Source organism: Gopherus evgoodei, chromosome 20, assembly GCF_007399415.2.
Source record: "Gopherus evgoodei ecotype Sinaloan lineage chromosome 20, rGopEvg1_v1.p, whole genome shotgun sequence".
NCBI lineage: Eukaryota > Metazoa > Chordata > Testudines > Testudinidae > Gopherus > Gopherus evgoodei.
In genome coordinates, this window is record NC_044341.1 from 10,814,773 (window position 1) to 10,886,861 (window position 72,089).

The 72,089-nt window shown below is 47.1% G+C and overlaps 2 protein-coding genes across 2 annotated transcripts in view; both read right to left on the minus strand.

Moving 5' to 3' along the window:
• Positions 1–9,323: 9,323 nt before the first annotated feature.
• On the minus strand, positions 9,324–50,224 carry WASF2 (WASP family member 2). Its single transcript, XM_030538758.1, is given in 11 exon segments — positions 9,324–14,001; positions 14,560–15,021; positions 15,024–15,061; positions 17,521–17,676; positions 19,770–19,900; positions 21,503–21,620; positions 23,663–23,816; positions 24,350–24,484; positions 28,523–28,676; positions 49,490–49,536; positions 50,095–50,224. Coding segments are annotated over 9 exon segments (1,479 nt in total). The 5' UTR covers positions 28,653–28,676; positions 49,490–49,536; positions 50,095–50,224; the 3' UTR covers positions 9,324–13,846.
• An 8,302-nt stretch (positions 50,225–58,526) lies between these two features.
• Positions 58,527–72,089, minus strand: part of LOC115637780 (methyltransferase-like protein 24) — a 15,101-nt gene continuing 1,538 nt past the window's right edge. Inside the window, exons 2-5 of the mRNA XM_030539375.1 lie at positions 63,876–63,974; positions 62,986–63,128; positions 60,979–61,210; positions 58,527–59,927 (exon numbers count right to left, since the gene is read on the minus strand). Coding sequence (XP_030395235.1) covers positions 59,610–59,927; positions 60,979–61,210; positions 62,986–63,128; positions 63,876–63,974 — 792 coding nt within the window. The 3' untranslated portion in view covers positions 58,527–59,609. The remainder of the gene's footprint in view (positions 59,928–60,978; positions 61,211–62,985; positions 63,129–63,875; positions 63,975–72,089) is intronic.

Genomic DNA, 72,089 nt, shown 5'->3' on the forward strand with positions numbered 1-72,089 from the left:
TGTGAGTGCAGGTTCCAGAGAGAGTCAGAAGCATCCTATGCTGGAAGCCTGAGAACAGCAGATGCTAAGTCAATACAGAGTTGATGAAAGAGCCGGAGGGGCAGCCCTGAAGACCAAAGCCGCCTTAATAGCTAGAGGACAGGTATAGTGCACTTATTCCCCTTAGTAGGAAGGCCCAGTTTTGGGAATGAGAAGGTATTTATTCCCGGCCCAGGCAGAAACTAATCAGGAGGAATGCAGATCACATAACACCACATCTCTTCTGAATGGAATCAGAACTGCTGCATGGCATGTCATAGGCCCTTCACTGCTAACATCGGAGGGAGAGATTCTCTTTTACATTAAATATGTGGGAGGGGTGGCACTGTGGTGTTGACAGTTCACAGCATGGGGTCCTTTGTGGCTACGGCGTGCAGCACAGTGACTGGCGTCAAGTTCTTAGATGGCTACAAACGTCTTACAATACATTTAATAAAAACTAGCATGCAGCAATTTGGATTTTGATCCAGTTTGGGTTAAAGGATGAATCAGGATGGATTCAATAACACACAAACCTTGCAGGCTGTTCTCATGAGATTTCAGCCCTAAATGGCTTACGTCTCCATCCAAGTAGCTCTTCTTGTGACATTTCTGCCAACTTGGAATGACCTGGAACGGGGATCCATTTGTCCCCATGTGATTTTGGATCCAATGTGCAACCCAATCCATTGGGAGGAATTAGACTTGAAGATGTGGATCTGGAACCCACTCCTGAAATTCAAAGAGGTTCTGATCTAGGGTTCCAGGTTTGGCCCCTCCCAAATAAAAACCATTAGACTGATTAAGAAAAGATGCAACAGCAGGTCTCCCTAAATCCCTACTTTCCCCCTCAGTGTGGAAATGCTGGTCAGTTTCTCTTTGTTTGGATCAGTTTCACACTCCAGAGCTTCAGAAAAAGTTTCACTGAAATTTAAAGAAAAAATATCAGGGAATACATTTCCCCTGGGCACACACCATCCTGCCTTCAGCACCTCCTCCCCCTCCACAAAGAGGGCTGTGCCCTATCATGCCTGAATGCAAAGTGTTCTTGCAGAAACAGAATGTTATCAGCTGTATTACCGTCATGCCTGGAGGTCCCAAGCAAGATCTGGGCCTCATTGTGCTGGATGCTGCACAGACACATAGGGAGAGAGTCCTTTCTCTGAAGAGCTGACAACCTAAACAGACAGCCTAAACCGAAACAGACCTAAACAGACTGAGGGAGGGAGGGGAAACAGGGCCACAGATAGGGAAATGGACTTGCCCAAGGTCACGCAGCAGGGTCAGTGGCAGAGCCAGGAACAGAGCTTGGGTCTCCTGAGTTCCATGACCATGATAAGGTCAGAAGTGACCACTTAAGATCACCCAGCCTGACCAGCTGGGGCTACTAGTTCTCACGCATTCATTATCAGTTTGGTGTGTTGCTGCTTTCAGACATCCAGAAAAGGAAACTCATCCCAAACCCAATACACCCACATTTGTGAGTCTCAAACCAGAGCCATGTTTAGCTCCCGGTCCTTCTCTCCCCCCTCCCTCCCATTTTGTACCCAATTGTCCCAATTTTCCAGAAGGGCAGAGACAACCCCAAATTCCCATCAAGATCAAAGGAGACGGTCAGCCTCCCTAACTGTGTACATACCATCAGGTGCCCAACCACCGAGCCTATGACCTAACCCCTGGCAAAGACAGAATTGGTGCTTGAAGCTTGCTTAGCAATTCCACCTCTGATTGAGCACCCCAGGAATCCCTGTCCACTCTCCCTCACCTCCTGTCCGTGGATTTCCAATATGCTCCCAGGTTGATTCCCGTCTAATTTCCTGTTCCGTCAGTCCCACGGCAGGTGGCTGCTGCCTCACATCAGCGTTAATAGCTTTTCATCCTTAGAGAGCACGGTGAACTAAGTATACTCCAAACTTCCACTGGGGCTAGAATACAGGACAACAAATCACACGGCAAAACTCCCAAATACTTAGCCACCTATTTTGTTCCAGGAACACTAATTGTTGAAGCTGTTAAGAATGGCAGGTGTTCAGCACTTGTGAAAATCAGGCTAGAACAGGCAACACTTGGCCATCTTAATGTCTGGCAAAGTCCTACGGGCATTAATGGTGCTATAATAAATATCCGTGTCCTCCGTACCATTAGGTCACTAGTAAACTAGTCAGAAATGCCCCCCGGTCACCCTGGTTTTGCCCCCAACTGCTCCTGCTTAGAAGCTGAGAGACCTACAGGGTCAGATGATTCTTACCTGAAGCTGCATTCCTTTCCCTCCTAAACTGAAAATCGGGCCAAGCGCGGTGCAGGGAAGTAGCAGACGCCCAGACCCCACACGCAGCCTTGATGTTTGCTTTCACAGGACACAAAGCAGAAGGAATTCCACAGTAGTTCCAGGCACTGTTCCAGTCCATCGGCTCACAGAGAATGCAGTACAGGGCTGGATTAGACAAACACCTTCACGTCAGAGGCAAGCTTGTACCCTTTCAAGGAAAAGGGATCAGAATTTGTAGGTGAAAATAAAAATGCACTAAGTAAACAACATTGTGAGTGCAACTGTTTTGGGTTAAACCGCCAGTGTTGGAGCTTGTATGAATTCTAGACGCTGCTTAGGGAAAGCTCCCTTGAAAGGTCTCCATGGCGGATTGGACTGGTGGGCCAGACTGGCAGCACCCTGGGGTCGGCGAACAAGGAACGCAGCCATGAAGAAAGCGGATCCACAACTGCTGGTTTCATTGTGTGTATCCCCTAGTCATTTTGCTAAAACTTGGACACACATTTTACTACAGCTCCCTGACTGCTCTCCAATTGCTTGGGCAGGGCCCAGTGCACCCTTCCATAGGCTTGGAGTTCTGCCTGCCTGCCCCAATCAGTGCCAATACTCTAGACAGTCTTGAAGGCCTGGGTGGGGGGGATAAAGACAGCTTGTTTTCCATATTCTGTCCTTACATGAAGCAGGCAGAGGACAATACTCAGTCTCCGCCCAGGGCCATGGAAATGGTAAGTCCAATGTTGCACTCCCCACTGTTAGGGACAAGGTTCACAGCCAAACGTACCTCAGGCAAACAAGAGAGAATCGTCGCAGGCAGCAGAAAACACTGCAGAGTTCCTGGCTTTTGTATGAACAAAATAGCAGCTGCAGGGTTCTGAACTGGTTACCCAGGGGAGAGGCCACCTTGGCAAGGTTCACTCACTTTCCTCCGGAGCAGGATTATCTGCTCAGAGCAGGTGGGCTGAGCCCTTGTGAAAATTCAGGAACTGGCAGACCATGATCTTTCCTCTGCTTCTTTGTTAGCTGTAAATGGCTTTTTCCTTCACCAGCTTCCCGTGGGATGGAAGCAGAACTGGATCTAAAGCGAGGGAAACTTCCAAGATGGATTCCCAGTTCTCCCCTGACCCTAAGGGCTCTGCAAAAGCCATTCCTGAAGGGAATGGGAGGGAGGGAAGGGGCTATCCTGGTTCTTTTAGCAGCCAAGCCATTATCTTTGCTGCATCAGTGCAGTGTCTCTGCCCAACTTCATGTTTGCCCCCATCCCTGACTTCCTGAGTCCAATACCACACCTCGAATGGGTGGGTAACCCACCCTAATTTAGCTACAGCTAATCAGGAAAGATCTTGGAGTCATCACGGATAGTTCTCTGAAGATGTCCACAAGGTGTGCAGCGGCAGTCAAAAAAGCAAACAGGATGTTAGGAATCATTAAAAAAGGAATAGAGAATAAGATGGAGAATATCTTATTGCCCTTATATAAATCCATGGTACGCCCACATCTTGAATACTGTGTATAGATGTGGTCTCATCTAAAAAAAAATATACTGGCATTAGAAAAGGTTCAAAGAAAGGCAACTAAAACGATTAGGGGTTTGGAATGGGTCCCATATGAGGAGAGATTAAAGAGGCTAGGACTTTTCAGCTTGGAAAAGAGGAGACTAACGGGGGATATGATAGAGGTATATAAAATCATGTGTGATGTGGAGAAAGTGAGTAAGGAAAAGTTATTTACTTGTTCCCATAATATAAGAACTAGGGGCCACCAAATGAAATTAATGGGCAGCAGGTTTAAAACAAATAAAAGGAAGTTCTTCTTCACACAGTTAACCTGTGGAACTCCTTGCCTGAGGAGGCTAGGACTATAACAAGGTTTAAAAGAGAACTACATAGATTCATGGAGGTTAAGTCCATTAATGGTTATTAGCCAGGATGGGTAAGGAATGGTGTCCCTAGCCTCTGTTTCTCAGAGGGTGGAAATGGATGACAGGAGAGAGATCACTTGATCATTACCTGTTAGGTTCACTCCCTGGCATTGGTCACTGGCAGTAGACAGCATACTGGGCTGGATGGACCTTTGGTCTGATCCAGTATGGCCATTCTTATGTTCTTACGTTAGCTAACTCGGGTTAAAACAACAGTGAAGATACATCAACTCAGCTTTAACTTGGGTAAGCAGCTGGAATTCAACTCCCGATTTCCCTAGGGTATGTGCTGGAACTTGGGCTTTCGAGCCTAAGGGGTTGGCCTAGTTCCCACCCAAGGCAGAACGTTCACATTGCTAGTTTTGGCATGCTACCTTAAGCCCTGCTAATGCGAGATGTCTACCTAGGCTGGGAGACTTGCTCCCAGCTGCAATGTAGACACATCCCTATAGGCTTGAACTCAAATGGCTAACCAGAGATAATAACACCCCTTTCTCTGCAGTGTAGACACACCCAGAGGTACAGAGCTAGAATTTACTGCTCTCCACTCACTGTGTTTTTAGGGAGCGAACACCAGAGGCAGGGCTGCAGATTAAATCGTTTGAAAGTAACCATGGAGAAACGATGGCTGTTCTTTTCTCGGCAAGAGCCTTCCCCTAGCAACCCAATGACTAGCCTCACCATCTGCAGGAAAACGGGCAAAGGTTTTCCATGCTTCTGCTCCTTTATGGAGGAGGTTGTCAGCCACGCTTACACCTCTCCATCCTGTCTGCTGCAGATTCATTCATTGCTCCGAACCAGCCAGCAAAGCTGCTCCTGACATGAAACAGGCAAAGAGGAGCGCTCCAATATGGACCGTAAGGAAGTGAGTTTTGTGTCCACACATGCACACAAACCCTCCCCCCTTCTCTGCATTTAATTACCTCCACCCCAAGTGCCCTAAACTCTGGTGACGAGTGCCTGAATGCCAGGCATGCTGGCCACCCAAATCAATATACTTCTACCCACTCCTGGAGGGGCAGCTTTCGTGGCTGAGAGCAATGGGCATTCTCCATGTCCCTGTTCAATTCTTGGTTCTTCCACAGCTGCCGACAGCGCTACTCGTATGAGACATGAGCTCGCACACTACAAGCTCATATCACATAGGACACTTGAATGGCTCTCATTACTAGTCTGAGTGAGATCTGAATTAGCAACCTAGAGCTGAAAGACTAGGCATGGTCTGCGGTGTCCAGCTTCCTCAGAAGGCAGAGCTGGGTGTGCAGATGAGCAAAAGGCATCCCCCAGCTGCCAGCATATTACCGACACCTGAAGGGGATGGGGTCAGCAGGATGGTTTGAGTGACACTGCTGCAGGTTGTACGTGTTGTGAAGAAAGTCTTCCACATGAGAACAAAGCTTAAACTGACACAAAGCAAATTCGCACTCGTCATTAGGCGCTCTCAGCCAGAACCAGCAGCTCAGAAATGTGAAATACTTCTATTCATCTCAATGGGATGTTGACTCTCAAGCCTAATGATAGAGCTTTAAGCACACTGGATTGTCAAACATAGGTTACAATGATGCACTCCACCTGAACACTTACCACAATTGTGCCCACAAATCAGGTGACTGCATCCACACAGCTAGATAAACAAAGGGCAGACACAGTGGTGTGGTCCTTTAACAGAGATTGCCTTTTGGAGGGCGGGGGGGGGGTGATGCTGAATGAGATGCTAACTACAAATCTGGGGCCTGGTTTAAGAGGGGCAGAGAACCCACATCAGCACTGCTGAAAGAACAGCTCTCTAGTACCAACCGTGGGTCTTGTTCTACACTCCGGCTCAAATACCAACCTCCTGTCAGCTGCGGTGGGAGAGCTGCTGCCGTTATAGGATTGTGGGTTTGCTGAATTTGCATGGCCCTGGCCCACAGTCGGCAATTAAAAGTGTGACTTGGCCCTCTCCACAAAACAAGCTTGACAACTGCTGCCTTGAGCCCTCCCCATGCAGGAGCTGGCCTTTGTTAAAGCATCTGAGCCCTGCGCAGAGCTGCTGTGCTGCCAGACTGCAGAAGCGCTAGCTCCAAATACCTAATTCCTCAGGCACCCTGTAGTTATTTGTGCACTGCTGCGAGCAGATGGAAGAGTTACAGATAAAGCCATACACAGCTCAGGAGCTCATTTCTTTTCCCCACCCGCCTGCATAGGCAACAGCAAAAAGAAGCCAGCCATTGCTAAGGGCTGATCCCGCATTCCTGGCACACCCAGACCACAGGGAGAAGGAAATGGGTGCTTTGGACGGACTACGCATGCAGAAGATGATAATCCTCCCCTCCACTTCTCTCCTACTGCCCCTGGATGCTTAAATAATGAATCTGGCCTTGGAATGGGGGCGCCATTGGCAGCACTCTGCTCTGCCACACATTGGGAGAGCAGGCTGTTAACACTGATGGGAGCTGGCAGTGCCTGCTCTCGCCTTGGTCTCAGAGAGGGAATTAAGGGAAAGAACATGACGTCAGCTGTGGAGAGGACTGACCTCCCACTTGTCCAAGGCAGCCGGAAACAGCTTCCTGGTGCTGCTAACACCACCCTGAAGGAGAAAATTAAATGGGTCTTTGGAGACCAGGGCTCCTGTGAAGCAGCATCCCAGCCAGCTGCGCTTTAGCACTGAACTCCATGGAAAGAGAGACGTACACACATCAAATGCTTTGGACAAGGCCAGGGTTGCAAGGCACAGGCAGACCCAAGAGACCCTCACATCTGCCTCAGCGAGCAGTTCCTCCTCAGGAAGTCACTGCTAATGGAAAGGAGAACTTTGAAATGCAAAGCACCAGTACACAGTTAACCTTGTGGTTATGTCCTTTACTGCTTAGATACTGGTTGCAGGGAGGTTGAACTGAACCCGCAACATGGGGGGGCAACTGGTCAGAGATCATTTTGATTGCACTGGTTGGCAAAAATAAAAAAAATTGGTGGCAGTTTTCCTGGAAGGCAGGTGCACTTCCTTCCAATTTCAATCGCATCTGTGTAGCCTCTGCTGCAGCATTGCATGACGCAACCAGGACTAGCCCTAGACTGATGATCCAGCTGCCCAGAACTGCCCATTGAACACATGGCAAATCATGATGTCTCCTCCCACATACACAGGGTCTAATCCAGTTTGCAAGACTCCTATCCTTGCAGCCAGGCTATCCCAATTCAGTAATGACACAGCCTTCCAGGTAACATGTACAGCAACTACAAGGAGGGTAGATGATGGGATCCATAGGGAGGAGAATCTGGTATAAGGAGCTTTCCACTGACCAGGGTTGTACACATTTTTTGGAACTGATTGGGGAGACTGCTGCTATCAGTGAGTTTGCAGGTCAGCAGCCTTTAGAAAATGAAAAGCTAACTCGGAAGGGATTAGAAACTGCAAGAATATGAAATTTTTGCATGTCAGGCTCTCCTTGAGAACAGGAGCACCACATTAACTCTGGCCTTGACTGCTAATGACAAACCAGAGGCACATTGAGATTCCACTTCTAGTACAAGCTGGCATAGCTAAGATTGCACGTTTTATGTCCAGGATGGTCTTTTCCGATAGCCAGTGAACTTTTAAGGTGCCTAGCAGGCTTGGGATGTAGGGGCCAATCGTAAACAACCCTTCTTTCTTTCTCCCAACCCTTTGACTATCTCACAAGCAGCTCTGCAGTAGCTGTGCCGGAAGCTTATTCTGGAGCTGGCAGGAATAACCCACAAATTAGTCTAACAAGGGTTTGCAGCAGGGACTGTATCAGCCGCAAAGCGTGAAAAAGGCACTATGCTACAGCCTGTGTATGTGAACACAGAAGTCGATAGGAAATCTACATACTAGCAATTCAGGCCTGGAGTCTGTGGTAGAAGTGGGACAGTGTTTGAGACACAGGCTCTCTTTGCTCCCATGCAATCTGCAGTAAACATATTCATGCAATAGACTTACTCAGCAAGTCGTTTGCAAGACAGTCCATGAGGGAGCATCCCAAACGCAACGAGGCGAGGCTGCAAGTCCTCCATCCGTGCTAGCTGAGTTGTGCACCACAGAGTTTAAGTGGGCCTTTTCAGCAGCTTTTTTAAAAAAAGCAAACCCTGTGTAACCCAGCTCTTGCAAGAAATGCCACCGATTCCTGTATGTCTGTGCAGAGGTTTGCCTGACTCCTTGGATGCCATTTCCCTTCCTGACACTTAAGCAGCATGGCAAGCACTAGGTTGGCTGCAGAGATGGCACTTTTCCACCCCAGAGGTGGCTGCATTTCAGTGGAGGAAGAAGAGATTTCTGCACGTACAGTGTTTGCAAAGGGCTCTGGAATCCGTACACTCTTGTGATAGTAAACCCAGAGACAGGTTTAATGCTCTTATTGGCACAGCTCTCACAGTTGGCTCCAGACTCAGAGCTCCAGCACTGCTGGGCTCCTCAGGTTACAATCAGGACCGGCGCTAGGGGTTTGAGTGCCCTAGGCGGACCGCAATTTAGCCGCCCCGTGCGCTGGTCCCGCGGCTCCGGTGGAGTTGCCGCAGTGGTGCCTGCGGAGGGTCCAGTGCTCCGTGGCTCTGGTGGAGGTGCCACAGTCGTGCCTGCGGGAGGTCCACCGGAGCCGCGCAAGCAGCCGACCGTCTGCAGGCACGACTGTGGCAGCTCCACTGGAGCAGCCTGCCGCCCCCTCCGGCAAAACGGCGCCCACCATTTATTTTGGCGCCCTAGGCGATTGCCTAGGCTGCCTAAATGGTAGCACCAGCCCTGGTTACAATACAATGGCCTTAAAGGGACACATTGCAGGACACTTTGGCTATACAGGCGTGAGGCGTTAATGTGGCATCACCCATACTCTTGTTCTGATACTCCTGTTCCATTCCTGGGCTGGGGAACTTCTAGGTAAAGATAAACGAGTCACGGCAGCTGGGTATTGGTGGCAATTGTAGTCACAGTTTCGTTTTGCCAGTTTGTTGGTAACTCCCAAGTCCTCTCAAACAGTCACAATAAGAGCTTCTCAAAACCGGTCTCTCATGGGACCGCCATCCTCAAGGCCATAACGGAAGGCTCGGATCTTTACCCTCTATCACTCAGAGGCATCATTCCCAACCTGTTAGCCCCGGACTCCAAAGTGACATGAACACAGGTGTTGATTGGATAGAAAGGTTTTATCAAGATTTTTCTTAAAGTTTACATTTTTAAAAAAGATTTTTACATGTACATTACAAAAATTGCAAATAAGGATCTTCATCGGGGGGGGAGGGGAGGAGAAGAGACCAAGCAGACTATAAAAAAGCAGTATGAAAGCTTGGCTAAACAGCACCTGACAGAGGAAAATAGAAAATAGGTACTACTAGGAAAAACAGAGAAGGCCAGATTCTGGATTCAGATACATAGGTGTAAAGGCAGAACTACTCCACTGAAGCCAGCGGTGTTACTCCTGATTTACACTGGGATAACCAACCAGAATCTGGCTGCCAATGTTCACTTGTGGGGTAAAACAAGTTGTTAACCTCGATGCCAAAGACGTACAGTGTTTTGCTGGTGAGACTTTAACAGGGTTTCGTTTTTGATACTTCTCTGCGTTCCTTTGGTCTGAAAGGGAGTAACCCCCACTGCTCACAACCCAGAGAATCCTTTCCCACACTCCTTTTCCTTTCACACCATAAGACTCATTTGGCTCCTTATAAGACATGGTGCATCTCTTCCCCACCAACACAACCTTTGCACAGGGTAGATTCTCAGGTTACAAATGGAATAATTACTCTTATAAATATATTTATATCATATAGGAAATAAGGCACTTCAGAAGCATTATGGCTTTTCTAGTTCTACATCATTTTAGACAGGAAAAAAATTGGTTAGTTTCTAAAATGAATCAAAAGGAATAACGTTAATACAGTAATAAAATCTGATCCACATCCCACTTCAAGGCTTTGTAAAGGAACAAGACAGACACAGAAAACTTGACCCAGGGCAGCTATGACATGGGCTTGACCCATCCAGGACAGGCACTTTTAAAGCAGGCATATTTAAGAAGTCCATGAACTGCAATTCTCTCTCTCACGAAGTTATGCTTCACACACAGTTCCTTGGCCATTTGGGACTTCCTAGAGCCTCTTCCCTGGATCTGGTCTGCTGCACTGTGACTGATAAGGAGAGGAGAACCGATGAAGGTCACTGACTGCAGATGAGCCCCCAGGCTGAGCCCTGGAAACCTAGTAAGCATACCCCACGTGCAAGTGTGTGTGTGTGTGGGGGAAATACTGAGAGAAGCAGCCAGGCACTACGGCTGAGGAGACAGAGAGAGAGAGAATACTTAAGCAGGATCAGAAAGGAAAGACACCCCGACCTGTCCAAACATGCTCTGTGAAGTGACAGCGCGAGTAAGCAGATCCAATGGCAAATGACTCCCAATAGAAGCACTGGCTAGATGGCTGCACTGGATTTGCATAACCCGTAACCTGGGTTAGACTGGACAGAAAAACAAAGGCGTGCCTGAACACCTATTTTTTAAAAAAAAAAGCAGCCTCTTATTCTCATCCCCAGATTTGTTAAACACTGGCAGCTCCCTCCACTGTGCTGTTTGGAATGCACTTATGGTCGTACTAAATAAGCTACGAACACGTTAAACCAACAAAGTGGCCAGGAGGCTGTTCAGCCAAGCATGTGCCCCTTGCATGAATGAGTTGCAGCCCCACAGTTAGAGCCATTTGGGTACAACCATCTTGCAGAGAGGTTGTTCTTGGCACCTATTTTCTTCCCCTCCCGCTATTTCCCCCAGGGTGAGGACCGATGTTTTAGATCCACTCCTAAGGACCCCAATGACTTTAAAAGCAGAATTGTTTTTAAATTAGACTTGAATAAAGAAATTTTTTTTCCTTCTATTGATGGGATGGCTGATCAGCATAAGTGGGCACTGCTTTTTTATGGCCACTCAGTACAAAGGGACAGGCTTTATTGCATAGACTTTAAGAAAACTGGGCAGAGCCACGAGACTGGTCACAGAATCATCTGGCACCAACCCTATTTCTCCACAATCCAACTGGTGGCTTGCGCACAGATGGATTATCCATTTAAGGTCACAAGGGATACCGCACCTTTCAAAGCTTTGAATGAAAGGAGTACTAGCTTTCTCTTCATGAAATGGAGCCAGGTGGAGCCAAAGTAATTTAAAAAGAAGCCAAGTTTGGCATTTTTGTGTTCCTAATTTTCAGTGCCCTGGAGTACATTATGGCTTATGGTCGCTGGAGGATTGGAACTAATATTGCTCACATGTTCTTGTCCCATCAGAAAGCAGTGTCAGTTTCACTGCCTATGAGCTTGTCTTCACTACGGGGGTAATCAATCTAAGTTACGCTACTCCAGCTATGTGAATAATGAAGCTTAGGTCGACATAGTTTAGGTCAACTTACCCTGGTGTCTTCACTGTGCTGCAGCAACAGGAGACACTCTCCGGTCGACTTCCCTTCCTCTTCTCGGAGACCTGGAGTACCAGGGTCAACTGGAGAATGCTCTGCCGTCAATTCAGCATCTTTATGGTCTTCACTAGACCCGCTAAATCCACCCCTGCTGCAGCATCAATCTCCACATAATGAAGACCAGCCCTATGCCCTCTTAGGAGTCCGCCTTACCCACTTGGCTTGCTGCCAAATATAGCAGTGCAGAGGTTTAATAAATTAACTTCACTGGTGCTTTACAGTCAGACTGGAACATGACAACACCAGCACCCAAAAACATGGCCCTCTGGCCTCTAGAGAAACCTAAGATCTAGGCCACTTCATTAAGTCTCTTTCAAACGTTAGAAAAGGGGAAAGTATTCAAGAGAATAGCAAGAATCCAGAAAAGTGAGAATTTAAACACTAAAAAAAACAAACCCAAGAGGTTTTTTTTTCCCCCTGGCAATATGGCCACCTCTGGCTGTATCTGGTGTCCCATGTATTGGTGACATCTTTGTTTAGATATACAAAAGCAGTAATAAGGCAAGTCATAGAAGGAAGGGAAGGAGAGGCACATGTTGGCAAAACACTTTAGAAAAGTAAAGGCAGAGCTGCATTGTCTCTCCCCCCTAGTTGGATCCATGAATCACATGGGCTGTGATCTCTGTGAAAAACTTAGGATGTCACACTGACTGAGACCTGGAAAGTCAAGCCCAGATAAGATACTAAACAAGCACCTGCTACACAGAGGTCTGTGTTATCTATCCGGTTGGAGGTGCTTGCACTCAACTTAACAAGGTAATAAAAACAACAAAACCTAAATTAGCTAATCTAAAATCCCCATTTCCACCCCTACCTGTAATGCACCTCCTGGGAGCAGATCAGGTTTTTGTAAATTTAGTCTGGTAAAGGAGATACTACAACCTTTTCTGAGAATTAACTACTGGACTATGGATGTGAAGTAGTGGAAAACCGCTAATATGGGCTAGATGTAATGCTACCGATGGCTGACTCGGTTCACAGAGAGACCCTGCAACATGTAACCCTCTCCCCCCAGGATAGGAGACAGCAGCATAGGCTAAATACTGGCATTTTCTGCTGCTCAATTCCCTGCATAAAGTGCACCATCAACCTCAATGAAAAGCACCTGAATTCAAACTGACCAAAGTGCTGCCCTGAATAGGCCAAATGAGACACTGATGCTTCACCTCCTTGCCCTGGCCGGTAAGTTAACTGTAGACACACTGAACAAATGGGCCTATTTGGTGCTCAGAGCTTGCCTCTTCCCACTCAATACCGCTGGTTACATCTTCTGCTCTAGACACATTGCTGAGCTCACCAGGTAACAGATGAAAACCTTCCCAGGACAGCAGAACCTAGCAAGCCCCAGCTGTCACTGCTTAGTTCCCTCAGCACACCAGTAGCGGCAGGTAAACTTCCTGACTTGGTAATGCCCCTGCACCCCCCGGAGTGGGCAGCCAGCCAGGTTAGCGTTTTGCTAAGGTGGTGTCTCTTAGTTCAGCCTCCTTCAGCAGTGGTGGAGGCACAAACCAGGCTATTGGAGGGGATAGAGGCAGCTTTTAAAGAAAAATTAACCCCCAGGTTTTCATGTAGTGCACCCTGCAGCCCCACAGCTTGAGAGAGCTTTTTAGGTAGGTTAGTTTTGAAATGCTGGAAAAGTGATGCTTCCATCACCCAAAAAATGGATTGTTGCAAGGGTTATTTAATAATGAGATGTAGCCTAGAAGAGACATTTTAAGCCCATTTTCTAGCACTACTCCCAATATTAACTGGAGAGTTATGTCCACTATATCCTATATGCTGCTGCTGCAGTGAGAAAACCGGTTGAAAATGTCCTTCTGAAGAGCCCTATGGCTGCAATAGGGTCACCGATTTTTAACTTAAAAAAAAAAACCCATCCCAAAGGATCTTTAACTGTGCCTTGTTCTGTGGCATTGCAAATCTGGTGGTTTAAGTTTCCTTTAATGAGCAAGCACCACTCCCCCTCCTGCTGGAAAACAACATTGCAACCCACAGCATCTTGCAGGAGACCTTTTGGAAAGGTGAGTGCAAGTCTTGCCAAAGCCAATGGTGATATGCTGAAACCCCTTGGTACATCTTCGGTTACTGGAGGAGACAGGAAAAGCTAAAAGGCTTTGGCAACCTAGGAAGTATTTGGCTCTTTAAGAAAGGGGTCAGGCTAGTGAGGAGGAGCCTGGGGAGCAGGACCACGGTTAATCAGACCAGTCGTCGCCAAACTCCGAAGAATCATCCTCAGAGTCGCTGTATTCCACAGCGATGCGGCGAGAAAGGATCGTTGCCACGTCATTGCCCCCAACGTCCCGCTTCTCCTGTTCCCGCTGTTCCTCCACCTTGCGGAGCTGGAAACCTGGCAATGGGAAGAAGGCAGAGAGGTGGTCACTCAACCGCTGGAGATTTCACAGGGTCTACAGAGAACTGTTGCTCCAATGCTGTGCTCTGAATAGCCCTGGGCAGGCCCTGATCAATGCCTGGATTGCGCTGGGGCAGCCTGGCACAACGACTGCACAGAAGGGGGCACACAAGTCAAACCACTGACCCAGCCTGGATAGGTTTGGAGCAAGGGCGACTGGAGGAAGCCAGAGGAGCTGGCTTCCCACACTCCACCCAAGCGCTACGTGTTGCTGCTCTAAAGGCAGTTTGACTGCAGCTTGGGAGCTCCATTGATACTCGTGGGGCAACCTGCAAAGGTTGAAAACTAGAGGGCACCCTCATCGGGGAGAAGCGGGGTGCTGAAATTCTCTTTGGGTTAGATCATCCACAGTAGGTGTGGTCACAAGCAGCAAGCCAGCAGCAGTGCTGCCCATGAGATGGATCCCAGGCTCCCGCGCCCTAGAACCTCCCTCAGAAGAGACAATAGCTAGGTTTATGGGAAAGAGGATACATAAAAATCCCAGCCAGGGCTTACCTTGACGGATAGCTGACAGCAAGTCACTTCTGGCATCAGTAACAGGAGGCAAGGAAGATTTTGGCTTGGAGGCCAAGGAGTCTGGAGGCAGAAGTGGAGCTGGTGCACCATCCATGCCACTGGAAGGCACAGGTGGGGGACCAGGAGGAGGAGGAGGGGGAGGAGCACCATCTACTGGCTGAAGTGATGGTGGTGGGGGCACAGTGAAGTATTCTGCACCTGGAGGTGATGGAGGAGGAGGGGCAGAAAACTCAGGGTAAGGAGGGAAGGAGGAAGGAGATGGTGGCAATGGCATCCCTGAATTTGGAAATCCTACAGGAGGAGGTGGCGGGGGAATTCCTGATATTGGTGGTGGGGGGGGAGGAGCAGGAGGCGGAGCAAAGCCTGGCCTGGCACTGGATGGGGATCCAACCGGAGGAGCTGGTGGAGGATGGCTTGGACTGACCAGGCTGGATCTTTTTGTCCTCCAGAACCAGAACCTCTTTGGTTGTCTACTGGGTAGCTGTTGCAGGAGAAAAGAGTAATATTGGGGGGTGGGGGTAGAGAGAGAAAGAATACCATTAGCTTTGAGTCAGATTAGAGAGGATTTTGTCCAGCTATCCCTTCCAACTCTCAGTTTTTACTGAAGTTCTCTAGGGTCCTAGTGCTGACTATCCTGCTGCATTACTCTTGGCTAGGAGAACAGAACAACTGACAGCTGACACTGCAGCTGAGAGAAATGCTATCAGACGTCCCATCAGCCAGCACAGTAACAGTACATTGTACGAGCCAAACACCAAATCTCTCTCTGCCAGAGGCCAGACTGCCCTCTCAGCTCAGAACCTTCTAGAGCAACACCAGTCATTCTGTATCCATTCAGCTGCTAAGCAGGGATGCCTATCGAGCTAACCTTTAGTTCTTGTTTTCTGTGCTATGCAAGTTCATATGCTATTAACATATATCGGTATAGACCCATTCACTGGTTCTTTACTGGAGCACTGGTGATGATTTGTCACCTCTTGTCTAAGGAAAAAAGGTAATGGGATCCAATATATACTGAAGGGAAATATGGATTCATGAATGATTGAATAAACTTTCCATTCGCAGGAAACACTAGTGCCCAGAAAGTGTTGTGTTACTAGCTTACATATTGGTAAAAAGAAGCTTACACTGAATGGTAGCAAACAGAATGCTTTCACCTCAAAACCTAGCAGATGTAACATGCACCCTAAGGTGTCCATCTGATACATCCTGGAGACTTTGGTCATTTTATAATGAAGGGCTGATTTACCTCCACCCTTTTTCTCAAATAAGAGATTCAGGGGGCAGCCATGCCTTTAAGTAACTGCATAAACCAGGACAAGTTTTATCTGAAGCACTCATCTCCACTGTCACCTAGAGAGCTGCTGCAGGATGGAGTGCCCGTCTCAGGCTGACAGATTGTATTGGAAACTCAAACTCACAAGCTATGTTGCCTTTTGATACGTTTCAGTCAAGCTAGTAGTATGGCATTTGTCAGTCACCTATTCCCTCTATATATTTACTTTTGCCGCACTTTTCTGGTTCCTACTATTTAAAAGATACTCTAGTTTAGACCTCTGTAACTTTAGCCAGTATCAGGCCATTCTGGAATTGGTGTGTAATGGACTTGATCCTGCAGAACATTGATGTCTCTGGGATATGAGGATGCTCAGACCTTATAGGAGACGCTAGGACCCCAAGAACTTGAACTCTGAGGTCTCAGAGCACCTACACCTTGCACTTGCAAAGATCAGAGGGGAAAGTGGTGATAGCGTTAAGAACCCAGTAACAGGGACTGTTTCTGTGCAGAGTGCTGTTGGGGATGCAGGACCAAATGCTCTCAAGCATTTGTATTTGAAGAGGGAGACAGATCTACTGGGCATCCAAAACTGGGCCAAGATTATCTAATGGAACCCTGATAATACAAGAATGGGTGCTTCAGCATAGTAAGTGTACATATAGAGAATTCACAGAGTAAGAAAAGTGGAATAATGTTCTCCTGTTATACAGGGTTATGGGAAGTTTCGGGCTTTAACTTAATTTTAAGAGAGCTGGACAAATTTAAGAGCGTTATTGTATGATGGGGTTGCTTGTGATAGTAGGGGGCAGGGTTTAACAGCCCTGGAGCTCGCTTCCAGTTTATGTCTTAGTTCCTAAAAGCTCATGGTTCAGGGTTCAGCCAGTCACCTGCAGTGTTCAGGAAGGGATTCCCCTCCCCTTCCAAAACATGTTCTGGGGTGTTTTTTAATGTCCTTCCTCTGAAGCATCAGGTACGGCCATGGCTAGAGATGAGATGTTGGACAGGAAAGGCCAGGGTTCTGAGGTGGCAGCGAGCATTCTCGCTCTAAGGTACTTGGCCGGCTGGTTCATACTGACATGCTCAGGGTCTAACTGATCACCATATGTGGGACTGGGAAGGAATTTTCCCTCAGGTCAGATTGGCAGTGACCTTGGGGGGGGGGGGGGGCGCGTGGCGTTGCCTTCCTCTGCAGCAACCCTCACACACACACTACCAGGATCATTTGGTATATCTCACTTAATCAATTCCTTGCTGTTGTGGGGTGGGGGTCCTTGGGCACTGGTGCATCTTGGTGCTTCCTATTCTCTGCCTGTGGTGTGTAAGAATGTAGTCTCCTGTGGGCCGTAATACTTGGATTTAGTTTTGGTTATTGGGTTGTGTGTGTGGGTGCTGGAGGCCTGCGTTGTACACAAGGTAAGACTAGATGATCTGGTGGTCCCTTCCAGCCTTAAACTCTATACCGATGGGTGGTCTCTCACTATGACTACGTTAACGGAATCTAAACATTAAGGAGGGGTCACAAGCTTTGTACACTTTACTGACAGACAGGTTCACTCGGTCTCAATACAGTACTTATGTTAGTGGTTTCACTAGACCAGCTAACTCCACCACTTTGCACCACCTACTATTTCTCTGTGGCCGAACGGTTCCCCGAGGATTACCTAAAATCCAAGGGTGGTGGAGGCAGGCTGTCCTCTGGGTAGGATGGAGATGGTGGTGAGATAGAATCCGACTGCGGTGGTGGTGGATAGTAGTTCATTTCCATGCTCTCGTCTGAGCCAATGCTGCCATTCTGATACACCACATTAGAGGGATAGCTAAAATTAAAGACAATGGAACAGTGATACCCAATTTCCTCCTCACCTCCAAAAAGAGCACTTCCAGAATGGAGCGTCAGGGAAACAAAAACAGGAATACAGCCATGCAGGCTGCTCTATCACAAATAGCCTAGTTATTAGAATCATGCTGAAATGCCTCACTCCACAATTCAGACTGTAAGCTCTTCAAGCAGTAATGTCTCCTATTCTGTTAAAAGCCCAGCATAATGGACTCCAGTCACAACTTGCGCCTCTATACGCTAGAGTAATACCATCATTAATTAAAAGGCCACCATGTGGCTCCAAATCATGATTTGTACATAAAACTGTTCCTGATCTACGTTTCTTGAAGCATTGTAGATTACTAGGAAATTGTTTAGATTTTTAGACATTAAAATTCACTTTCACTCATCTATGGCTGTTTATTCTCTGTCTGGACAATGGAAGTTGACTAGTTATTCTCACTTTGGTTTATTGTTAGTATCTAGACAAGTTTATTTTCAGGTTTTTACACATCAACACAGTAATTCAGTGCGTGGGTTGCCAACACTGCAAGAGAATATTTGTGTTTTTTAAAACAAACAAATATTTCTGTTAGTTTTAGGGTTGGTAAAAGCTTGCTCTTAAAGCTGGATTATGGGCAAAAACAGACTGTCAGGTCTCATTTACATTGCATCTCTCCATGGCAGCATAAAAGTCCTAATGTAACCATATGCTCATTAGGGCAAAGGCTATCACCTCCTGCATGTCTGGAAAGCACCTAGGCATGTCGTGGATGCAGTCATAAGCAAAGTTCAAAGTCTCCAAAGCTGAAACATGCAGTGTTTTGTTTCGGCCATCCCCAAGTTTGACAGTAGACTAAGATCACCCAAAGCAGTGAAACAAAAACAAACACTGTTCAAGCCTCATATCAGAATCTACAGCGAAGTAAAATTCACATGAGAATTTGTGGTGGAAATAGTGAAAGCAAGGAAAAGCTGCTGTCCTGCAGTCAGATTCCTCCTGCCTGGTCTCAAGTCAACTGACTTGGCTATTAAAAGAAAAGCAGGTTTTATTTTTAAATATAAAATGTGTGATTAAAAAATAAAGATTTTCTTAAGTGAAAAGAGCCACAAATGGCAAGAAAAGAGCATACTGGGAAGTGCACTTGGGCATTCAGTTCGCTTCCTGCCAGACTGGTGTCAAAGATACATTAAATCCTGAATAGGAGGCACTGAAGAGAGACCTGTAGCTGAAAAAAACTTTGATAGGAGGAGAAAAATCCTAAATTTGAAACATGAAGCATGGCATTATGAAAAAGCAGTAAAAGAAATGGTCACCACCACCAAAGTTAAGAGAGCCCTTTCTTTGTGTGAAAAGAAATAGACACAAAGCAGCATTGGGAACATCTGCCTGCCCTACTCACCAGCTTTTCTCACCACGAGAGGCTACTATATTAATTCAGCCCATAACTACAAGGAGACAAAGGCTATTAAAATTATGTTACTAACACCTTGAGTACTGCTGTGAGAACTTGGGAGAGAAGGGTCAGCATCACCTTACCTGCTGATTTCTCGTGGTGGGAAACACTCCTCTCTGCAGATAGCAGCCAACCCTCCCTGAACCCCAGGAAGGCCTGGTGCCTACAAAGCATTCTCAGAAGAGCTTCTGTGGGTTTGGAAGCACGCCACGGAGTCTGCCCTCCTTCCATACCATATCCCAATGCTCAAATGCCCTGCTTCTGGCCCTTGCAAATACTGTTCTGAGCCAGACAAACTGGTGACCCAGCTGTAAAGGAATGAGTGATGATGGGGTAAAGGGACTAAGTCCATGACATTTCTGCATCTGTGGGATAGGGGAGCCAAAAGCAGAAGTAGATTTGCTTCTGAGACCACTTGCGCCACCTTTTTTAAACTCTTTAGATTCTTGATTTATTTTGCAAGTTTTAAACCAACAGACAGATTTACTTTAGAGAATCTGATTAGTGGTGATTTCGATCCACACTGCACAGCAGATGTGGAGAAACTGCAAAGCAGGGTGAATTGCATTACCACCAACAATGCCAGACTGCTTCCCCTTCATGGAGAGCTGAATAAATAGCCAGATTCACTTACCCAGCAGGTCCTTGTCTGTCTTTTGACTCAACAAACTCCTGTCCCATTTTCAATTTCTCCCACTCCTCTTTCCGGGTTTTGATTTTCCGTGGATTCACATTCCCTCGGTTGGGATTATCTTTCTTCTCTTTCTAGAGAAGAAAAAGGAAGAAAAGACCCATTAGAACTTCAAACTTGTTTGGAATTAGTCTGTCCTTATTTCAGCTCACTGGGAGGGGAGGAGTAGAGATAGGGCCAACTAACATTTAAAGAGATTAAAAAAATCTTGGGATTCTTTGAGACTGCAGTAGAGTGAATTTAGTAGCGGTGGAAGGATCCAGATTTATCTATATGAGCAGTTAATGTGTGGCAAGATGGGGCATTAGTCTATCTTGAACTATCCAGCTGGGCACTATACATCCATGTGAACAATTAGTGCACAGCAGGTTCGTGTGAGGTAGATTTACAGCCCATCTTGCTGCGCACAAACTATTCATCTAGACAAGCCCTCAGACTGAGATAGTAACGGCCTCTCTCTACAGAACAACTACTGCACAGGTATGAACTCCCGCCCCCCGCGCTCCAACCAGTGTGCCTCAACAATGACCAGGAAAGATCTTTTCTGGAGTGGAAGGCCAGATCAGTTTCCCAAGCCTAGGGCTTACCTAAAAGGCACATTACCGTGCACCAAGCCAAGGCGTGCATCTATAGTGCACTAGCTTGCCACATAGCAATGCCCCATGTGGAAACTGCTACAATGCAATGAAAGTCCTGGAGTGCCACAATATCAACATGGGACATTACTGCACAGCAAAAGTCACACCCTGGCTTGCTGCACAGCGTCGACAAGCCTCTATTGCGTCTTTGGTCTTTGTGTTGAGGCTTCCAAAAGGAAGCCATTTAATAGCAACTGGTAAGTAGGGTTTTTGTTAGGCAGAAACCTGGCCACAACGAACTGGGCTAAAACCAACCCCATTCCAAGGATTCCAATAGGCCAAAACTCTCTTATACTCTGACTGGAAGGTCATGTTCTACTTCGAGATTTGATGTTACAATCACTTAAAATGTAAGTCAGATTTCCCCAAAACTAAACCTTGCAGGTATAGTAAATGAATCCTTTTATAATGCAATTTGCCTTGTAATTCACTAATGTTAAAAGGACACCCAAGTGCAGCAATTGGGCCAGTGTAGTGGTGGGGTTTTTTTGTTTTTGTAGTTTTACACAGCTTAAACACTTCCATACATTAAAGAGTAACTGGATTTTTAAACTTCATCCCTTGTTTCCTTCAAAGGGACTGGTGATGATATTCCGGTTACATCAAAGCGTACCAAAGGTGCTTTAATACTGAGCAGAGATGCCTGCAAGATACTGCAAGAGTACTAAAGAGGGTCTAAGGTTGCCCTTGACACCCAAAACACAACACTTACTGTGCTAATGCATCGAACGCTAGGAAACAGATGGTACAAAACTACAAAATGAACTAGTGTCACCATTCAAACTGTGTGAAATTCAGAAGAATAGATTTTTAAAATCTCTGTTTTAATAAGCAAGGATAATGGTAACAGGCAACAAGGATTCTTCTTTAAAAGTATAATTTTAAACTGGACCATATCCCCTCTAAAGAACCCAAGTGAAAGCGACAACTTGGATTTTGAAGATAAACTGTCTCCTATGAGTCTCTGGCTTTTCCTTATACCTTGTCTTATCTACTATTTCTTTGCTAGCATGTAGCAGCGATGCCCCATTCCCTCACCCTGTGCTTCCGCTTTTCTTTCATGATATCCTTGGTGTCCTGGAGCATTTTCTCTTTCCAAAGGTCAAAGAAGTATGAAGGGTCTGTGTAGAATTTGAGTGCCTCTTTGCCATCATCCCTGGAATAGAAACACACACAAGGAGCCAGTCAGTTGCTTGTCTGATGCCCAAAGGTTTCAGATACCCACCAGGTATCAATATCCATCGATCTGAAATAAGAGGCCAAACATTTTGTACTCTTTCTCCATCCTCTTCCAACAGAGGCCGCTCTACCCTTGAGGAGCCACCCACTCCACCTGTTCATTCAAAACCACCACCACACCTCACCTAATTTGAAGTCACCACCGCTTCTCAGCCATGGCTGCATAGTTAAAGTGCTTGATTACAATTCTGAAGGTTGCGGGTTTGTGTCTCACTTGATCTCACACTCAAAGGCCACCTCCAGTTCACCCAGCTACAAAATGGGTACCTGATGCATTGGGTTAGGGCAGTCAGATGTGATGCTGGCCACATCACTCCCTTGGGTACCACTGGCTATGACACTGATGTGCTCTAACTGCATCAGTTCGGATGCAGTTGATGACCCATGGCTCCGGGGAACTCTGACCACTCCTCCTGCAAGGCCTTGCATCACGATTCTCCTCTGGTTTGCTGATCTATAGTTTTGATTTCTGTATCTTAAGTATGGTGCAAGAACTCCACTGAGCAGCCACTCTAACAATTATAGAGGCAGCAGCAGATGTCTGTCCTCGCACTCCCTTCTCAAACACACCCTCTCTCTCTTTCCACACATGCCCCTTCCCATCCTTCCTCTCCCCATCTGTCTTTTCCAGATAGCCTGTTCCACAGTAACGTCAATGGATACAGGCTTGAGTGCACACACCTCCAAATGCTGAGCAGAGTTCTTTTCAGTGATAATCCCCATCCTGCCCACCCCCAGCCACCAGATCGGGCTCCTGCTACTTCCTCCAAGACATATTACACAATTATGTACTGGGGATTTTCGGCAAGTTCCTTCCCTTCCCACCCAACTGTCTTTTCAGAAAAATATTCTCCACTTCAGGAACCCCAAGTCAGAGCAGCAGCAGCATCCTTGAAACTCAGGAGTGTGCATTCACACGCACACCCTCCTACTTTGCAGTACAGCTGCATCTCACAGAAGACAGCTGCCTCCAGCTATCTGTAATTACTTTTCACCTGTTCAAAAGACATTTACGGATGTGGGCTAAAAAATATTCATACTCCGACCCCCTGCTCTACAACTATTGACAGCAGTGACACTCAGAGTTGAGTGGTTCAGGAGCTACCCAAAAGAGCCAGTTGTGTGAATTAATAGTTTCATTTACTATAGTGCTACATATTCATATTTAAACAGTATGATGAGAAAATAGTTAGTTGTTTTTATATATAGTATTCTCACAGCAAAATGACTGACCAAGTATTATAATTTTATCAACTACAGTTGGTTAACAACACAGTAAAAGCCTCCTGATTGGTTAATAATTAAATCTCACAGTGTTTCAATATCATGTGCTGGAAAAAGCTGTAGGAAAGAAATTGAAGAGCCAACTGTGGCTCCCGAGCCTCAGTCCGAATATCACTGATCTACAGGATGACATAACACGGCTACACCATTAAGGAGAAGGGCTTTATGCTGGTTAAACAGCCAGGGTCTAAGCTGAGTTAGTCACCTGACACCAGGAATAGATCAGATAATGCTCAAAATCAAAAGGAGTCTGCTGCACCAGTTTGGGTCAATGCAAATGTAAGTCCTGCAGTTTCCAAGAAGGCTCTTGGCAAGTGGCCATGAGATCACACAGAAAAGCATGAGAAAATACATCATATACAAAACACCTAGCAATGTTATGCAGTGCCATTCAAGACTTGTCTCCCTAAGGCACCATCACAAAAGCAACAACATAACTGTAATTTTTCAGCTACCTTCATTTGTGCAACCCCAGAAGCAAATCTACAAATAATCCAGCTAAAGAACAGAGAATGCCCGAGGGACTAATTAGGTTACTCCGTTCTCCTTAGGGACTAGTGCTTCTTGATTAAGTGGTTTGTGACCCCGGCCATTGGGTGAGGACCTCTCAGTTAACTGTGGAGGAGACGTTCCGAACAAGGAAAAAAGGGAGTTAAAGAGATGCTGCAGCATTACCTGTAAGGGGAGAGAATGTTGAGAGGTGGTGGAGTATTGCAGATGCCGTATGTTTCAAGGACAGGCACCGGGAGAGAGTCTCTGTCAAAGAGCTTCTGGTCCTGAGTGGTGGAGCTTTTGAAGGCCTTCCTTGTATTAATGCCTTGCAGGGACACTAAGAAGGAGGGAAGCAATGGAAAGAGAAAGTGAAGGACAGTTGACCCAGGTGACTGAGACACAAGGCCAATTAGCCACATTTGATTTCAGTTACAGTTCTAAATACGCACAGCACTTTCTATGGTTGGGTTCTTTTCCCCCCACAATGCTCTTGAGAAGAGTAAAGAAACTCCAACCCTGTCTACACTGAGATCTGAAACTGTTTCAATATGGCTCTCAAGAAAAGTGTTAAGGTGGTTTCAATTTCAGTGTAACACAGTGTGAAAATCATGCTGCCAATCTATTTACTGAATAGCCAACCACTGGACACGGAGACTTGCTAGTGACCAACTCCAGCAGAAACAGACTTGTTTGGAACCACTCCACGTCACTAGCAAAGTGTTTTTCAAGGCAGTAGGGGAAAGAGTCCCTGTTAGTGGAAGGGGAAACACATGAGTCTCCAGTGCACACAGCTTCAAACTCATTTCAAGGCCATGAGCTCTGCGCTCTTTAGCATGCTCGGTCTGCAAGTGCTGTGCTCCACTCCATTACCTTCTTCCTCTTTGGGATCCAGCTGAGTGACCTTGACTTGCAAGCGGTCGACCCTCTCGACTAGAGAGCTCACCCGAAAGGCAAAGGTGTTGGCCTGAGTAAACAGCTCTCCAAAAATGTCCTCTGCAAATTTACCTGGAATATTCAAGGGGATGTATTACTCTGAGTTGTATTATACTTTCCCCATCCAGCCCTTAATACTTGAGTTCTCCAGATCTTCCCACCGCCCCCTCGCTGTTTCTTTAACATTAGCATCAGCAAGCTATTTACTAGCCTTTACAAAAGCGAGATTTGTTATTTTCAAGTTTGGCAGTATTGATACCACCCAAGATATTAACACAGAGGGTGAGTTGATGCACCACTCCAGCTAAATGACACTCTTCTAAGGGATCTTTAAACAACAGTGAAACAGAATTGAAGCATACTTCTTAGCCTTGAATAAGTAATGAACACGGGTCAACACAGCCAAGTTGACAGCATGCGGTATTAGTCTATGTCTGATTGGGCTGCAGTCCTTTAGGGTTACATGATGTTCTGTTATTAACAGCCAAACATAACTAGATTCTATAGCTTGTTATGCACCTCAAAAGGCTCCCCAATTATAAATCACTGCCTTTGCAGTAAGGCCTCCCCTCAAGGGTAACTGGCAACTATTTTAGAGTTCATTGTATTCTAGAACTATATGGTATATTCCCAGTCTGGACCCTAAAGCCATAACCACATTCATAGACAAGGGTATGACTCATGAGTTCCTTCAGATAGGGCAGCACCTGAAAGAATGATTCTTTCAAGATTATCTAGATCAAAAATATAAATAAATAGCGATTGCTACTTTCACTGGAGTTTCTTAAATGTGACGATCCCTCTGAAAAACCTCAGACTGCTCGGTGAACAACCAGGACAAATGATGTTACTATTAATTCTTTGCACTGTGGTAGTACGATGAGCCTCCACTCATGGATCATTGTGCCAGGCATTGTAAAAACAAAACAATTGTCCTGCCCCAAAGAACTTGCAATCTAAGTGGATTCAGACAAGTGGGGAGCGCAAGGAAACAATGAGACAATATTGGCCATAGGAGGCAGCAGTCTCACCATACCAGTCGCCTAACTATTCCTCCCCCAGAACGTGCCCTTACCCTGTGTCTTGTGCAGAATCCTGCCTGTCTAAACATTTATGGCCAAGACTGTCAAAAACAGAAACCTGAAGTTAAGCTCCTAATAAGTGGCCTGATTTTCAAGAGCACCAAGTAGCCAATAGCTCCCCTTGAAGTCAGTGGGGGCTATCAAGTACTGGGCATTTTTTGAAAAATCCTAGTCAGTCAGTCAGGAGCCTAAATAAAGATGTAACTTTAGAGTCCTTTATTTGAAAATCTTGGCTTTTAGCACAAGTCATATGGGTAAAATGGAAATTGCATTTCCAACAGCTGACTCCAGAAGGAAAGAGGGGAAAAAAACATCTAAGTTAGGCTATCATTCAAGGGCAGCTGTCTCCATGACATCTACGAACATGAGGAAAGACTCTGCACTTTGAAGCAATACCAAGCTCAAGCCCTTATCCCTGCAGTCATTTTATACCAGGGTGCTAACTCTCTGTGTCTGAGTCCTACAACCTAGCCCCACAGCTATGTTTTCTATGCAGGTTGTGCACAGTGTGATTCTCCTCCCATCTGCCTCCCTTGGTATATGGGGTTTTAATACAGGGACACTACCTTTGCCCTGCTGACACGTCTTGTCAGCTTCCCTGTGTTAACTCATAAGAAGATATTCATTCCCTCAGACACAGGAGTCAGACAGATCTTATTGTAACCAGCTTTCACGAAGCATCCTCTCTGTTCTACCTCCCCATAAGAGCAACTCACACATTTTACAAAGGATGCCACAATGAAAGGAGGGAGAAGGTTCAGTTATAATGTAAATTGACAGACATTACAGCAATAAACTCATACAACAACGTTATGTGTTTCCATTTTAACGGGATCTGGAACCCATTTCCGCATTTCACAAGGAAAAGACTATAGATGTTGGAAAAAACTGAACAGTTGTTGAGCAGTACACTTTAAGTATACAAACACAGTTATGTGCACTGGTCTGTGTGTTTGGGTGTACATTTATTCCTCTAATTGCATAACTGTGTTAACACATGGTTACTGTATAGGATCCAGCATATGCTTTTGTATTTCACGCACATTTTTGGATGAGGGCAGAGATTAGTTTTCAGGGATTTAGCTGCTTGATTGATTTTACTTCAAGAGCAAAAATTACAATCAAAATTATCTTTATCATGCACTGGCAGGAAGACAGTCTGAATGACTTAATAGGTCTTTCCCATTTCTAGCTTCTCTGATTCCACAGAATTAACAGAAATGCACAGACTGCCTCTCCAAAGTGCTACCGGCTGTCATAGTAACAAAGGGCAAACTCACTGGAATATGAATGCTGCACAAGTTTTATGTTTGTGTCTTTGTAAAGAGGTTGTGGTATATCAGGCATGGCTGATTATACAGGTCTGCTGTCACTTACTGAACTCTCTTCGGATTACTACAGTATTCAGCACATGAAGAAAACGCATTATTCCAATTTTCAAAATAACGTACAGAAAACTAGGAGAGGAGTTTGGTCATTTAATTTGGATCTCAACATTCTGCAGTAATTAGCCCAAAGACCATAGCACTTACAATTTTGTCTTCAACTCTGGGGATGCAAACAGGAGAAGATGCTCAATTTTATTTCCCTCCCTCCCCATTACCCTCAAATGCACAGTGATGCGCATGAGTGTCAATACGAACAATCTGTCTCACATGAGCTTCCCCAACAGCACTCCTGCTTGTATCTGTGATTGGTCCTCCTCACATCCCAGAGCGAGGCTCCCTTGGTACCCTCCTGATAAAGGAACCAGGCTGGGATTTGGCTTCCAGCACTTCACTCTCTGTTCTGAGGGATAAGCAGAGGTGCTTTGAATATAGTGAAATGCACAAAGAAGGTCTAAGCCTGAGGGATATCGCTGGTGCTCAGTCACACTAACCCACAGCATGCCTTTTGGATCTGGATCAGCTTACTTGCTGTATTCGGGATTTAAAGAGCTTTGCCGTCCTCATTTCATGCACACAGGAGGGATTTTAAGAGAACCCTTATGCTATGTGACCATCTCAGTAATCACATCTAACTCTGGAACAGAGAGGGGCAATTGACAATGGATGGGTAGACTGGTCTTATCCATTACTGCACATTGATATTTTTAGCAAGGCTTGTTGGTATCAGATGAGAACCTGGAGGCAGCACAGGGGTGTTAGTGACAGCAATGTGCTTTCACTACTGGAGAAACAGGAAAAATTGTGCTTGGAATCCTCTCACCCATGTTCACACTGCACAAGAGAAAGAGTCTATCTTGGGAGGGAAACAGAGATACATTGTTTAATTTCACTCTAGGACCTATAAGTATGAATCCATTTATCAAAGCATTTGCAGGTCTCATTTCAAGGCCAATGAGCAAAATGGGGTTAATCTGAATCCAGAACATTTTAATGGAGAAAAAAGGGCAATTCTTACCATTTATTCTTGTTACAAAGCTTGGGCCCATGTTTTCACTTTGCTTCTCATAACGCTGTCTACCAACTCACTGGAGAGCCGAACCACCAGTGGTAACCATTTGTGCTAATATACCAGCATGCAGCCTGCAAACTCCAATATCTCAGAGGCAATTTTAGCCTGAATTGGGGACTTTCAGGCTTGCAATGCAATAAATGTAGCAGGGGCAAACAGGCCAGAATCTGTGTGCGCATTCTGATTACCTTTCCTTAAAAATTATCAATTGTAGATTTAAACACAGTTGAGCTACAATTAATAGTGCATGCAATTACAGGTGCTCTCTCTGACAAGGTACTGGCCAATCTGAAAGCCTCTCATTTTACAGCCCTGAATTATGCTGCATCCTTCCATCTACAATTTTGCTGCAGCTCTTCCATTCCCTACCTCTCCAATTTTCTTTTTGTTGAGGAGGTGGTGAGAGGAGGAGGACAGGAAATGAGCATTAGAGATTTCTTTGGGAAAATATTTTAGCATTATCCCGAGAAGGCAGATGGGGGAGAAATAGGAGTACAAGAACAGAAAGGGAGCTAAATAAAGAGCACTAACGACTCCTGAGGGCAGCATGCAGGCTCACAGTGGTACTCACTCAGGCTGCCCAGCTGTCGAATGACATTTGCCAGGGTGATGTTGGTCATGCATTCCAGCTCACTTCTAACGCTAGGCAACGTCTGACGGCACAGGTGCCTTGGCTCAATGTTCCTCGTTACTAATGGCATGGTGGACCCGCTTCAGGCAGTGTTCTGAAAGATGAAAAACAACCCAAAAAAGAAACAGGAAAGGATTACTCACCCTCAAATTCCAGGCACATCAGAGCCATGATGGTCATTTTCCTGCTCTGAAACAGCTTTATGTATAAGGCATCTTTTTCCCTCTGCACCCTTATAAAACTGGTTCTTTGAAAATAAAGATCCTACTGTTCTACAGCTTGCAGTGGAGAAGACAACCTGTTGGCTCAGGTGTACAGGGAACAAAGGAAAACTACCCATCTTAGCTGAGCAAGGGACTGTTTACATTACTGTTGTTCCTGCACCACCCTTCCCACTAATGCATCTGCACTGAACAGTCTCATTCCTTCACCAAATATTGCAGAACATCTAACGACAGCTATTGTGAACCTTTCCAAAGGAACATTTTAACATGTCCATTTTCTAACCAAGAATGTTAACAGAAATTAGCACGTCTGTTATGTCAGATACACAGACATGTACACTCCAGCCCTCCTCACCAACAGCACAGACAGAGAAGGCTCACATGAGACAACAGGAAGTTCTTGCAGCTGACCAGGAAACTTTCTGGTGACTGTTTCTCATCCTGCAAGCTGTGTCCTTCCCTTGTGGGAAATTCCCAGGTGGTCTAGTTTGTACCGACCCATTGTTTTAGAGTTAGTAGTTTATCACATTGGTAGCTTAATAAGGATTTGGGGGGAGTAAAGCCCAATGCTGAAAGACATCAAAATTGATTTTACTACACGCAGTGAGATGGAACTTCCAACCCCAACTTCCAGTTCTGAAATTTATGGAACACAAAAGCTTCTGAAAGTTATTCTTCAGAAAATGGTTGCATGTGTGTCTGTTTCCTGCCCTGTACTTTATAACAGCAAAATCTCCACTGCTAACATGCCTAACTGTTGAAGCAACCAATTAATTCTCTTATATCGCTTACCTGCAAAAGAGAAACAAAACTTCAACTCCTGAATAATGGAGCACAGCACAAGCAGTTTGATACATCTCCAAAATTTCTAACATGACAGCAAATACATCCCAACTTCTTGATTGATTTAAGAAGGAAAACAGTCTCTTGTAGGTCGGATGAGAAACAATGCTATAGAAACAGACGCCTCCCCTTGTGATGGAGAAGCTAATCTGCTCAGGATGGGTGTAAAAATAAAACAGGAAGCTAACAGCTTGGGGAACATGGCTTCCTGTCACCCACAGCAACAAACCAAGAACCGTAAAAAAAAACAAAAACCCACAATTAAAAAAAATCAGCTATTCGCACTTGACTCTGAGCCACCCTTTGATAGTCCGTGGCAGCTGGCAGCTTATCTTTGAGGTCCAGGAGTCCTTCCTGGATGCTTTTCTATCAGGATGTTAAAAAGAAGGTGTGGGTATCATCTCACCAATTACCTCATAAAACAGATTCTGAATTTCCAAATTTGGTTATGCAGAGGAGCTCAAGGTCTGGAGCACTGCAGAGTATGCCAGATATAAGGATGCTATGTTACATTACCACCAAACTCCACTATAAACCAGTCATTTAGTTCACTTGTCACTGTGAAACAGAAGTTTCCAAAAAACCTAATTAAAGTGATGTTGATGAGCCAAATCTAAAAACCAAGAAATGCAGGAAAATCTAACAGGGCTGAAATCCCTCCTTCTCGGACCTCACCGTGGCTGGGTAGGGTAAAGCAGTGGTTCTCGAAGCTGGTCCGTCGCTTTTTCAGGGAAAGCCCCTGGCGGGCTGGGCCAGTTTGTTCACCTGCCGCATCCACAGGTTCGACTGATCGCGGCTCCCACTGGCCGCAGTTTGCCAATCCAGGCCAATGGGGGCTGTGGAAAGTGGTGCAGGCCGAAGGATGTGCTGGCCACCCTTCCCGCAGCCCCCATTGGCCTGGAGCAGTGAACTGCGGCCAGTGGGAGCCGCGATCAGCCAAACCTGCGGACACAGCAGGTAAATAAACTGGCCTGGCCCGCCAGGGGCTTTCCCTGAACAAGCGGCGGACTGGCTTTGAGAACCACTGGTGTAAAGCCCATCAAATAGCTAAGGACAAAGTGAGCTAAGGAAGGACTTCCACCACTAACTCTAAATTCCCTGCATTTTATGGACTAAAGTCAAACCCTTCTAAACTCTTCTGTCATGTTAGGTTTTCGTGCTTTAGCTAAGCCAGCGTTTCGCTGTTTCCCCTGACAGCACCCCATAACAACAGCCACACCCGCAGCTCACACATATGGAGCTGTAAGCTTAGGTAGAAGCTAACTTGCTCAGGTTTCTCCTGTTTCTCTGGCACTGACTCATAGAAGCACATGTTGCTTGGCCCCACAGAGCTATCTGTGGGCATCCCACCTGTGATGCTGAGGTCTATATGGTTTTATAAAAATATGCTAATCAGTGAATATAATGTAGCTGGAATATGCGTCATGCAGAAGTCTCTGGTAAGGTGTCATTACAAAGCTTATAATCTACTGAGTGTGATCATCCTATTTGTATAAGTGTACCACTCTTGTATCTGAAACTAGAAATACAAAATATAACTGTGAGGCCCTATTGTAATTATGCCAAGTGTGGGCCATTAATGGTGGTTTGGAATCTTGATGACTCCCATTAGCCAGGACAATTGTCTGCAGATGGGTGTGTTTTACCTGTAAGTCTTCCTGTACACCTGTGTGCTGGCCAGTGGGCAATGAAGTCTTGTCATGTGAATTTATGACATGTGATCATGTCACCTGAACTGGAATCCATCTTTAACCTGGTGTCTTTCCATTGAGCAGGAGGAGGTGGGAACTCAGAGAGGGACAAAGGATTCCCACCCTATGTAAAAGATATATAAAGGGGTGGAACAGAAGAAAGGGGAGAGAGGAGAGGAGCCATCATGAGGAATCCCCTAGCTACCACCTAAGCTAGAACAAGAACTGTACCAGGGGAAAGAATTGTGCCCAGGCCTGGAAGGGGTCCAGTCTGAGGAAAAAAAAAAAAAACTTACTGAAGCATCTCTGAGGGTGATATTATCTGTATTCAGTTTGATTAGACATAGATTTGTGCATTTTATTTTATTTTGCTTGGTGACTTAACTTTGTTCTGTCTGTTACTACTTGGAACCACTTAAATCTGACTTTCTGTATTTAATAAAATCACGTTTTTCTTATTAATTAACTCAGAGTATGTATTAATACCTGGGGGAGCAAACAACTGTGCATATCTCTCTAGCAGTGTTATAGAGGGCCAACAATTTATGCATTTACCTTGCATTTGGGTTTAGACCCCATTGGGAATTAGACATCTGGGTGTTAAAGACAAGCACATTTCTGTGAGCTGTTTTCAGGTAAACCTGCAGCTTTGGGACAAATAATTCAGACCCTGGGTCTTTGTTGGAGCAGATGGGAGTGTCTGACTCAGCAAGACAGGGTGCTGGAGTCCTGAGTTGGCAGGTAAAGCAGGGGGCAGAAGTAGTCTTGGCACATCAGGTGGTAGCTCCCAGGGGATTTCTGTGATTCAACCTGTCACACCAGCACCAGCAGGAAGTAAAATCTTCTGGGGAGTGGGGAAGCCATCGGAGGAGAGAAAACAAGAAAAAATTAAAAACACAGGAAAGATACTGAGAAAAAGACCAAAGAGGACAGGAAAGAAAATGACCCCCCCTCCAATAGCTGAAATCATGAAATTTATTATTTTAAAAATCCTATGACTGTGAAATTGACCAAAATGGACCTTGAATTTGGTAGGATTCCAGTTATGACACAGGAGGGGGGAGGAGGGCACACTATTGCCAATCTAATGGCGGGGGGAGAGGCCACACTCCTCTTAGGAACCACTGGCTTAGAACTATGTTGGCTATGCCCCCCAGGAAATAAGGACTTGTCTACACAGTGTTGCTTACACCGCTTTGTTTGAAACTAAGGCAAACAGCAAACATCTGGCAAAAGTCACTGTTTACACTAGTGCAGTCCGCCTATGCCGGGGGGCTGGGAGAGGGTGCAGCTATCACTGGAGCCCCTTCAGAGGCCCCAGTCAGGTCAGAGCATGGGGGATGTGGCGGAGAGCCACCCAACTGCCCTTGCAGTAGCTGGAAGGTTCTGGGGAGGGGGGCAGTTAAAGAAGAATTCTCCTTCTCCCTTTCAGCAGGGACAGAGGATTCAAGGCTTGAGCTGTATCAGACAACTACTAGCCAGAGACAAGGCAGACATGATACCTGGGGCTTCTGAGCAGGGTCCACTGACAGTAGCTTTTAGTAATGGCTGAGCCCTCTCCCTTTTCCCAGCAGCTGTTGGGGTGGGATAGCTTCTCCACAGGACACTGCATTTGGACATCGAGGCCCCCCACATCTCGTAAGATCAGTCTCTGGGTAGGAGGTTTATCCCTCCACTTATTACATATCTTGTAAAATTTCCAAGCCCTATGAATAAGTGGATGGGAAGAAGAGAATCATGCAACTGATTAGACACAAAGAACAGTGTCCTGAATTTGAGAGAGAGATTTTGGGGGACGTATAAGCAGAGAGAGAAAAGATATGGGGAAGGAGATAGAAAACAATGCTGAGAAAAGAAGAAAGGAAACTAGACATTAGAGCAGTTCAGACAACGCAAGTGTGAACAGCAGCATGCACCGAAGGGACGCTCGGTAACATCCTCCTGTGCACGCTGTGGGCGTGAACTAAAAGGTGCCCAGTTTGCTTAACATAGTCCTCTAACTCCCCACAGCTCCACATAGGAGAGTTACAGCGCAGCACTTTGAACTACGGGCGCACGAAAAGCAATGTGCACCAAAGTGCAGAGCAGTGTAGCCATACATAGACAACACAAGGACAAAGGCACCATGATCTAAGAGAAAAAAGAAAAGTAGTCAGTGAAGCCAGGAAAGGAAAGGTCTAGTGAAAGTAGGAGCCTGCTAGTAAGTTTTATTCTTAAAAAAAAAATTAATTAACGAGAGCTGATTCACAACATGCCACAAATAAATACAGGACACAAAGGACAATATACAACTACTTTATTCTTTTAAGTTGTAGGAACATGACAGAACAACTATTTTCCAACCTGGCTAGTACCACCAGTCATCAGGCTAGTAGGTGTCAGGTACATGTTTCAAGCTGTGTGTGATATATGGATTTAGATATTTCCGCTCAAATCAAATGAAATGAGTTGTGAAGCAGAGATGTGAAAGAGTCCTTGGAGAGCAGTCATAAGGATTTTTTATTGAAAGTTTTGGCTTAACTATGTTTAAATGCTGCAGTTTTCAGTATATACAGTACTGCACACCATCACAAGAATACTTTATGGATCTAAAGCACCCACACACTTCCTGTTGTGACATGGGGTGTGGCTAAGCACCCAAAAGGTGGCCTGTCACTTCCACAGAGAGGCAACACTTTCAAGTCAGAGACTGATACAGAATACTGGATAGGAAAAGACAACCACACAGAAGGACAGCCCCACCCAGGTCAAGGACCCAAAGGCCAGTGCCCGAGCTGCTAACTATCGCTGACCCAAGCAACAGCATGACTTGGCAGTTTCACACTGCTGCTTGGTTGGGAAAGTTGTAAGCAGAAGCACTGGAGCTATTTCTCTGCAGATGCAGACAACACTATCAGTTTAAGGGTTATCTTCACAACCACAATTAACAACTTTTTCAAATGAAAACTGAGATTCTTCAGAAATTGATGACTTAGTCCCTTTCACAAGAACGTCCCACTTGACAACTGTATTTTTTTCAAGCCCTGGAAGAGGACACATGACTGAGATAACTTGGAAACACGATTTCAGAATTAACAATAGAAGTCTCTCCTCCTCACCCCAAACTCTGAGGAGACTACAGGCTGAACTGCCCAATGGCCAGCCTTCTCTCCTCCTGCCTCTCCCATAGCTGTAAGTTCTATCACTTCCAACCAAACATTGCCCAGAATGTGTCATTTCCTTACTCCTTGCTGACATGTCTATTTATGTTTTTCTGAGTGCTCATCTCTTCTTCTTCAATTCCATCACCCAAGTTCTTCCTAAAAATCTGCTGAATGCTGCAACAGATTCTTTCATTCCAGGAAGCTCATACCACCACTCCTAGATTCCTAGCAGTCTTCCACCCAGCAGCACCCTCCCATTTTCAAAACTCACTATGCACTTGCTCCATATTATCCTTCATGTTACCTCTCCTTGCTTTCTTACTCCACACTCTTTAGTCTTAACAGCCTCCTGTTTCTCCACAGCTGGAGAGGTGCCTCCCTGTTGCTCATAGATATAGGCCTATCCAGAACTCTAAACTCTAAGCCAGGGGTCAGCAACCTTTCAGAAGTGGTGTGTCGAGTCTTCATTTATTCACTCTAATTTAAGGTTTCACGTGCCAGTAATATATTTTAACATTTTTAGAAGGTCTCTTTCTATACATCTATAATATATAACTAAACAATTGTTGTATGTCAAGTAAATAAGATTTTTAAAATGTTAAGAGCTTCATTTAAAATTAAATTAAAATGCAGAGCCCCCCTGGACCAGTGGGCAGTGAGAGTGCCGCTGAAAATCAGCTTGTGTGCTGCCTTCGGTGTATGTGCCATAGGTTGCCTACCCCTGCCCTAAGCAATCTGTTTCTCTCTTTAGCACAAAATTATTCAACCCAAAACTTGCATCAAGGATACTACAAAAAGATACGGTAAATTGACTAATTAATAGGACAGAAGACTGTTCATGGAGAAATGCAACTCCTAATGCTGGTCTCTGCTTACCCACCACATGGAACAAAACTTAACTTGCGATGAACATTCCACTACTAAGGCTTCTGGCCAGTTGGATATTAGAACTATATTGGATTAGTTGACTATGGGTACTCAAATCCTGCAAACTGGGCTCTGCTACAGTGGATCCTACAGGACTCACAGAGTTCTGGATTGAATTCAAGTAGAACTGGTTTATTTGAAACAGCTCTCGCCAGTCTACAAGCCCTTTGGACAGAGCTGCACCTATATTCATCATTCTGAAAAACATAGCTGGAACAGCAAACCCCATGAGATGGAACAACTGCTATGAATAATAAGGGAGATAGTTAATCCTGGGATGTCACTGTGTTGCTTCTTTATACTTGACAAAAACTATCTGCTTTCCTACCTGAATTCTGTCAATGAGAAGAAATCACTGAAATCAAGACCAAAAGCTTCCCTATTGTGGAGTTGGGGTGGAGAAGAAATGCATCACCAACAGGCAACCAATTATGTGTTTTCTTTTCTTGTAAAGTGCTCAGATACCACAGTCATCATGATGGTGAGGAGAAAGAAGAGAGTCTAAAAACAAAGGTCACATACGTCACCAACTTTGCTTACAAGATGTTGGGAGCTATTTTCTCACTGGTATTTGAATGACTAGCAGTGCATGAAAGGGAATTACCAATGTAATTCCCTACAGTTAGTGCAAGAAGTGACTTCTTATATTAGAAACAGTCTGTGAGTAAATTTTAGCACCAGAAGTAATATCTGCCACAATGTCTGGTGAAACAGCACCTGAGGTGGACATAGCACATTTTTTGGTATCTGCATTTTCAAGTGTGTTCAGGTCACTGATAACCCTTCCCCAGCAATCAAATTAAAGTTTCTGCAGTATTGATTGCTACAAATAATTCTCCCACACGCAAAGAGCATAGCGAAGAGGAACTGGCCTCCGGCTAAGCTCCTCAGAGAGCAGCCTCCGGGAGTATTAGACACACCAGCAGGTTTGCGAATGAGAGGAAAGAGATAAACAGATATGAATTTCCCATCAGTATGAAATGGGACGTAGTGGCCTGCCAATGCACACTGACCATTTATTCTAGTGTCTATGACAACTCTGCTTTAAATTTCAAGCTTCTCTCAGCAGTAACTGCTCCCTCATCAAGCTGTAATGACCAGAGAAACTGGCTTTTGCATAATCTCAAAAGAGGACAAAGCAGCCACACACACACGGAGACGGGAAAAAAACAGAAAAGTCAGCAGAAGGTTCTGCTGAGAACTCATGGCAATATCCAAGTGCACGATGTGGCCACAGAGAAGTGGCATGCAGTAATCAGAGATGCTGCTGTTGCATGCTACCCCAAGAGAGGAGACCTACCTAGCAATCAGTACTGCATCTGAGCAATGGGGAGTGAAATTATAGAGCAAACTGCCATGTGATGCCACAAACTATTCCACTCCGCCAGCTGTAACAAGTATTCAGTCCCAAAAACATGTCAGATGCTCATCTGTCATTAGCTTCCAAGCCTGCCAGCAGCTGAACAAGAGTCAGAAGTGGAAGGCAGTTCCGGACTACTTTCTTTCACAGGGGTCTATTCTCCCCACAAGTCAGAGGATTTGTGTGGTTAAAACCCACATGCATAGGAAAAAACATTTCCTAACATCTCTTAGAGCTCATTAGGTACTGAAAGGTCAGTCCAGTCCTCTCCTTTGCCTGCCATCACACAAAAAAATCCCCTGAAGCTGGATCCACACTCATTTGAAAGTTTGCCCAATCAGGTAACTAACCTGAAGACGAGTGAACATCTATAAACACTAGGGCCCACCTCAATCACCAAATCTGGATGTTGATAAGAGGGATCCTGAAGCATTATGAAAGACAGGCAGCGCTGAAGGAGTAGGTCTAGGAAAACATAGGTTAAGGATACACCTTGGAGACCCTAAAAATGTTGATCTGCTCCTAGAAACTTAAATGCAGTTGTAAGAGAAAAGGGAGTCCAGAAGTAGCATTGTGCTGATTGTCTCTCAAGGACTCCCTATCTAGTTTTCTCAATTTACAAGTGAGTTTTTCTTTTTTAAAAGCTGCCTGCCATGCAAACCCACCATGGAATCTGAACGCCAAGCTCTTCTTTTTTCTGGCTCATGCATCACCACACCACCACTCATTGCTTTCAAGGGGATTGCACAGATGTGAGTCAGAATTTGGATCTTCATTTAGGACTTAGTTATCCGTTCTGATGACGATAAGCAAGCCAGAAAAGAATCCAGCTCGCTCTCTCATAGCTGGGTTGGCACTACATGGCTAACAGGAATCAAATTGTGCAGAAGTGAACTAAAAGCAAGCCGATATGACCCAATACAAACAGGAAAATCGGTTGAGTGGAAAGCTGGCCTTTCTACACAGCCATTTTTAGAGAAGAACTCTATAATGTTTTCATTTGTTTTAACTGAAAAACAGGTTTTAAACAAAAATGGTCATCTGTATGAGACTTTATTGGTTCTTGACTAAGCATACACACAGAGCTCACATATTTAAATAAAATTTTAGAATAGTAGTGACAAAATAAAGTCAACAGAGTACAACTAAACCAACTGTCACAGATGTTTAAGTCTCAGAATACAGAACTACTGACACTATCTGTAGAAAATAAAGCTCAACAGTAGAAAGTTTCAGGTTCTTGGTATGTAGGGGTACACCAAAAAAGAGATCCACTACTTAAATACTGGAAGCTCTTTGCTGTTGCAGCTGCAGGGGAAATAGGTGGATTAGAAGCAGTGAAACATTCACTTGAGCTCTTGACTTTTGCTTTTAAGGTTCACTAATTTTGACAAGGACCCAAGGTTACTAGTGACACTGCTGCATGGAGCTGCTAGATTCAAATATGCAAGTAAAGTTTAGATTATTCAAATAATCCAGAAGTATCATCTTGGATTCTCAGATATTACAATTACACATGGGGAAAGGATAGATAAGGGGACTGGTAACAAGATACAATCTTTCATCTTAAGGTCTTTGATTCCCATTTGGCCCAGATCTGGATCTTAGATCATTAGCATCTGAAAGTTGTTAAATGAGTAGGTCTCAATCCTTTCCCAGTAGATGAGAGTCCACAGCACAATTACCAAGTCATTCAGCATCCTTGGCAATCTCAGGAGACAGACCAGTGACTGAATGGGCCAGGGAGACAATTCCTCTTTGAGCCCAAGAGCAGGCCTCTCCAGATGGGGATTTAGATGCATTACCTGGGCATGACGGCAACGTGGAGGAAGCTTGCTCTGTCATTTTCCATGAAGAACCAGAGTTATGGATAAAATGTAAGATGTCTCCAGGGCTCTTAATCTAGCACTTTCCAACATCACTAAATTGACTTAAAATATACGTTTTCCAGTCAACAAGTTTTCAATTGGCTTTCTGAATAACTGCTGCATTCCTAGCTGTGTCATATATTACCAAAAATATGCATCCAAGTCTCATGGCATTGCTACATGAATGCCTCCCCAAAGCTACAAGCCAATTTCTGCAAATGGTGCACGTCTGCTAAGGCAGGCACCACTCGCTACCTCATTCCAAAATTGAGGCAGTGCTAACAGGAATAGCATGTTTTCTTCCCCTCCCTCATGCTACCCTCCGCTAGCCACCAGAGGGGGGCGTGTGTTTGCTACCATAATAAAACATTCATCGGGCTCTTATGAAGCCTCCAATCTCACATTGGTATATTTTCCTCATATAGCAGAACATTGTAACGGGTGTAAGCAGTGTTTGAAATGACTTATTCCTGAAGTCGAAGCATGTTTTGAGCCTCTTTTTTTGTAAACTGTTAAACCTCACTTGCAACTGGGCCCAATAAACCTTCCCACCTATCCTTAAATATACACTACTCTTTCTAGCAGAGTTCCTAAACTATATTTTATTAGTGAAACAAAGAAGTAGCTCTAACCCTTTTCTGAACAGCTTAGCTGCTCTTTCAGTTTCAACTCATGCCTAGATAACTGTATCACAGCAGAGTGCTTCCACCCTTCTGCCACACTTGGGGAATACTAGAAAGATAAGTCTTTTCTTAATTATTACATGTAAATAGCTCATTAAATATAATCCAATTACTTTAATTGTAAGAAAAGGAAGTAATTACAATATGTACATGTATTCTTGCCTGAAATGATTTAATATCTTAAATTAATCTTTCCAGCATTAATATTTTAAGTTAACCTTTGACATTAGAAAATATGAGGGAGTTGATGTCTTAAATGTTATTTTATGAATATCTGTGGGGATTTCAGTCATAAGCAATTTCAGAGAAAAGAGCTAATGATTTCTAAATAGAGTCAAAATAAGATGTAGATCCCTTGCAATTACAAAAGGAACAGGATATGGTGTTTGAGGCAATAAAACATATTTTATTTATTTAGAGAAGTCTAAAGTCAGAGATGGAAAATAACTGTAAAGGGAGCCATTCAAAAACCCAGCATTTTGCTACTCTGCAGTAGGGCCCCAATCCTGAAAACACGCACGTGCTTGTTTACTAATGCAAGGAGTCCCACTGAATATTTCTCCAGCTAACAGTACACACGGGGTAAAGGGCTCTAACTGGGTGAGTTTACAACCTGAACCAGGCCAGTAAATAACAGGGGTTCCATCACCTCCCTTGGGAGACTATTGTCTAAGTGAAAATCGCCCCCAGCAGGGAGTTCTAGCTTCGGTTTTGTACCAGCACCCAGCCCAACCTGTCCTTTGTTTATTCTCATTCCTACTCCTACCCACTACACCATGCCAGGCCATTCTTCCTTCACTCTGGTGTTCACACTTTTCAGATGCTCAAACCTTAATACCTGGTCAAGGTTTATTTTGTTCTTTCCTCATCTATAGGAGGGCTAGTAGTTATCAACTTCAAGGATTTATATATTAGAACAGTATCTTCAGAATGGGGGGAGAAGTGGAGTTAGCCACCCCACACTCACCCAACAGTGACAGCTAGTTTAAAATAATGAAATGCCCCGTACAAGAGCTCCTTAAAATCAAAAGCTCATCTCTCTCACCAACAGAAGTTGGTCCAATAAAAGTTATTACCTCACCCACCTTGTCTCTCAAATACACTGGGCACATTTAGATTAGATCACAATTATAAGGAGACTGTCATATTCAGACAACCCAAAGAGATTTAGAAAGCAATAAATTAGTAATAGGTTTGGCAGAATTCAATTTTTAATTTTGACAGATACCTACGTTTATTTTTAAGCATTTTTGAATGTATCCATTTAAATTTTTACAGTTGCAGGAAATTGGGGGTCAGAGTTATTTAGTGACAGTGGCCATTGGAATGTAAGTTTTAACACATCACATGTCAAGTAAATATCCTTAAATCAGTCTCTAATAAGTCATCAAGCAGCATTTTTCTTACTTTGCCTATCTGCAAATTTCGATGATCATCCATGGAAATATTTCTTCACGGGTCTGTGTATGGTGAAACTGATATTGATTGACATTCACCAATAAAAATCTAATCTTCCCAAGCCTAGTGACAGTGCAGCAACCATTACATGCTCAGTAATCTCACTCTCAAGCCTGGACATCAGAACTGTTTATTGTGAAAGGCAGTGATGGGATGCTGGGCAGGATACCAGGGTAAAGGTTTCTTTACTCTTTTTGTAAAGAGCCTAATCTCTTTAGCAGCCAGAAGAGAATGCTAGAAGAATCCAGGATTTAACCCCTTCTCCACTGGACAACAGTGCCTACAGACCTTGTATGATTCAGCAGCAGCCATACTGAGGCCTTGTCCTCACTACATTAAAAAGTTCACTCAAGTCAAAATCCAAGGAAAAGCAGTTTGTAGTTTTCACATGATTTTGCAAGTCAAGTTGACTAGTCTCTAACTCAACGTCACCAACTACGAACTGCCTTGTCTTCCCTTGAATTAAGAGCACACGTTTTTCTGTAGGGAAGGCAAGGCCTGAAGTAGGAGAGAGTAGTCTCCTGGTTAAGCTGCTGGCAGGGTATTCTCAAGGAAGAGGTCTTGATTCCGGAATTCATTTTCTCCCTTGGCCTTCCAGAGCCTAGATTTAATGGAATTTAGAGCACGCTAGCAAGACCCCAGTTGTTTTAACCAGGCTTTCCTCATTTGGGAAGATGGGCAAGTGTTGATTAGGATTTAGTAGATGACGACTGTGGAATCGTCTGCAGGCAATGGGGCAATTTTTTTTTGTTTTAACTGTAATTTAATTTTTATATGTGCTGAAACTGTTAACTTGGACACTTAAGATATTTAAATAAAGCGCAGCTCTCTGCCCTGAGTTCTGCACCATTAAAAAAATAGTTCGGACTCTTAAGGGGTAAAGTGTTTGAAACCATGATGTCACAGAACTGATATTTTCATGAGGAAGAGAGAATAGATTGTATTAGAGCTGTTACTGATCCAAGTCTTTAGATACAAGATGCTCATGGCTCACCACATGTTCCAGCATTTAAAGCTCCTTTATGAAAACCTCTTGTGAAAAGCCAGATCCTAGAAGCAACAGCCTTGATACAAGACTGAATTCTCAATAGAGACCAAAATATGACATTGTACAAATTGGTTGATTACATGTTTCATAATTTAGCCTCTAAAGGGGAAGTGGTCAGTTCTTTTATGATGTCCGAGATAGCTGATAAAGCTGTATTTATAGTTACAGTGTCTTTCTCCAGCAGAGGCTTAGACCAGATGCTGCTAGTATTGAAAGGACAGGATCTGGGGGGCAGGGATGTAGTTCTCTCTTCTATTTGCAGCTGTAAGACCAAAGGAATAAAGAATGTGGGTTTTCCCTTACTGTGCACAAAAGCAGGGTGCATGCACAGGACTCTCACTTCTGCTCTGGCAGCACCAGCAACTCACAACACTATTTGCTCACCTAGGGGTAGTCGTGGAACTTTCACCCATTCATTCAACCCGGGTTGCCGTTTCCCCTCCCTACCAATTAAGTCCTATTTTTTGCACTCCATGCATGAATTGCAGCTACACCAATCCATCGACATTGTGGCTGATAGCCCTCTCTGAATGCACCTTAAAGCCTCCCGGTGAAGAGCTGGCTGAAAGCAAAGCATCACTCATTCCTCCAAGCAAAAGAAAGAACTAGCTACACAGAGACTTGAAGCAAGACTCTAAAAAAGAAGAAAAAAGGAAGGCTCTGAAAGAGGAAACAGGAGAAATGAAACATACTCTGTCCTGTTCTGGTAATATAATAGGCCAACAAATGCTTAGCAAAACTATACTGCATGTGAACAATTAATGCAAACCTGCTGTGAAAAAAAAAGTTACATCAACCCCACTGGCTGTCACATATTCTATTAGAAATTCTGAACAGTCCAGTCGTATAGGAGTCAGGACCAAAATACTATTGTATTTTTCCACTACACAGTATCTGAGCAGGATAGGATGGGGGCAGGGAATACTGTTCTCCCTCCAGCACATGCCTTCTATCTAGGTACTCGGAGCATGTTCACCCAAGTCACCTTCACCAAAGGACCTTTTTCCAGGCATCACAAAGAGGCACAGCTCAATCCTTCCCATAACAATCCTTCTCATCTTGCTTTACAAAAAGGAAAGTAAGAACCATTCATCCACCTCTACAGAAGGGGAAACTGGGGCGCAGAACAGTTAAGTGACTTGTCTGAATCATATGGAGTGTTAGTGGCTGAGCTGCACCCAGAACCTTGGTTCCCGGCCTATGCCCTAGTCATCTGTCCTGAAATAAGCACATTTCCACCACAAGTCAATTTGTACTGGAAAAAAAAGGAAGATCTTCATTTCATGAAGGAATTGTTCAAACAGATACACTGCAATCCAGCAGGGAAATAACATGTTTTCCCACACTAAAGCAGGCCTTTTCAAGAAGAAAAGTATCTATGTATATCAAACAGCATAAAATAGAAGAAAAAGAGCAACTATAGCTAATGTTTTCCAATGAAAACCAAATAAACCAAAGCTCATTTATATTCGTACAGCAACTTTAAGAATTGATTCACTTTAGCAAGAAACTCCTCTATACATGTTCCATCCCATTCTCCATTGTGTGCTATCTCGAAGAGCGATAGAGGATAACCTTCAAAATAACAGGTCACACATGATCTCAGAACAACAGTCTAGTAGGTGGCCTCAGGGCAGATCTCACATACAGAAGGGGCAGAACAATGTAGGCCTTCAATAATGAAGCAATCATTTATAAGCACCTTTTATCTGTTTATCTCCAAGAGCTTTACAATTCTATGTAAGTCACTACTAATCTTGAACACAGGTTCAAGGATTTTGGGTTAAAAATAAGACTGCACAGAATAGCAGGAAGGACTGCACAGAATTCCAGAGAGGAATGGTATAGATTACACCCCAATTTATTTGCAGAAGCAGCAATGCAAGTGGAGATGGAGGGTGGAGCACAGAACCACCCAGGCCACCCGAGTGGAGAGTTAACAAATCAGTTGGATCTAAATCCCCTATGTAAGAGATGTGATGTCATTGAATATGCTCAACCACAGCCAATCAGAAAGCAGGGATAACAGACTAAGAAGCATAAGAAAAAAAAATGTCAAGAAGAGCAAAAGATTTTTATGAGTCAATGTCTGTTCTCTCTGTCCTCCAGGACTCACTGCATCCAACCCCAAAGCATCCTCTTCCTGTAAGGGCATGCACCAGGCCTCCTCTGAAAATGGGCGAGATGCTATCGATCAGGGAGGGAAGTTCCAGGTCACTTGCAGATGTCAAAGCCAAGTTAGAAGTACCTTCCAGACCAGGGGGAGTCTAGGTGTGGGAAGTGTGGCCTAATGTAGAGAATTCTGGATTGGGCTCAGGAGACCTGGGATCTATTCCTGGATTTTGCACTGACATGCTGGGTGAACCTGGAAAAGTCACTCTGCTGCCCTATGCCTCAGTTTCTCCATTCATAAAAAAAGCAATTATGATAATCTCCTTTGTAAAGCACTTCGAGACTATTGATGAAAAGCACTATATACAAAGAATTAGGTGTTATTAGGTTCATCTTGCATATCTGCAAAAAATAAAATACCAGTTTCTGTTACCTACCCTAATATTAGCAAAGACTCCAGAGTCTCTTACAGAAAACTCCCTCAGCAAATTCCTCAGTTAGGACATGCACGGGGAAAGTCTGTGCTCCAATGCCTCAATCAATGGGCTTCACTACAATTTCAAGAATTAGAGGTGGGACCTTGGAACTATTTTTTAGCTTTATTACTACAAATGTGAGTTTTGCATTTGAGTGTGATTAACACTATGTGCAGCCTATGGACTGTGCATCTGAACAAAACACACCCTAAGCTCATATTTCAGCTTTTCTGGGAGGAGAAAAAAAGGGAGAGCACTCTTTCACTCTCCACTCCGCCCACCAAAGAAAAAAAACTAAAAAGTTCCCAAAGAAATAAAAAACTTGTCTAAATCTGGGTGAGGCCACCATCCTGTAAACATCTACACAAAGCCGTCATGAGCCTCCCCATATGTTATCATACGTAGGAGACTCGATATAGCCACTCCCAAAAAAAAGAAAATACATTATGCAATTTTTTTTCTTTATCACACAGAGTTGCAGTGAGAGGAAGTGAACTTCACCAGGGTAATTCTGTTCTGAGCACTCATTTGCTTATGAACCAACAGCTCCTACACAGAACTTTTACTATTCACTTTTCACCAAAATATCTATCTAGGCACTTATAAAGTGCATGCTATGGTGTCTAAGACACTGATCCTGCAAATATTTATTATTAGGCACGGTATTGCTCACAGTACTAAGCACTACTAACAAAAAGGGTATTGCTCAAAGTAGTAAGCACCATGCCCTAAGCACCTACTCTCCTGGAGAACAGTTGCATTTTGTCCATATAACTAAAGATTTAAGGCAACGAAGGGGCCAAAGACTTTTACAGATGTTACATGCAAAGGGCAACAATATTAGGTCTTTGGTGTGTCATGCTATTCTCCACCCCCTACCCCCACCCCCCAAAAAGAGTTAGGTGTAGTTCTCAGACTTGCTATTTGAGGGACAAGCTACAGATTTTACCTCTAGTTTTTCTACTGTGTGTTTTGCACACCTAGAGCATTCTTACAGGCACTACACAAGACAAAATAAATGCTGAGCCTTTGGCCAGAGCATATCTTTGGCCAGTTTTAGCCCTCAAGAAAACACCTTCACTTTTAGCACTCTTATGTACAGAGACACCAGAAAGTGTAAAAACTTTAACCTGAACCATGCAAACAAGAGACAGGAAAACACTTATAAGCGCTTTCTAGTCCATTCACTTTCTGGTCTGTGCAGGACTGTTCCTTACCTAGTGTTCCACTGTATTTTGCCCAGTTCTCAGTACCTGTGTTATATCTAATTAAAAACACAACGGAAACCTTAGTTTGAAAGAATAAGATATGAAACGGAGTCCAAAAGGCCTATTTGAAAAGGGTAGTAGAATGATTAAAGTCAAACCTTTTATGTTGTGAATCTGCCTACTGTATAAGAAGCTGTCAATCAAAACCTTACCTAACTTTTATGGCAGGACTAACCCCAATGGATTTCCCCTGTTTTTCTCCCTGGGATTTGGGTGAGGGGTCAACAGAGCTGGACTCACCGACACAACTGGATTTAAACAGTGCAAACTTCAGAGAACTTAACCTACTCACTCACCCACACCACACATTTACCTAAGCTTTGAATGAATGGATGAATTCCATCTAAACCAAGCCCTGAAGAATCAGTCACATTTAAAATATGCCAGAAACCTGGTTTAGTATTTATACATAAGATTTTTTTTAATGATATTTGTCAACAAATGAATCATTGATCACAAGAAGTGTTCTGAACTGTAAGCTTAAAACTACACTGTTTATCTATCTAGTATGCAATACAATTCCTAGTCAAGTTGGTATAACATTCTGGTTAACAGAATGTTATCAGTAACTCATTTCTACAGTCTCCAATAGTGACAGCTCTGCATCTCTTGACAGTTCCATGTCTCTTTCCCTTACTAAGGGCATGACTACGCTACAAACATAAACTGACTTAAGTTTGTAGTGTAAAGTCAACATACAGCCCCCATAGTAATTAAGTCGGTTGTGCATGTCCACATGCTCCTTGTGACAGTGGAATGGGTCCTCACTAGCAGTGACTGCATCACCATAGAGAGCAGTGCACTGTGGCTAGCTATCCCATAATACAACTCGCCAGTCACTAGTTTGTTTTATTTTTAAATGTAGCATTCCAGATAAAGTAGCACATTTTGTATTAGTTCTACTGCCTGTAGCAGAGGTGGGCAAACTACAGCCCGGGGCCACATCCGGCCCTTCAGACGTTTTAATATGGCCCTTGAGCTCCCGGCGGGGAGCAAGCTCCAGGACTTGTGACTCCACACAACTTCTGGAAGCAGCGGAATGTCCCCCCTCCTGCTCCTACATGTAGGGGCAGCCAGGGGGCTCTGCACACTGCCCCAAGCACCACCTCCGCAGCTCCCATTGGCCAGGAAGCACGGCCAATGGGAGCTGCAGGGGCAGCGCCTGCGGACAGGGCAGCGCACAGAGCCACCTGGCCATGCCTCCACATACGAGCCGGAGAGGGCACATGCTGCTGCTTCTGGGAGCTTCTTGAGGTAAGTGCATCCAGAGCCTAGGCAAAACCAAAATGAAAGGCAGGTGGAGGTCCACCAGCCTGGTAAATGGACAACACAGTTGAGTTGTCGGTTTCACTGCTGCTCACAGGACTCTTAAGAAAAATAGTGAACCAACCATGGTCTTGTTAAGAAGTACTAGAACAGGGGGTCAGCAATCTTTCAGAAGTGGTGTGCCGAGTCTTCATTTATTCACTCTAATTTAAGGTTTCGCATCCCAGTCATACATTTTAACATTTTTAGAAGGTCTCGTCCTACAAGTCTATAATATATAATTAAACTATTGTTGTATGTAAAGTAAATAAGGTTTTTAAAATGTTTAAGAAGCTTCATTTAAAATTAAATTAAAATGCAGAGCCCCCCGGACCAGTGGCCAGGACCCAGGGCAGTATGAATACCACTGAAAATCAGCTCGAGTGCTGCCTTTGGCACACGTGCCATAGATTGCCTACCCCTCTACTAGAACCATCTGTTTGCAAACTCAGGAAGTGGACAATAAAAACATTGACATTCAGTTCATCCTTGGAAGGTTATCTTCTTGGAATCCACCTCCATTCAGTGTGGCACTTTGTCCCCCTCAATATGTAGCTGGCTGGGCTACATATTGAGGCTGATGATCCTGCTACAGCTTTGGCTTAGAGGGTCTTTTAGCTCAAGTAGTAGAGGCTCATGTTTTAGGATCCAGGCTCATGTTTTAAGATCCAGAGGTCCATCCCTGCTGCTGACAACCCACCCAGGGGAGTGGCATTGCAAGTGATGGTTTGCATGAGAATTTGAACTGGGTGAACTTGTTGTAAAAGCTTGGAAGGAGTTTCCCCAAATCAGGGTTTTATTTTTTTAACTTAAAAAAAATGTAAAAGCATCAATTCTGCAGCTGTGTCTAGCCTACCTTCACCAGCCACATACAGCTTTGCGCTTACTCATGAGTCAGTGAATGGATTTTCAAAGTCATGCTATTGTCTGTTTTTAAAATTTGTAAATATTATGTAAGTCTGTAAAAGATTTCAGCAATACATTTTTACAAGAGACCTGATATAAAGTTTAACCAAAATATAAGACAAAAACCCACACAAAAGAGTCAAAATAAAAGAAATTGATACAGAAATTCTGCTGAACAGTAAGTCACAACAATAGACATTTTCCTTCCAGTGGCTTTTAATAGCAACCAGCTCTACAGCCATGTACAGCTGGTGCAAGAAATCCATGGCTATTTTCCTTCCTCATTAGACAACTGGTTTGCGTGTAGGTGCACTCGGTTCCTCATAAAGCAACACAGCTTGTCTCAGTTCTACTGCAACGCGCAACCCTTATTTTTTGCTGGACTCATCTTTTTCATCGTCAACTTTTTCTTCTCATAGAACTGTCCACTCTTCTGGGTGCTTTACAAATAAGGATCACAGGGGATTTTAAAACTATAGCACCATCTACACCAGGCATGTTTTCTAAGAGTTCCCCACCATTGACAGTTATTAGTTCTGCTCAACTCACGTTTGCAGTGTTGGACGCCATAAAGTAGACAGGTTTCAGTGCTAGGCATGTTAGTCTGTATCAGCAAAAACAAACAAACAAACAAACCAAAAAAAACCATGAAGAGTCCTTGTGGCACCTTAGAGGCTAACAAATTTATTTGGATATAAACTTTTGTTGTCTTATGTAAATCGGATGAAGCGGGTTCTAGCCCATGAAAGCTTATGCTCAAATAAATTTGTTAGTCTCTAAGGTGCCACAAGGACTCCTCGTGTGTTTTTGTGTGTGTTTGTAGACAGGCTGGCAACATTTTTAACACCACATTGATCACATCTGCTCTTAGAATTATACAACACGATATTAAGAATGCCGATTGCCCCATCTGTGCTAGGACTTCCAGTGTTGCTAACGCAGAGGGGAATTGAATCAGTGTTGGCACCCATGAAAACTTTTAGAAAATGTCCCTATTTTAGACAGGGCCTTTAGGCCAAATTGTGACTAGCATGGGGAACTGTTGCAATTGCCATGCTCCAAAAGGTAAAATACTGTTCATATCCTGAAGAAGCAGCTTTAGTGCAGGCCAACATGCTGATTCAGAACAACCTGAAGAGTATCCTCAGGCACTCTGTTCCCCTGGAAAAGAGAACTAAACTGTATAGAGGTTACAGCTAGTCAGCTACATCCTCCTAAGTCTCCTCTCATAGAGGTCCTGAGGAATCAGTATTGAAGACATTTTCCACCATGCACTGCAGAAGACACAGGGTCACATCCCAATCTGTTTCAAGCAGTAGCTGTATATCACACAGTACACCACTAATTGGGAGTATATTTGTACAGTCTCACACCCACGCATACGTGTGGGATAGGGAAAGAAGGGAGAAGAATCAATTCTTCCACCACCAAAATGCAGCCACCTCTGGGGTGAGAAGGCAGCAAATCAGGCAGATAACCGTTTCACACCAATGCTCCACAATTCCACTCACAAAAAAAACTCACACCAACAAAAACAGCCAACAGGCAAACTTTTCCCACAAGCGAGCAGGCACATTCACAAGTTTTGCAAGCACCTTTAAGGGGGCTCTTTGAAAACCCAGCAACGAAGCATAGCACAAGCCTGCAAAGAAAAGGAACAAAAAACTCCCACCGAAGCCATACAAACAAAACCCCAGATCCGTTCCCAGACCTTCTATCTACGTTAAGGTGCAATGTAAACCCCATCCCCCCATTATCTAAGCACTTCCCATGCAAATCAGATCTACATAGCAGGGACCCTAATGGGCTTCTGCTCTTTGCCCTGCCCTGGTTATAGGGCAAGACAGCACAGCCCTTTACAAGCTTGGCAGCTGCCCCCCCCTTAGGCGCCCATGAATGTGGCAGCCACTCCTAGGGAGACTCTGTGAAAGTGTCGCCCCAAGGCGGGGGGGAGCCAGGCTCCCCCCTCGGAGCGGGCAGGCCGCGCCCGCACCCCCAGACCAGGCCGAGGGGTGGGGGAGGAGAAGGGGCCCTAGGGAGGCTCCGGCTGGGCAGCAGCACCCAGGGCTCACTATGTGGCAGGAAGCAGGGCCCGCCCCACCCGCGCGGCTCCCTATTTGGCAGGGGCTTGGCTGCTGCCCCCAGGCCAAAGGGCCGGCTGGGGGGATGGGCGTCGCTGCCTAGGCGCCCGCTCACTCACCCCGCTAGGCGGCCTCGCTTTCCTCGCCGGCTCCTTCCACTCAGCACCACCGGGGCGGGCCGCCCCTACCGTCCGTCCGCCCTTCGACAACTCCCCCACCGCCCTGACTGAAACTCGCCCCGCCTCCCCAACCGCCGGTCCGCGGCCCAATTGGCGCCCCACCTCGGCCCTCCGGCAGCTGATTGGTTCTCCCGCCGCTCCCGTCAAACTTGCTACGCAATTTGCGTACGCCCCCTACGCAGCAGAAGGACCCCACCCAAGTAAGCCCCGCAGAGAGAGTCAACAAGGTGGAACGTGCCATATGAGCGCTGGGGGGGGACACACAAACACACCATTGGATTAAACTGAACAAGATTTCCTGAAGGTCAATCAAATGTTTTGAATTAATACGATCCTTTAAAGCTGTTCCACGGTGATTAAAAGCGATCGGAAAAGATTGGGCTTCCTGATTTTTTTGCGAAACGCTTGGCCTTCCCCTTCCTGGACTCCTCCTCCTATGACTGCACTTGGTCTTTGCCCTTCTTCTCTATGGTGTGAGGCCCTCCAAGGAAGGTTCCACCAGGGGGGTGGGGGGTGTCACACCAGCGGGACTGGCCCATTTGAGAAATGGGAGGGGGGAGTCCCTGGGAGGGATTGCAACTGCTCTGGAGGACAGGGTCAAAATTCAAAATGATCTGGACAAATTGGAGAAATGGTCTGAGGTAAACAGGATGAAGTTCATAAAGATAAATGCAAAGTGCTCCACCTAGGAAGGAACAATCAGTTTCACACTACAGAATGGGAAGAGACTGTCTAGAAGAGTAACGGCAGAAAGAGATCTAGGGGTCATAGTGGACCACAAGCTTAATATGAGTGAACAGTGTGTACTGTTGCAAAAAAGCAAACGTGATTCTGGGATGCATTAACAGGTGTGTTGTAAACAAGACACGAGAAGTCCATTCTTCCCGCTTTACTCTGCACTGGTTAGGCCTCAACTGGAGTATTGTGTCCAGTTCTGGGCACCGCATTTCAAGAAAGATGGAGAAATGGAGAGGGTCCAGAGAAGAGCAACAAGAATGATTAAGGTCTTGAGAACATGACCTATGAAGGAAGGCTGAAGGAATTGGGGTTTATTTAGTTTGGAAAAGAGAGAGACTGAGAGGGGACCTGATATCAGTTTTCAGGATCTAAAAGGGTGTCAATCAGAGGAGGGAGAAAACTTGTTCACCTTAGCCTCCAATGATAGAACAAGAAGCAATGGGCTTAAACTGCAGCAAGGGAGATTTAGGTTGGACATTAGGAAAAAAGTTCCTAATGTCAGGGTAGTTAAACACTGGAATAGATTGCCTAGGGAAGTTGTGGAATCTCCATCTCTGGAGATATTTAAGAGTAGGTTTAGATAAAATGTCTATTAGGGATGGTCTAGACAGTATTTGGTCCTGCCATGAGGGCAGGGACTGGACCTCGATGACCTCTCGACGGTCCCTTCCAGTCCTAGAGTCTATGAGTCTATGAGATTTCCAACAGAGGGCAGGAACTTAGAGAGGGCAGAGGAGGGAGGGTTGGAGGGGGAAGGGCAGGAGTGCAGCAGTGGATAAACTGAGGCCACGTCTCACTGGGGGAATAGTTAGGTTAGGTTAGGTTAGTTTACCCACTTCATTTTTTTCACACTACACCACCGATGGGGAGGACAGGGACAGACGGAGGATGGCAAAGGCTGGGAATGGGTGCTGCCCTGTGTGGGAGCCTCCCTTCTGCCCATGGCCCGGCGAGGGCCCTGCAGATGGAGAGAGCGAAGGCCCGGGCTGAGATAGGGCCCAGTCGGAGATGGGGAAGACAAGGGAGAGTGTCGTGATGAGGAGATCCTGGGCAGAAGTAGCACAGAGAAGGGGCTGGCAGAGATGATGGATCAGTAGTTGACCCTGGCAGAAATAGGGAGGGCCCTACAATAGGTGGCGAGGAAGCAGGAAGCGCTGGGGGGCAGGCCTTCCAAAAATGGAGGATGACCTGCGGGAGCTAAAGAGGGTTTAGGAGAAGACAGACATGGTGGTAATCGGGATGGCCATACAAGAGAGGGAAAGGAGCTCGCCTCTGGCACAAATGGAGATGGCCCTCCAGGGAGTGTGGGGTTGGTAGGGTGACCAGACAGCAAGTCTGAAAAATCAGGACGAGGGTGGGGGGTAATAGGAGTCTATATAAGAAAAAAACCCAAAAATCGGGACTGTCCCTATAAAATCAGAACATCTGGTCACCCTAGGGGGTGGCAGGGAAGGAGTTACAAGAATTAGAGAACCCTGGTGGAAGAGGGAATGCAGGGAATGCCAGAAAGGAGGAGGCCTGGTGATGATGGGACAGGCCATGGCAAAGATAGAGGATTTTGGGAGAGCTGAGATAGTCACGGGGAAGGCTGGGAAGGTGACAGCTTTAGTTTGGTTTCAGAGTAGCAGCCGTGTTAGTCTGTATCCGCAAAAAGGACAAGAGTATTTGTGGCACCTTAGAGACTAACAAATGTATTTCAGCATGAGCTTTCGTGAGCTACAGCTCACTTCTTCAGATGCACAGAATGGAACAGCTTTAGTTTGGTGGCCATCTGCCTCCTCCATCGCCCTCCCCCGTGGGAGCTTGCTTCAGCTCCCTCCCACGGGGCTGTGCTGTGGAAGAGCAGGGATATGGAGTTAGGGAGAGTTTAGGTTGTGTTGCTACTAAACAGAAAAAAATGTCAGGAAATAGAAATATTTTGTAGAGGGAAGGAAGCCATTTTTAAAATGACATTTTTGTATGCAGGTGGCATGGTGCATCCTGTATCCACAGCGACCAGGTGTTTGGGGAGCTTTCTAATGCTGCATTATTGGCATTTCTTTTTGGGTGTGCGAGGGGCAAACTTTGGTTAAACCACTTTGGAGACCCCAGCTTGACAGACCCAAACTCTGTAGCATTTGGATGTGCAAAGAAATTCGAAACATGTGATCTAGTCCAGCTTTTGGCCCCGGTCCTGCAGGCTGATCCATGTGGATGAAGCCATGTTGACTTCAAGCCAATTTGCTTGCAGGCACAGAGGTCTGTCTGTGTGCATCTGATAGCAGGATTGGGGGCTTACTCTCAGCTTCTAGCAGTTTCTATTTCATTGGTGTCGGGAGATTTTCTCTCTCCAGTAAGGCCCAGGAATTCATTTGTAATACTCTGCTAGTGGCAGAGGCAGCAAAGTCAAGTTTGGCATCCTCTGGAAAGAACTAAATGAATCACCTGATTATAATATAATCTGGGGGTTGGGAAAAAAACAATTTATACAGTAAAGTGTTACTAATATAAGAACTGAAAGGAAGTAGAAAACATAATAAACTGTAAGCCTTATAGAAGCAGATATGTTCACGGGCCCCAACCCTGCAAAGATTTATGCATGGTCATCTTTTCACACATGAGCAATCCCCATAGAGCCAATGGGCATAAGTAATTGAAGAATCGGGGTGCTGCATGGAGGAACCACCGGACAGGGAGGCAGGAGGCCTGGGATTCTATTCCCATGCTGCCACTGGCCTGCTGGGAGGCCTTGAGCAAGTCACTGCTTCTCCCTGTGCCTCCCCCTCACCCCCGCCCCACATCTGTCAAATAGGGACAATGATACTGACGGCGTTGACAAAGCACTTTGGAGGAGCATTGGCAAAGCACTTTTTGAAGGAGGCAGTAATAGTGCATGAAGATGTGCATTGCTACTTGAAGCACGGATATCCCTTCTCGGTTCAGAAATGGCATCCTCAAAGGGCAGAGAAGAAATGGGAACCAACCGCTTCCAGCCATGTCACAAACTGCAGGTGTGAATAGTTGGATCAGAATTTAAACTATACACAATAGATGCACCGTAGTACGGTACTTAACTCTTCTGCCCATTCACTCGTTGCAATTTTTTTCCTGGCGTACAATTTTATTTTCTTCACTGACTGCTTATAGACTCAAGGTTTACACTTAAAATACACAACTAGCTGGAAGGAGTAATGGACAGATGCACCCAATTAACAGTGAATAAGACGTACATACTCATCCATTCAGAGTTAATAAAGTGATCAGATTTTAAAATAAACTACAGTTACCAAATCACTAAACGCTATCCTCTAGCTTCCTGATTGTTTTTTTTTTTCAGTTTAGTGCTGCTTTGGTGCTGATTTGTATCATTTGCAAAATGTTACTGATAACACAGTACAACATGCTGACATCAATGCAGCCCTTACTGAGTGCAAGGCCATACTTGGGCCAGATTTTCTGGTTTGCAGAGATTATGCTTTGCAAACTGGGTGCATTTCCTGATTCTCTGTTGGTCCTGGTGCAGGTTAGAGCAACCTGGGGAGTGCTCTAACTAGTGCTAGCTTGGCAAGAAACCATCCACTAGTTCAGAATAGCTGGAGTGGTCACGGTCCAGCCCGTTCCTAAATGCTCTTCCTTGTCCCTGCAGGGAGCATAGCATTGGAACTGATTGTGCCGGATCTGCACCCACTTGGGACACCCCCACACCAAGCTAGGGAGGTACAGCCAATCTCCATTCCCTTTGCACTGTATGAGCAACACAAAAGATATGTAGCAGGAGAGAGAATGTGCCTTGTTGTTCCCCCCTGTTGTTTCTGTATGGACCCATGACACATAGGACATGTATGATACAGTAATATTTCTATGCATTTCTCGCCCATCCTGTCCATTCTTCCCCTCCTAGTGTGCAGCACCTTGGAAAGACAAGCCAGCAGCAGCGAAGGCCAACAGTGGATCGATCAGTGGCTGAATGCCGCAGCAACTGGGGCAAACAGGCAAATGTTCTCATCCCTCAAGATCTCACCTGTCGCCATCAGCGCCTGATACAGAATGCTGCACCAGTGTCACCTGACACCCACAGCTAGCACCCCTGGGCCTGCACGGAACCCAATCTCCTATGCCTTTAAATAGTCAACCCTTGCAACCTGGCTCCACCCCTTCCTCCCTCTTTGACTGTTCAAACAGCTACACTCCTCTCCTGGAGAAACCACCCTTGAAATCACTAGGCACACTCCACCTCTTGCCAACACCCCTCTACCTTCTCCTGTGGTAACAAGCTTGCACAGCTCTAAGGCATGGACCTGGGCCCCGTCTCCTATAGGAAGGCATTGGAGGGTTATCACCTCCAGGTTTTCTATGCTGCCCGTCAGCTATTCCCTTGAAGAGGATTTGCCTCAATTGATAGGTGTCATCACAGCTCCAAGGGAATCCTGTAATCCGTATCTGCCCTGCAACCTTGATTGCTGGGCTGCATAAGAGTCTCTTTTTTTATAACCCCGGAATAATATCTCCTGAACTGCAATATCCAAAACAAAAGTGATTGATACCTCCCGACACTTGTTTCTTTATAAGAGATGTGGTCGCCTGCCAATTGCCTTCCTGTATTTTCTGAATATAAATCATTCTCCGGCTCAACTGCCATACAGACGGCCAAAATGAGCAGAATAACAGCCCTACCCATTCCAGCCAGAGCTGTGACCAGACATCTTTTCAGCTATTTTGCTTGTGCCGTCTTTTTTCACAATGGGAGGATCTAATGCTCGTACAAGAGGCTGAGAATGCCAGCCGATGCCATGGGAAGATGTATTACAGGCTTTTCCACAACAGGCCGTCTATGGATGAGCTTCAGACTGACTTGTAGGGGCCTTTTTATCGCACACCTTGACCCTTCCTGAGCACAGACTATCATGCTACATTAAACCCGTGTGTTGTGTCTGCTAATGTCTTTGGGAACTATTGAAGGGGATTAGGGGACGCTTGTCCAAATGGTGTCTTCTGTCCACTGAGATCCTTGGACTAACAGAGCTTGGATGAAACCAGGACATATCATCCCTTGTGACCTAACTCAGGTCTCGGCAAGAGAACGCTAGTGCACTAACTCCCTGCACCATTAAAACGCCCTCTGCCACTATATTTGTGAAGCACTGACTACGTGGTTGAACTGTACAGAACAGAGTAAGACACGGTCTCTAACCCCCACACTGTCAAAGGAACCTGAACCAAGGCATGAACTCACACCGCTGAGCTCAGAGCCGAGATACCTTGCAACTTTGGTTTGGTTCTGCAACTACTGATATGATGGGTTCACGCCTCTCTTACATGCAGGCTGATGCTTGCATTGGTGAATTATTAATGGTCCTGGCAAGGCGTAGAGGGCAGGAGAAAAAGATCCCAGACACAGTGCTGACCTGGAACAAAATTGAAGGGATATGGCCACAGTGTCAAGTAACCCCAGGCAACCAGTAGGTTGACCTTGTCCGTGAAGAAAGAGCAGTGGTTCCGCACTCTGTGGGTTTTAGGGGTGGGGGGCGAAATAGGAAACTTTACAAAGAACAAAGCTTAGAGAGCTTGCTTTTGGGGGTTCACTTGTGCAGTGTGTCTGGAAGGATTCTGCTTCTGTTTCTTGTTCTCAGTTACAGGGCATGTTTCTAAGGAGCGTGCTGGTGTCACTGGGAGCACTCTCAGACAATGAACTTTGTTCAGTCTTTAAAATGGGCTAAGCCCAGGGGATGATTCTTGCAGGATACTCAGCGATACTTGCCAGGTGGAAGGATCTGCTCATGATTAAGGCATGGGCCTGGCAACCAAGAGGACCTGGAGTTTATTCCAGCACTGAGTCCCAGATCCTCACAGGTATTTAGGCTCCTGACTTCCACTGAATGGAAGTTAAGGGCCTAAATATCTTAGAAGGGTAGAATGTTGTTATTACAGTACAGACTAAGCAGGAGGGGAGAGAGGTTCTGGTAACATCCAGTGCCCAAAGCAAAGGAGCAGGCCCTCTGAATGTCAACAAGTCATTCCACTCTGTTCCTGTAAGAGTATGGGTGTGAACCGGCTGGCACTTCCATTGAATCAAAAGAGCCCTGAGGTGCAGATGAAATCCATGAAGATCCCTGGGTCTTAAGACCTGACCTGGACACCTAAGAGTACGGAGGAGCAATAACGACCTCACAGTTAAGAATTAAAGAGAAAACTTGCTAACACCTTAAGCGCTTAGCTCTGGAGCAGCCCTTTCTTTGTGTTCTCTTCCTGTCCCCTCCCCACACGGCTGGCTGTGTTTTTTCTCCCAACGGGGACCCGAGCCGGCGCTGGTGGAGGGCAGTTACAGGAACGCAGTGGTGCAGCTGACATTTACTAATCAGCTCTAACCTGAGAGCAACACACACACTGTCTCGCTTGCTGTCTTGTCTCCATGGAGACACTGCAACCTTTGCTCACTAGTTAATGGTATCTGGGAAGAGACGCCACCCTTCCTCCCAACGCCCTCTCCCGCACACCTGGAGGAAATGGGAACTTGTCCACCGCAGGAAAACCTGTCTCCTTCCTGCAGGACAATTTGCTTCCGAAGCTGGGGAGGAAGGGGTCTCTGTTTGCATTGCTAATAAAGAAGCAAGCAGAATTTGGCCATGCTTGTGTGATACAGGTGTGGGGATAGTCCTGCAAGTTATGATGGAGCCTCACAACAGTTTTATGGATGGAGAGATCATCTTATTCTCCAAAGACCCACCAAGAAAACATATTCAAGGATTTTTTTTTATCATAGGGTGACCAGATGTCCCGGTTTTATAGGGACAGCCCTGATTTTGGGGTCTTTTTCTTATATAGGCTCCTATTACCCCCACCCCCTGTCCCGATTTTTCACACTTGCTGTGTGGTCACTCTAGACAGCAGTGATAAGTGTCTCTGTCCATAGCGTACTTCTACATTGCTAGGCAGGGCAAAATTTGTGCCGTTCATGGCTCTCTGGTGGATGTCGTTCCCTCTTTCTTCCTGCAGCTGACACACACAATCATCCAGCCCTGAGGGTCACCTGGGCTTGATTATTTAACAGCAGATTTCGAGGTCGGTGCTGATGAAATCAGCCGAGCAGCCCGAGAGATTATGGTGACCCACACGCCTGGGTTTCCTGAAGTTATAGTCGCACATACTCAAAAGAATCCTCACGTATTTAATACAGACATGACTGCGGGGCCTGCTAGGGCAGCAGGAAAGTCAGAGCACAAAGCTGTACACAACTTCCTGGGACAAATGCAGTGAATTCCCACGGCAGGGGGGGCCAGGAGCATGCTCCCCTCCCAGAAGTGCCCTATTCTCATCTATTCTGTTCTGAAATTAACATGGGAAAGATGCCCCTTACCTGCTACCAGATAATGACTATGATTAGGCGTATCTCTACTGCCAGCCGAGATCTAAAGGGTTTTGTGCACTCCAGCAGAGTTTGCAGTTGCAAAAAAAAAAAAACCCAAACCCAACAGCATTAGAGTGTAAATAGAAGACTAAAGACAATAGTATTGTCCATCACGAAAGGACACGGGCAGAACCAGCTCTAATGACATTTGATAGCACCATTCGGTGCTAGCGGTCGGAGCCTCGGGGGGAGGGGATGAAGCAAAATAATTGGACGCAAACGGACCCAAACCTTCGCCCAAAATTCGAACCTGAACTTTACTTTGGCGATTCCAAAAATGTGAATGGCCTTTTCCCAACCTTGTTTTTAAAAATCATTTACAAATTTGCACTCCCTGGTTCTGGACAGCAATAGATGAGCTGAAATACAATGAGACAGGCAAGACATCAGGATAGCCTAACCCAGGTGGTAGGGGCTGGTGTCTGAAGAGAGAGCCAGCTCCGTGGGATCTCCAGCCCACTTTGTAGACAGCACGTGGGTGCAGCAGTGCTCCCAGGGCCAGATGAGTCTTCGTGGAACAGTCTGTGTCGTTCAATATAGACATTGGCTGGAGGTCTGAAAGGTGCCAGCAGAAGTTAGGTGCCCAGGTCTAACTGAATCCAAGTGTGAATTGGGCACCAGCCTCCTTTAGCCTCCTCTGAAAATCCCAGCTGATCTTGACAGCATCAGGCCAACAGGCTGCCGGTCCCTGCAACTATTGCTTCCATTTGCAAATGCACTTCTTGATGCATCCCAGTTAGAATGGTTCCTCCAACAACAGAGCACTGGCAACTCATCTCCCTTCCTTCCCAGGTCTGCTGTGGCCATTTCGGTGGCTTTTGGAAGTGGGGGGCCAATGCAAACAGCAGCCAGAAGCACTGCTGTAGCTTCTCCCACAAGCCATCAGCTCGGCTTCTTATTGTCTGGGCTGCCAGGTCTCGGTGCCCCAGCATGCTCCTTGCTTCATCAGGAAGGATGTGAGCTGGACACTCAGGCTCTTACATGTGCTGAAGGCCAGAGCAGTGGTTAGATGGTCTTTTGGGAGGAGGTATTTGGAATTTCGGCACCTTTGAGTCTCTTACACTGGAATTCAGTCTCCATTGAAGAGTCCATCTGAGTGGCTTTTGCTGTCAGAGTCACAGGCCTTGGACCTCTGTTAGCGTTTTCTGGATTCATCTTCAGAACCCCTTTGGCTACCTCATCCATCCCTGGAATGCAGCAGAAAGACAAATTCCGCCCGTGGTGCATTGTGGCCAGCCGGGACCTAACAAGCACACCCCTTCTGAGCTCAGCCAGGAGCCAGGTTTGAAAATAACCAGCCCCACCCTCACAAATGCCCATGGTGTGCCCCCTTTCAGTACATCCAGTAGGTGTTGACCCAACTCAGGGTGTAGGAGCTGCTGGCATTGAAGAGTTCTTTGTGCAGGAAGAGCTGTGGCTTCTGCAGATCCTTGAAGCTATGGAACAGGCGAAACCCTCTGGCCTCTAGTGCCTTCAGCAGGCTGTACCAGTACCGCACCACGGCTGCCTCGCTCCCACTGACCTCAAAGCCGGGCCAGTGGAGGTGGATGGCGAGGATCAGCTGGTGCACTGCGGCCACGGTGCCATCCACAAGGATACTCTCCAAAATCTTCCACTCGGCGCTGGCCAAGTCCGCCTCCAACACGTCGATCTATCCCAGGGAGAAAGAACAAGCAAACTCAGCTCCTCTAGTCAGCGCTGCCCAGGGACTGGTGCTGTCACGGGAGGGAACTAGGCTGGGGCAGGCCAAGAGAAGTCTGAAAATGAGACATCTGGACACACCTGGGAGTGGGAAAAAAATGAGCCCTACTGCTCTTAGCCAAGCTCTGCCAACATCCTTGTTTAAGGCTGTTTCTTAGAGCCGAGGAGTTAGCAGGCCCGACGAAGGGGAGCTGTTCATTGATGTTTGCAGCCTGATCCAAAGTCTACTGAAGTCAATGGAAAAGCTCCCATTGGCTTCGGCTCAGCCCCAACGTGCAGTTCTGTTCACAATAGCGGAGATGCCCTCCAGCTGGGGACTGGTCGAGGGATGGATTAGACCAGAGAGGCTCAGTCTGCTTCACATGCCCTTAAAAGCAAGTTCTACTTGTAGGCACCTCCCCTCACAGCCTCCCATGTGGACCCTTCGCTTTCCTGATGGCAGCCAGAGAGCCCAGGAACCCCCATGGGTAGCAAGAGGATGAGATGGAAGTAAACTCAGCTAAATGTGCAGGGGTGGGCTTTTTGGTTGCATTCCCCCTATTTCGTTCCTGTGCTGTGGATTTCCGCTCTCTGGGATCAGGCCGGGTCATTTATTGGGAACAAAGGCCCAGATCCACAAAGGTATTTAGGTTCCAAACTTCCACTGAAATCCACGGAAGCAGCCCTGTTGCTCTAGGATGGAATTTTAAAAGGAGCTGGGTTCCCAAACCCCATTAAAATCCAATGGGAGTTGGGCGCTGGATTCTTAGACATCTTTGAAAATTCTAGCTCTGACCTCTCCAGGTCACCTTGCACATCAGTTCTGTCCTCTCGCATATTCGCTGCCCTTCCAGTTTTGGTGTCTTTCTCAGATTGGCTTATGGTTGAATTTACATCAAGGAAGATGTGAACTAGCTGCCTGAGATGCAGAGAGGGAACTGGATTTTAGGCTTCTCTGTCTATGACATCTAATGGGTGGATGGTGATGGGGCAGGGGGGACGATGTTATCAGATGCCATTACCTTCTTGTGGCCAAAGTCCTGCATGATCTGATTTAGCCTCTTGGAAGGGCTCCTCCGTCTCTGCAAGGAGGCGACTGGGCGTCGCTCATGCCAGTCCAGCCACAGTGCATGGTGCTGCACCTGTCCTTTCTGCCAGAGGTCGGTCTGCTTGTAGGGGGTCAGGCCAAAGCTGTGCACCTGGCACTGCATTTCGCTCATCCGCTGGCTGAACTCAAAACCCCTTTTGACCATGCTACAAATGAAGAAAGGGAGAGAGGCACTTTCAGGCTCTGCAAAGTTAGGCTGACCTGCAGAATATGCGGGTGCAAGGCAAAGCATGATGGGTAATGTTATGCAAACTGAGGCAAAGACACCCTGGCTGACTTTGATCCAGCCCTGCAGCTGAGGTTCCAAGCAGGCATGTTTTCTTTACCCTTCAGGTTGCTTTTCAGATCCAACCTGTCATTGCGGAGCCCACTGATCACGGGGCAGCTAAAGGGACTGCAAGGGGGACGTATCTGAAGAAGCAAAGGGATTCGCTGGAGACATCGGATCTTATGGACTCTCTGCAGCTTCCGCCCTGGTCTGCACATATCGCAGTGACACACCTCGAACATGCCTTGGAGGTTTGGCTGCCCCGAGCCCCAGATTTACAGCCCAAGCATCGGGGCAGATGGAGAGCAAGAGAAAGGAAAAAACAGTTATATCAGAGCTTATACCTGGGCCCAGTTAAGGGAGGGAAGGGAAGCCCAGAGCACCAACTATCATGACACTGGTCTGTGTGCTGCTGGTGCAGAACCTCTATTCTGGAGCCCACAGGCTCGGAGAGCAGCTCAAAAGGGATCCCAGCAGGCTTGGAATCTCCAAGTCAGCAGCTGTCACATGGATTAAGAGCAGCTTCTTCCCCACCCGCAACTGCAACCTGTCTGAGCTGAACAAGTACAAGAATGAAGCCTAGTTAGAGGCCCAGAATTTCACACAGGCCTTTGGGGCACGGTTTTGGCTTCAGTCACTGTGGCTAGTCATGACTCAGGCTGCCAGAATGTACCCAAGAGTGGATGGTGTTCACCGCAGCAGCTGACTCACGCGTGTGTAACAGACTCACAGACAGGGAAGTGGGTGGCTCCCAAGACTGGTGATGGGACATGGTGATATTAACCTCTTGGTGGCCAGTCCCATGTCACTAGCATCTGAAAAGTCACTGTCTGCAGGCCGGGCGGTGGCCTGTGTGAAATGGGATGCTGACCCTTTTTTGTGTGTATCGTGGGAGTTGCACATTCCTCTGATGTCTCTGGTTCTGGCCACTACTGGAGATGGGATGCTGGATTAGGTGACCATCGGTCCAATCTGGCCTGGCAAATCGTAATGGGCAAGTTTCCAGCACACACAAAATCCCCACTACCATCAGCCCTTCTGCTGGCTGTCTGCAGGCTGGGGCTGAGCAGGCCAATGAGACCCAACGACTCTCCCACCCCTAGAGAAAAGAGTCCATCCAGAACTGGGGTGAGCACATTAGTGGGTAGCGACTGCCAGCTGTGCTGTCCCTATTCTGTGATGCCAGGGACCTGTGCTGGCTGGGGCTCATAAAACTATTGCTTTTAACCAGCATTTCAGTCTAGAAAATACACCCTAAGACAGAAGGTTTGCTCAGGAGGCCTCCATCCTGAAGGACCCAGGATTATACCTGATGGAAGGACATGGGGTCACAGAGCAGAACTGGTTGGAAAAAGCAGCCCCAACCCCCCGAGAACCCGTTCTCAACATTTTTTACTGTTTTATTTCAGAACTTGGATGACATTTTTCAAACAGTGAAAAGTGTCGGCTGGAAAAAAACAAAGTTTTGTTTGGATGAAATTTGAATTTTCCATGAAAAATGTCATTGAAAAAATCAAAATCCAAAAGACGGTGACAGCTCGCCTGTCGAATAAGTATCCGTCCCGACCCCCTAAATCCATCCTTCCGCAGCGGCCCTCCCTGCCTCTGTTCTTCCAAATTTCGGGTGCCCATCCACGGGAGCACGATGCTCACCTGAAGGTATAAACCAGGCACCTCTCCTGCTGCAGCTTCAGCGACCCGGTGGGCATGTGATCCAGGCAAACTCGCCATGCCCCGGCAGTGCTGGCTGTGAAATCCTGGAGCCCAGCCTGGCTCAGAGCTCGGGAGCAGGGCAGCTGAAGGAGAAGGGAGAACCAAATCAGCCCTTTAGCTGGGGACTGGATTGGGTTCATAACCCAGGGCTTGGGAGGTACTTGGCCCTTGAAAGCTCTGTTTTCATCACAGCTCAGCAGCCATCCCCTGCCTGAGCCCAGAGGCGGCCAGTTCCCATCAGCCAGTGTACAGAGGAAGTTCTCCTCCCGCACCATACGGCTCTTCGCTTCTATGTTAACAAGCCAGCACCATCCCTCTCCAGGAAAGCTCACTTCAGCTCAGGATCCTCCAGCCCAGGTCCACCAATGCCCCTTGCCCTCCCAATCCCTAATGGCCCCATAGGAATGTCCCCTTTCCCTCTGCCCTGAGCCTCCTTCCTATCTAGAGACTTCCCCATGCCATCATGGCCCCCAGGGGATGGGACTCTGCGGGGCTGTCTCGTCTCCACCACAGGAGCTTTCTACAGCACTGGTCAGGGACTGGGATTTTATCTCCTCCACCCCTCAGATCCTGCCCTTCTGCAAACAACCAGGCCGCTCCTCTGATATGTGAGAGGCGGGTGCCAGCAATGAGGGCAGAAGAGGAGAGCGTGAAGCAGCCTCCAGAGGGGAGAGGCAGAACCCCAAATGCAGGTCACTGCCTCTCCAGGCAAGAGTCTTATCCAGCTCCCTCCCAGGCGGGGTGCCCCCCGGAGCTCTTATGCCACCTCTGGGCTGTGTTGTGTAGCCGGGGGCTGGCGTGGGGAGGGGGAGCCATGCTGTGTGACCTACCTGGGGGGTGCTGATGTACGTAAGGAACCGCTCGGCTTCGCTTTGGAGCGACTTGCTGCCATCGGCCCAGGGCTGCAGGGCCACCGCCTGCTGGGTTTTCTAAGGTCACGGAGATAAAATGCGCAGTAAGTCAAGCGCTGGGAGCGCTGCGGCACGCTGGGAAATGAACCAACCTCGGCTCTTGAGTGTCTAAAGGATTCTGACGTGGCGGAGGAACTTGCCAAGGCACTGAAGGGTTTAATAACCCAGAAACACAGGCTCAGCACGGCAGCACCCCAGTGCCTGAACAGCCAGGGGACATCCGCAGCTGCAGTGCTAGCGCTCCAGGCTGTGCTTTTATCAGCTCCACAGGGCTGGGCAGCACTTGGATGGGAAACTTCCAAAGACAGCCCAGGTGCTGCAGGGAGACGTGCTCCTCTCCTCCCAGCCACTGCTGACCCCAATGCCCTGGTGCAGTGCTAGGGGGTGCCGTGCTGCAGGGAGCAATGGGTAGGTAAAGCATTAGGGGGCGCTCTCTCCTCTGAGTCAGGCCTGACCCCAATGCCCTGGCGCAGTGCTAGGGGGCGCCATGCTGCAGGGAGCAATGGGTAGGTAAAGCATTAGGGGGCGCTCTCTCCTCTGAGTCAGGCCTGACCCCAATGACCCGGCGCAGTGCTAGGGGGTGCCGTGCTGCAGGGAGCAATGGGTAAGTAAAGCATTAGGGGGCGCTCTCTCCTCTGAGTCAGGCCTGACCCCAATGACCCAGCGCAGTGCTAGGGGGTGCCGTGCTGCAGGGAGCAATGGGTAGGTAAAGCATTAGGGGGCGCTCTCTCCTCTGCGTCAGGCCTGACCCCAATGACCCAGCGCAGTGCTAGGGGGTGCCGTGCTGCAGGGAGCAATGGGTAGGTAAAGCATTAGGGGGCGCTCTCTCCTCTGAGTCAGGCCTGACCCCAATGACCCGGTGCAGTGCTAGGGGGCGCCGTGCTGCAGGGAGCAATGGGTAGGTAAAGCATTAGGGGGCGCTCTCTCCTCTGAGTCAGGCCTGACGCCAATGCCCTGGTGTAGTGCTAGGGGGCGCCGTGCTGCAGGGAGCAATGGGTAGGTAAAGCATTAGGGGGCGCTCTCTCCTCTGAGTCAGGCCTGACCCCAATGACCCAGCGCAGTGCTAGGGGGCGCCGTGCTGCAGGGAGCAATGGGTAGGTAAAGCATTAGGGGGCGCTCTCTCCTCTGAGTCAGGCCTGACCCCAATGACCCAGCGCAGTGCTAGGGGGTGCCATGCTGCAGGGAGCAATGGGTAGGTAAAGCATTAGGGGGCGCTCTCTCCTCTGAGTCAGGTCTGACCCCAATGACCCAGCGCAGTGCTAGGGGGTGCCATGCTGCAGGGAGCAATGGGTAAGTAAAGCATTAGGGGGCGCTCTCTCCTCTGAGTCAGGCCTGACCCCAATGACCCAGCGCAGTGCTAGGGGGTGCCGTGCTGCAGGGAGCAATGGGTAGGTAAAGCATTAGGGGGCGCTCTCTCCTCTGAGTCAGGTCTGACCCCAATGACCCAGCGCAGTGCTAGGGGGAGCCGTGCTCCAGGGAGCAATGGGTAGGTAAAGCATTAGGCGGCGCTCTCTCCTCTGAGTCAGGCCTGAACCCAATGACTCGGCACTGTGCTGCTGGAGTGGAAATTTCTTCTGACTGCGTTGTGAAACTGAGGCCCTGATCGTTCCTAGCCACTATAAGCTCTTCTGACACATTTCACAAAGTAGGGGCGCTAAGCCCAGTGTCCTGGCCATATTCCAACTCATGTAATTGCACTTTGCCTGCCTAAAAGTCTCCCTGCAGTTTCAGCTGTGGGGTTAACAGCTGTACCACCACCATCACGAACCAATCCACACTGGAGGAGGGGAGTGGCGTGTCAGGAAGCATTGCTGCAGCTGACCAGCACGGGTGCATCACTGCATGGGTGAGCTCCTGTTGGCTCTGTCTCCCCAGAGCTGCTGTGGCAGAAAGGGGCTGAAGGACTGACCAGCTAATGCAGGAGACTTTGCATTTCTAGTGCCTCTCACCTGAGGGGTGCCATGCTCTTTACAAACACTACTTAACCATGTCTCACAACTCGCTCTCCCACCATGCCCCTTCCCCAGCAGCAGTGAGGTCCCATTATCACCATTTTCCAAATGGAGAAACTGAAGCACAGAGGGGGAGTAACTTGTCTAAGGCTACTTTGCAAGTTGGTGGCAGATCCCAGCACAGATCCCAGTAGTCCCAGCGCTTGACCCTGTGTTCTAACTCCTAGGGGATGCTGTCTCCTGAACGAGACACTAAACGGACAGTTCCCAGTAAGATGGACCAGGAGAAGGAAACAGAAACTCCCTCCCTTCCAGCATGGCTGGAGAAGGGGCAACGTGGGAGACAAAGGCCCCTTTGCGCAGGCAAGAGGCTTTGAGTACAAAGGGAAAGTCAGCTACAGCAGGAAAATGGCTCTGTATCTGCTCTGCCTTATCAGCGCAATCAGCAATAGGCCTGCAAACAGCCCAGAGCCTCCTGCTGCAGCTCCTGGACCGGCAGGTCATTAATTATGGCCAGAGCCAGCCTTAAGCATAAGCAAACTAATGACCATCTAGGGCCCCACGTCCTAGGGAAGCTTCATCCAGCTCACAGACTGGCCCAGCCTCCCTCTGCACAGCTAAGATCAGCAGAGCCAGCTCCCTGCCTGGCCCTGTTCTGGCAGCAGGATCAGAGCACGTAGGGGGGAGACAAAGTGGTGGAGCCTCAGCAGGTCAGGGCTTTATAAAACGAAAAGCTGGTCTTCACAATGGCTCTGTGCCAACCGCCTCGCTGGCCCGCCTCACACAGGGGCCAGCGTCCTCCTCACACTCAGAGCCCACAGCTGGGTTTTCAATGCCCGACCCAGCCAGGCCTCCCAGGGCTTGCACAGATGCCTTTAAATCCAGGAAAAACAATGAGGAGTCCTTGGGGCACCTTAGAGACTAACACATTTATCTGGGCATAAGCTATACATGTATTAGTCTCTAAGGTGCCCCAAGGACTCCTCGTTGTTTTTGCTGATACAGACTAACACGGCCACCACTGAAACCTTTAAATCCAGGGCGAGCCAAACCCCTCCTGCACTGTGGCCCACTGCCATGAGGCACAGGGGACACTGGACCAGCACATATGTGTCCTAGCTAAACTACCCCAGCCTAGCCCAAGGTCGTCCCCTCAGGGCCGCCCAGAGGATTCAGGGGGCCGGGGCAAAGCGGGGGAGCTGCGGCGCTTGTACTCACCCGGCGGCGCTCCGGGTCTTCGGTGGCGGGGGGCCCTTCAGTCGCTCCGCATCTTCAGCAGCACTGAAGGGCCTCCCGCCACCAAAATGCCACTGAAGACCCGGACCGCCGCTGGATCAGGGCTCGCAGGGCCCCTGCAGGGCCTGGGGCAAACTGCCCCACTTGACACCCCCCCCCTGCTGGGCGACCCTGCCTCCCGTCCCGGAGCTGCCACATTCTTGGTTTCATCACCCACGTGTTCCCCAATGCTTAGGGGTGATACCAATCTGCAAACCCTACCCCGTCCCTCCCTCTCGGGGGCCATGGAGATGGAGGCGAGAACAAGGGAGGTGGTGAATGGTGGGGGGTGGAATGTATGGAGAGGCCCGGGGGGGGAGTGGTGATGAGGGCTGATGATGGTAAGGAGGTGTGAGGTGGCACGGTGTGGGGGATAGGGGGTGGGGCACTGCAGGGGGCTGATGGGGGGAGGTGGTGGGGGATGGAGGCACCACTGGGGGCTGATGGGGGGAGGTAGCAGAGGTGAGGGTGGGGGCACCGCTGGGGGGACTGATGGTGGGAGGGAGCAGCAGCAGAGATCTGGCCTGGAACCGCAGATACTTCAGGACCCAGCTGAAGCCTGCGAGCTCCCTGCCTCCTGTGCAGTTCACAGGCATGAGGGGCAGGATGGGACACGGGTCCCCTATTGGGAAAGGAGGGGGCTGTGATTCATGGTGCTAATATCTCCTCTTAATTATCCTAGACACAAAGGGGCTGGGCCCAGCCAAGATCAGCAGCGTGTGGGACAAAGAGCAGGAGATGTGAGGGCAAGCGAGCGGGGACCCATCATGCCTGCTGGAACCTCTCCCTTCCAGCCAGAAGGAAGGTGCTGGAGGCTGGACAGCCTGCACTGCCCGCTGGAGCCGTCCCAGGCTGCCAAATGAACTGGGGTGGGGGGGAGGAGAGGCTAATCTCCACTCTGATTAGGCTGAATTCCCAGCGATGGAGGTTTCTTCTTTTTTCTCCCCCCTCCGCAATAACAAATAATAATATAATCCCCTTAATCCCTTCCCCTAGGAGCCTGCATTCCGCGCAGAGACAGGAAGCTTCTGCCACCGCTGATAACTCAGACAATCTGGGTCCATGAAAAATGAATGAGTGCCTTGGGTTGCATTATGCCCCCCAGCTGAAGAGCTCTGCCCTCCCTTCTCTGAGGATTCACCGAGGCCCCTCTCCCCACTCACCCCCCAGCCCCTCCATCACCCACGCATTCTTCACTCCCTTCTACCTTGGGCTAGGTCCTGCCAAGGCTGCCTGGAATCAGAGCCAGGATGATATTTACCAGTACCGTGGCAGGGCCCTGACTGCCCATTGACATGTCACTTTCGCCTATCCGCTCCCAGATGTCCCTGGCTTCTGCTGGCGAGACAGGCTGCGTGGCGTTCGGACAGCAAACAGTTCAGCGGGAGTCACTGCCTACAGCCTGGCAGGGCCGTACCCTGGAGTCAGCCCGACCGGGCACCACCACTCAGCAACACACGCAGGGCCAAGGCCCCTCTGCTACACACACAAGCCCTGACCTGAAGCCTCCTTTGGGTCCCATCCGCACCAGAGCCAAGAAGAACAGAATGCCAGTCCACTCATCTCCTCACTAGATCACACTCCCTCCCAGAGCCAGGACAAAAACTCAGGAACCCGACTCCCACCAATCCCCTACTCGAATCTCCAAATCACACTCCCGCCTAAAGCCAGGAATAGAACCCAGGTGTCCTGACTTCTTCCCTCCCTATCAGTTCTAGTGCCTGGATTTTGTTGTAGACAGCTGTTGCGCACAACACTGAGCAACACACACAGCAAGTAAATCCCACCCCCTGCCCCCTACATAAAACAACCTTCGCTTTCATTCTCTAGCTCTCCTTTCCCCATGCTTTGCTGATCTCAGCTTCTCCTGTCTCCAAAACAGCTTTCAAAATTACTGGAGAGTGGAGACCTTTGAAAGCTGCCCCCAGCTGTGTCGGCTTTTGGTTTCCCTCCCCCACATGCTCAAAACATGACAGCAAGGGCTACGTTTCTGAAGCCCCACACAAAGGATGAGCAGTGCCAAATGCAGCATCAGAGCGACTGCAACCCGCCCCTCCCTCCACCATTACCACCTTGGCACACACGCTCCTCTGCTCTTGCAAACCAGCTGCCCAGGGTGCACACGCAGGCAAAGGGTGCGCGCGCGTTTACAAAGCGAGGCAGGGCTTTGGAAATTCGGCCTCCATTCGTTCAAAAGGCACCGGGCTGTGATTGCTTAATATCCCGTCAAAGTCAGAGCAGGAAGGGGCTTAAATGGCTCAGGGGAACAGTAATAGGCCATGGAAGTTGCTGGTTCAATTCCAGTGTCCTCTTCGCTGATACGTGAAATGAGTTTGCTGGGCCTTAGCCCAGTTTCTACTGGGGAAGCAGGTACCTCCTAACACCCCCCCACACCCCTGTCAATCAGAGATGGGAGGCCTGGCTGCCAGCCTCCAGTCCTGAGGCCAAGGGTTAGGGGCTCCTGGGTGTGGCACTCCGGCATGAGTGAGACGCGCGTGCTGCTGGGGATGGGTGAACCCCTGGGAAAAGCAAAGGAGGTTTGGCATTGCAGCTGCAGGGACATTTCGCCCCCTTGCAACGTGGGAAGGGTGCTGCACACAGCATGAGGGTTGGAAGAACCTGATGTTGTCCCTGCATAATTTACAGAGGCGCATGCATCCCCATGTGCACATGGCCCCTAGCCTGTCAGTCAGAAGGCTCAGGAGAGGTCACAGCATCGCGCCATCTCTCAGGAACTCCCTCCCAGATACCGGGACACTTCCTCCTCTCTGAAAATCTCGCTGGGAAGCCATTCTGGCCGGGAGATTTAAAAACAAACAAAAGGAGAGGCTTCCGCTAGCAACACACACTCAGCCCACAGGAACACTGCCACAGGGGGTGACAGAGTCAAAGACCTCAGCGGGGGGTGCACAAGGAGGACAGTTTTATGGTTAGTAACAGGGGCTGGATGGTGTCATGGCTACAAGCAGTGGTTTGGCTGTCAGGAGATTCAGTCTATGCCCAGCTCTGGATGAGGTATTTCCCCACCCCCTCTCTGTGCCTCAGTTTCCCCATCCATAAAACAGGAATGGGGATTCTCCAGGTTGTGAGGGGAATTATTGGCACAGGGCATTTTGATCCTCAGCTGGAAAGCTCTGGAGAATGGGCCGATCCTGAAGTCCATCGCTAACTTCCTACTTTGACCTCATTCAGGCAACACTCCCGGTGAAATCAGTGAGAAGGGAACGGAAATCTCGAAACCTTTCAGGCCACAACTGCTGTTGAATCAAGGTGCCAGATCTGGCAGATCACAGGTCTGATCGGGCACATGCCAGGTGATTGAAGTTACCCCGTACAAAGGATGCTAGGTAGGAGTAATGACTGTCATTTTCAAAGCCTGTAATTTTAATGAGAATGGGGTGGCCAGATCTCCAAGGCAGCTCTGAAAATCTCAGCCAGCATCTGTTGGGATTACACATCATGAACTAGCTACCATGTTTGTACCTCACTGCCCTCTTCTGGCTGAAATTAGAAACACGCAATGGTGTCATGGACTCTATACTGGCAACAACTAATGAAGATTCTCCTTTAGAACCAATCATAGTGGGCTTTAGGAGCAGGAGTTGTTGAGTTCTATCCCCACTGTTGCTGAAAAGTGCTGAGTTGCCCAGGTGTGGCACAGAGACACCTGCAAAGTCCTACGGGACTGTGGATTTGTGTGTCTATCGCTCACTCTCCTGTACCCAGGGTGTGCAAAGTCTCAGAAGAGCATGTTTAGACAGGTTGTAATACCTAGGCACAGCAGTGTCTCTTGGGGCACAGCAGCCTCCACACTAAATTCCTTCCTTGATGCAGAAGTCGGCCCTCGACTGCAGCTTTAATGCTGTTTTATGTTTAATCTCCCTTGCTTGTTTAACCGTAATCTTTAATAAAAACCTTCAACTGGCATCACATCTAGTGCCAGGGCTATGGGGTGAGGCAGTCACTTCACCAGCGGAAACCCATCCATCCCCTTTCTGCTGCTGTTGATACAGTACCAGTCTGAACCCGCGGATACTTAGCCTGAAGCTCTTCGCCTGCACTGGTACAGACACGGCTGGTGGTTTTAGATGTCTGAATGACGCAGACAAGAACAGTCAGATGGAGAGGCTGCAAAACCCACACAAAAAGCCTCCCCCAGCCTTCCAGTCACAGCAACCTCCCTGTTCATCCCTTCTCTCCCACCGGGGCCCCTACATGTGTGTGTGTATAGCTGCCATGACTAGCCCTTTTAACGGGGGACCCTGCGTGTAAAAAGACTGGCTGCCCAGGGGCCCTTAATAGGGGACTGTGATTGATTGAGACTGTGTGTGTGTGTGTGTGTGTGTGTGTGTAATAACAGTGCTGTCTCACTCTCTTCAACAGAGGATTGTGACAGCACGTGTGTCCTGCGTGGAACAGCGCTGTCTGGATCTTCGGGAGAGATTTCCTGGATGTGAGGAACAGAGCTGCAAGGCATCACTCACTGTGAGGTTGTGTGTGCACGTACATGATGCCTGTGGATCGGTGCATGGACCAGGGGGACGGGGGATGTGTCAGGACAGCTGTGTTGCTTCAACTCTGCCCTCCCTGCAGTGATCCCGTGAATTTCCACCCTGATGAGCCCGCTGGAACTCCTCTTTCAGAGCCCTTCTCCCGTTAGGGGCAATTTGTGGGCTTCTCTAACTTTTCTCAGCCTTCCCCGCTGTACAGGGATCAGGCTGCTCACTCTAGGGTGGAGGGGGTGGGATTCCTGGAGAAGCAGGGGGGAGGCAAATTCCTTCTCTGTTCCCAAGGGAATTGAAAAGTTAGACTCAGGGAAAACCTGCAGTCACCCCTCTGGCTCTACCCACCGCCCAGCCAGACAAGCCTCCTTATAAAGAAGGTGCAGGTTACAATAGGAAGCAAA